Source organism: Cervus canadensis, chromosome 23 (genome assembly GCF_019320065.1).
Source record: "Cervus canadensis isolate Bull #8, Minnesota chromosome 23, ASM1932006v1, whole genome shotgun sequence".
Lineage (NCBI taxonomy): Eukaryota > Metazoa > Chordata > Mammalia > Artiodactyla > Cervidae > Cervus > Cervus canadensis.
This window is the reverse complement of record NC_057408.1, coordinates 17106278-17178366: the sequence shown is the minus strand read 5'-3', so window position 1 is coordinate 17178366 and position 72089 is coordinate 17106278. Positions and strand designations below refer to the sequence as shown.

The 72089-nt window shown below is 40.2% G+C and overlaps 3 protein-coding genes and 1 pseudogene across 3 annotated transcripts in view; all 4 read right to left on the bottom strand.

The window, feature by feature from the left end:
* The window catches only part of LOC122425803 (serpin B10), a gene marked incomplete at its 5' end in the record, with an annotated part of 22830 nt that extends 14000 nt beyond the window's left edge, over positions 1-8830 (bottom strand). The window contains 3 exons of the mRNA XM_043444430.1: positions 338-403; positions 4693-4869; positions 8789-8830. Coding sequence (XP_043300365.1) covers positions 338-403; positions 4693-4869; positions 8789-8830 — 285 coding nt within the window. The remainder of the gene's footprint in view (positions 1-337; positions 404-4692; positions 4870-8788) is intronic.
* Positions 8831-13733: 4903 nt separating this feature from the next.
* Positions 13734-15288, bottom strand: LOC122425802 (annotated as a pseudogene).
* A 2055-nt stretch (positions 15289-17343) lies between these two features.
* LOC122425617 (plasminogen activator inhibitor 2-like) lies at positions 17344-36642 on the bottom strand. The gene is made up of 8 exons (XM_043444118.1): positions 36558-36642; positions 32297-32476; positions 28021-28140; positions 23818-23946; positions 23062-23179; positions 19912-20054; positions 19073-19237; positions 17344-18533 (listed from the first exon to the last, which is right to left on the bottom strand). Exons 2-8 carry the CDS (start codon positions 32465-32467, stop codon positions 18129-18131), a joined length of 1251 nt encoding a protein of 416 aa, XP_043300053.1. The 5' UTR covers positions 32468-32476; positions 36558-36642; the 3' UTR covers positions 17344-18128.
* A 35132-nt stretch (positions 36643-71774) lies between these two features.
* Positions 71775-72089, bottom strand: part of LOC122425529 (serpin B8-like) — a 13270-nt gene continuing 12955 nt past the window's right edge. Inside the window, exon 6 of the mRNA XM_043444013.1 lies at positions 71775-72089. This exon is cut by the window's right edge and continues 81 nt beyond it. Coding sequence (XP_043299948.1) covers positions 71775-72089 — 315 coding nt within the window.

Genomic DNA, 72089 nt, shown 5'->3' with positions numbered 1-72089 from the left:
CATGAAATCAGTTGTATGGTAGGTAATTTTTTTTTTCCTTTGGTACTATTAGTGCAGGATGCAAAAGTTGTTGAGGCGTAATTTCCTTCACACTTAGTTTGCAAAGATAAGAACAAGGTTGAAAGTGAAATAGTTTTGAAGGGAAAGATAAGGGGAAAGAATACAACTCTTTCAAAAAGTGTAGACATTGTGTACTCTAAAATTTTCCTACAGTTTTAATATCTTTTTCTAAGAAAAATTACCTATTAAAGGTTGTTTGATTTAGCCACTAAAAGAAAACAATGCTAAAAATACCTTCTCCTTAATTATCAAATGAATATTGAAATATAAGACCTACCATTTTCCTCTTCTTTTCACTGTCAGGACAAAATTTGCTGTCCTGGTCTCTGCTAAATTGAAGAACCTGTAATTTCAATAAAAAGCCAATACATGAGCACATTTTGCAGAGATGTGATCATTCGAAATACACATCAGTAACTACAAGCCAGTCATTCCCATAGCTGCAAAACATGTGATTAATGAATCAAGAGAGTGCTGATTTGACTTAAATGGTGTATTACCTGGACTAATAGAGTAAGTCAAGAGCTGCTTTTAAATAAATTTTTCAGTTGAATTTAAGTTGTTAGTCTCTTTACTTTAATGCTTTGCATTGGACATTGAAAATAACATTGGGAATAGCCTTAGATGTAAAATTCTCATGTTTTCCATGTTTCATTTTTATCTATCATTGTTTTGAGAAGAAAACTATTAAATTAAGTGCATCATTTAGCCAATTTAAGCAAAAGCCACCATTGCCTTAATTATCTGGAAAATTCAGGAGTTTTAGTTGTTTTTTTCTACTTAAGTGCTTCAGTTCTCACTGCCGACCATCATCTGATGATAGAGTCAGAGTCTTTGTGTTCACCCAGCATTTATGTGTAAATTCACAGGAAGGATGTGGACTCTGTGTTTCCCTTAAATTGTCCAAGAAGAAAAAACGACACTTTAATTCTCTCTCCCACGTGCATCCCGGATGCAGCTCACAGAAAGGAATGACACTACTGAACGGCTTTCACTTTGCTATGTAAGGCTACACACACATACAGACACTGTGATTTGAGAATGCTTGCATCAAATTAACTGCTTATACAGTAATCAGTTCAGTTCAGTCACTCAGTCGTGTCTGACTCTTTGTGACCCCATGGACTGCAGCATGCCAGGCTTCCTGTCCATCACCAACTCTGGGAGCTTGCTCAAACTCATGTCCATCGAATCTGTGATGCCATCCAACCATCTCATCTTCTGTCATGCTGTGCTCCTCCCATCTTCAATCTTTCCCAGCATCACGGTCATTTCAAATGAGTCAGTTCCTCGCATCAGGTGGCCAAAGTATTGGAGCTTCAGCATCAGCATCAGTCCTTCCAATGAATATTCAGGACCGATCTCCTTTAGGATGGACTGGTTGGATCTCCTTGCAGTCCAAGGGACTCTGAAGAGTCTCCTCCAACACCACAGTTCAAGAGCACAGTTCTTTGGCACTCAGCTTTTTTTATAGTCCAATTCTCACATCCATACATGACTACTGGAAAAACCATAGCTTTGACTAAATGGACCTTTGTTGGCAAAGTAATGTCTCTGCTTTTTAATACGCTGTCTAGGTTGATCACAGGCTTCCCTGGTGGCTCAGTGGGTAAAGAGTCGGCCTGCAGTGCAAGAGAACCATTTTCAATCCCTCACTTGGGAAGATCCCCTGGAGAAGTAAGTGGTAACCCACTCCAGTATTCTTGCTTGGAGAAATTCATGGACAGAGGAGCCTAGTGGGCTACAGTCCATGGGGTCCCAAAGAGTTGGACGTGACTGAGTGACTAACATGACTAGGTTGATCACAGCTTTTCTTTCAAAGAGCAAGTGTCTTTTAATTTCATAGCTGCAGTCACCATCTGCAGTGATTTTGGAGCCAAAAAAATAGTCTGTCACTATTTCCATTGTTTCCCCATCTATTTGCCATGAAATGATTGGCCCAGAGGCCATGATCTTAGTTTTCTGAATGTTGAGTTTTAAGCCAACTTTTTCACTCTCCTCTTTCATTTTCATCAAGAGGCTCTTCAATTCTTCTTCACCTTCTGACATAAGGTTGGTATCATCTGCATATCTGAGGTTATTGATATTTCTCCCAGCAATCTTGATTCCAGCCTGTGCTTCATCCAGCCTGTGCTTCATCCAGCCTGACATTTCACATGATATAAGTTAAATAAGCAGGGTGACAATATACAGCCTTAACATACTCCTTTCCCGATTTGGAACCAGTCTGTTGTTCCATGTCCAGTTCTAACTGTTGCTTCTTGACCTGCATATAGATTTCTCAGGAGGCAGGTCAGGTGGTCTGGTATTCCCATCTCTTTCAGAATTTTCCACAGTTTGTTGTGATCCACACAGTCAAAGGCTTGGCGTAGTCAATAAAGCAGAAATAGACTTTTTTCTGGAACTCTCTTCTTTTTCAATGTTGGCAATTTGATCTCTGGTTCCTCTGCCTTTTCTAAATCCAGCTTGAACATCCGGAAGTTCACATAGTGTTGAAGCCTGGCTTGGAGAATTTTGAGCATTATTTGCTAGTGTGTGAGATGAGTGCAATTGTGTGGTAGTTTGAGCATTCTTTAGCATTTTCTTTCTTTGGAATTGGGATGAAAACTGACCTTTTCCAGTCCTGTGGCCACTGCTGAGTTTTCCAAATTTGCTGGCATATTGGTGCAGCAGTGCAGTGCTTTCACAGCATCATCATTTAGGATTTGAAATAGCTCAGCTGGAATTCCATCACCTCCACTAGTTTTATTCATAGTGATGTTTCCTAAGGCCCACTTCACTTCTCATTTCAGGATGCCTGGCTCTAGGTGAGTGATCACGCCATCGTGATTATCTGGGTCATGAAGATCTTTTTTGTATAGTTCTTCTGTGTATTCTTACCACCTCTTCTTAATATCTTCTGCTTCTGTTAGGTCCATACCACTTCTGTCCTTTATTGTGCCCATCTTTGCAAGAAATGTTCCCTTGGTATCTCTAGTTTTCTTAAAGAGATTTCTAGTCTTTCCCATTCTATTGTTTTCCTCTATTTCTTTGCACTGATAACTGAGGAAGTCTTTCTTATCGCTCCTTGCTATTCTTTGGAACTCTGCATTCAAATGGGTATATCTTTACTTTTCTCCTCTGCCTTTAGCTTCTCTTCTTTTCTCAGCTATTTGTAAGTCCTCCTCAGATAACCATTTTGCCATTTTGCATTTCTTTTTCTTGGGTATGGTCTTGATCCCTGCCTCTTGTACAATGCCACAAACTCTGTCCATAGTTCTTCAGGTCCTCTGTCTATCAGATCTAATCCCTTGAATCTATTTGTCACTTTCACTGTATAATCATAAGAGATTGTATTTAGCTCATACCTGAATGGTCTGGTGCTTTTCCCTACTTTCTTCAATCTAAATCTGAATTTGGCAATAAAGGAGTTTCTGATCTGAGCCACATTCAGCTCCCATTCTTGTTTTTGCTGACTGTATAGAGCTTCTCCATCTTTGGCTGCAAAGAATAGAATCAATCTGATTTCAGTATTGACCATCTGGTGATGTCCATGTGTAGAGTCTTCTCTTGTGTTATTGGAAGAAGGTGTTTGCTATGACCACTTTGTTCTCTTGGCAAAATTTTGTTAGCCTTTGCCCTGCTTCATTTTGTACTCCAAGGCCAAATTTGCCTGTTACTTCAGGTATCTCTTGACTTCCTACTTTTGTATTCCCATCTCCTATAATGAAAAGGACATCTTTTTTGGGTGTTCGTTCTAGAAGGTCTTGTAGGTCTTCATAGAACCACTCAACTTCAGCTTCTTCACCATTAGCGGTTGGGGCATAGACATGGATTACTGTGATATTGAATGGTTTGCCTTAGAAACAAACAATAATACTGTTCTACTATTTTAATGCTCTTCATGTATTTGTTAGATTCACCCTAACAAGCAGGGACTGAACAAAGTAACAACCAAACAAAGCATGAGAAACAGATTTCACCTGATTTTTCTATTTGTGTCTTTTTAAATCAATGTATTATTTTGTTTATTTATTTTTGACTGTGTTGGGTCTTCGCTGCTTCGAGTGGGCATGCGGGCTTTGTTTATTTGAAGCGCCTGAGGGCTACTCTCAGGGTGGGGCTTCCCTTGTTTTGGAGCCTAGACTCTAGGTTCACGGGCTACGATAGTTGCCCTGCAGCCTGTGGGATCTTCCCCGAGCAGGGATCAAGCCATGTTCCCTACATTGGCAGGCAGATTTTAACCACTGGGCCACCAAAGAAGTCCTCTATTTGTGTTTTTAAGAAAATCCTTCTAAGATTAGAAAGATGATGGCTAACTCTACTAAAGTATGAGCCGTGACTTTCTTGAAATATTTTAATAGTCAAAATTTTTTAAAAAGTTTAACATTGAAGCAAACTTGATAACCTCTTGTCTCCATCTGATTTTGCCAGAGAACACAGGTTCTTAAATAGCTTTCCTAGAAACAGCTGTCTGTTAATTCACTTTCTCAGCCTTATTTTTTAAGGTCTGAAAATGTGTGTGTCTTTTATTTTGGAAGACATGATTGTAAAATGTGGACTATTTGGGTTCCAGGAGAGGAATGGAGGTGAAAGCCAAATAAAAGCATTTCATTTTAAGCCAACAGAGGATAGTTGACCTTTCTTACTCACCTGGGCCATTTGGGCTGCAGTGGTCCCTTTGGTGCCCAAATACACCATGGCCAAGGAGGCTGAGATCCCCCAGGGAGAAAAGAAGATATTTTTACCCTCAGCAAATTCAGCTAGCTTTTTACTAAACTCCAGAGCAAATTGGTTGATAGATTCTGCTAGCGAGTCCACTGGGAAGATCTAAGAAAGATAAAGCAGAGTTAAAGAACATATTAATAATCTTTTCCATTTATTTTACTTTTGTAAACAGATTTTTTGGTTTACACAATTATCTTTTCTATCATCCTTCATTGAAATGACAAAAGAATGTATTGTCCAACCCGATTATATACATAATAACCTATGTAACAATCTATACGGGGCTTCCCTGTGGCTCAGTGGTAAACAATTGGCCTGCCAATGCAAGAGACAAGGGTTCAGTCCCTGGGTCAGGAAGATCCCCTGGAGAAGGAAACGGCAACCTACTCCAGCATTCTTGCCTGGGAAATCCCATGGACAGAGGAGTCTGGTAGGCTACAGTCCATGGGGTGCAAAGAGTCAGACACGATTTAGCAGCTAAACAACAACAATAATCTATATATCCGTATTTATGCCCTCCTAAGAGCTGAATGAACATAATTCCAATATTATTTTAAATCTTAGAAAACTGAAGTCCAGAGAGTTTAAGAGAACTCCCTCAAATTCTAGAGTGGAAACACCTGAGAGAACACCTGGATTCTGGTCAGTTTGGTCTCCCTGTTGAAATTGCCAGAGTTTAAATTGTAGTCGAATCAGCCAAATGCTTCTTTTCAATATGCCACATATCTGCTGGCTTTACCAGTAAATGAGGAATAATTATACAACTTTTTGACTTTGTACTTTTTCTCACTTATCTTTCATCCCTATTTTTATATTTTTTAACCTTGTTTATCTGTTCACACCTTGATAGATGGTATCCTGGTTCCTGGAGAGCCTTTATCCTCTTTCATAATAAGATGAAACCCAACTCTGTTCCAGACATTTTCCTCTGGATGCTTTTTCTGAACTTTGGGGTTCACAGGAGCATGTCTGCCACCAAAGTCCCATAAAGTAGCTTTTGCCACTTGCCTGGTACTTATCAGACTGCTAGTTCTGTTTTCATATGTTCGTATCTTTTCATCTCTAGAATAAGTTCCCTGAGAGCAAAATTTTCTTACTCTCTTTTGCGCATCCGCTAGCACCCAGATCAGGACTTTGTACAAAATGGAAACTTCCAAATATTTATTTATTTCTTATTTAGAGTGTTTGTAGTTAAGGTTCTAGTCACCATTTTTTTAAATCTATTTAAACCTGAAACTTTCACAGTCTAGTGGAAATGCTTATAGAGAAGTAGAGAAGTCAAGACTCTCTTGTCTTTATTCTCACTTACTTGAGACCCCCTGAAACCAATCATAATGAACAAAGGAACTCAAGCTTTCTCATTTTTTAAAATACTGTGTTCAGCTTCTAAATTTCACCTCTAATCACCCTGATATTCTCATTTAAGTTTTTTAAAACTAGATCATTACCAAAGAAATAGTGAATTCAATCTATTGTCATTTTAAAGCCAAATAATTAATTTGGCTCAAACTGATTAAATAATTTAAAATAAACCAAATTCCTAGGTCTGGAGATTCCTATTAGGGCCAGTATTATATAGAACTCGGTCTTGCACTGATACCATCCCGCCCTCTGAGAAACCTAGAATGAGAACTTTAGAGAAGTCAGGAGATCTCTCTAGCTAAATGGTTGAATCAAGGGAGAGACATGTGCAGACAAAGTCTTGATTTCTTCATGACTTGAATTAACAGTAACACTGTTGAAACCCCTCCTAGTCATAGGCTTACCCTTAACCAAACAACTTCTCAGCCCGTAAATCATCTCTAGTCGTAGCTTCTACCTATTGTAGAAGCTGATGATAATTCTAGGCTAACACTATTTTATTAAATGAAAAAAGCAACCACTCTTGTTTTGTAATAACTCTACACCCTCATAATAGCACTTTCTCCTGACAGATCCAGTGCTATCTTGGATATAAGCTCCCTGTTTTCTTCACAGCTATATCCCTTTAAATGATGTTTTGTTTACTACCCATATATCAAGCTTTATCTTTTATGTTTTAATTTTTTTATTTGGCTGCGCCAGGTCTCATTTGCAGCATGTGGAGTCTTTGGTTGCAGAAAGTAGGGTCTAGTTCCCTGAACAGTCATCAGACTCGGGCCCTCTGCTTTAGTAGCATAGATTGTTAGCCACTAGACCAGCAGGAAAGTCCCCTAAACTTTCTCTTTTAAGAACTCATGAATTTTTCATATGGAAATTGCTTGGCTCCATGGCCAAAGCATAATCACCATGAAGGGAAGAGAGGAGAAATTATTACTTTAAGGCTGAGGACTTTTATCTTTCTACCTATGATTTATGATTATTCTAGAGTTTAGATACTTGTAGAAAATTCCTGAAAATGATAATTCTCTCTGATGAAAGAGTTAATTTCTTGTGGAAAGTTAATAGACAGTTACCTTCAGCTTCATTAACTCTCTCATTAATATCATCATTAATACATCAGATGCAGCCTAGAACATACAAGAAGAACAATTCTTGCCTTTAAAAAAAAAAAAAGTACCAAAGTGCTAAGCCAGAATTAAAAGTGATTCCTGAAAGATGCCGAATTTGGGGATGAAATTCTCACTAAATAATTTATCCATTCAAGGGATGGAGAGTGATCTTTTCAGAGGGGACTATACATAAAGACTAAAGTCTAGATCAAAAACCAAGTGTGCCCTTTTCAGAACAAATTGCTCTTTTGCAGTTTCCGGGAGGTATATAGATGCCTCAGTATGCCTGCTCAGTCGCTCAGTCATGACTGACTCTTTGCAACCCAGTGGATTGTAGTCTACCAGATTCCTCTGTCCCTGGAATTTTCTAGACAAGAGTACTGGAGTGAGTTGTCATTTCCTAATCCATGTATCAGTATCCATACATTTCTGTAAAATACGTAATATCTCAGTCTGTAAAGGGGCTTAACTAAAGAAATAAGAAAAAAATAGTATCATTCATCAAAATGTCTCATTATAGATACACATATTCCCAGCAAATCAGTGTTGGAAAGAATCTTCTAATCCTAATCAAATTGTCTCATTTTATCTGCTAGGAAACTAAGGCCCAGAGAGGTAAAATGTGCTAACATGCATGGCTACCTAACAGCAGAGCTATCATTGCAATCCCAGTCTCTAGACTCTAAATACAAATCCTTTTGCCACTATATTTTATTGCCTTTAAGGTTTTATGGTGAAAGGGAGGGATTGGGTGACAAAAGAGGATGAACAAGAGGAGGGAGAAAGGAGGGGTGATGGTGAGCAGGAGGAGGGAGCAGGAAGGACTCTGCTCTGCTTTTCTGTTAGAGGACAGTCAAGGCCTCCTGACCTTCCCAGGGTGCTGATAATACTGCCTACTTGGTGGAGTCAAGCATATCAGCAAATGACCTCTCCACACCCCCAGCACTTCTGAGTTTACCTGAAGCCATTTCTGAAGGAATTAATAGTCTGGGAGGGTTTCCGATGAGCATGTAGTATAAGGTTAAGGCCTTGATTATTTCGTGGAAGAGAAGAAAGCTAATGGCCCCTGGAATGATAGCCAAGACTTGAAGTTGTGTAGGGGTAGGGGGTAGAGAGTCAAATCATTAGTTCCCTACACAAATGAGGGAGATCAAGTTCATGGTGCCAAGTCCACTCTTTTGAAGGAATAGAAGGGTTTTGGTTCAATCATTCTGAGAATATTCTATTTCTTTTTGCCCCTGTTGACAGATACAAAGGTAGCAAATCCAAAAATGTGACTGGAAAAAAATATCATTCATAATTTCACAATTCATGGTAAAACCACCTCTCTCATATCTTTGGAAATGAAAGCATTCTCCTGCTTAGCCTTTCCCAGCACAATCTTTGAACCGGTTCGGGGTTAAATCTCTCAGACTTGCACAGAATTCTTGGGGGATGGCCTCAACTATCATTTCTGTTCTGTGGAGGTCTTGATAATTTGTTATTCATCTAGGCAGTTCAATGAAGAAAGAAAACATAAACATTTTTAAACAAAGAAATACTTACAATACCTTGTTTTCTTCCACTTGGAACAGAATTGGCAACGGGTTCCTTTAGTAAGAGATTGTGGCTGAGTTAAGTAACTCTTAAATGTAGGAGTAATTTTTAGCAATTTTAGCACCACCCTTTTCTTAGCCCCACCCTCTGATTCACTTTTACAAGCCCATACACTCTTCCTTTCAAGTTTATCTTGGCCAGAAGCTCAAATAAAAAGAGAGATAGACAAGGTTTTGCCTCAATTACTTAATTACCCACATTTTCCATGTCTGTCTGTACATAGAACCTGGAATTCTGACAAATTGTAACTCACACATTCCTGGCTTCATGTTTTCCCTAGTCTGCCAACTGGCAGCGATTAGTGACTTCCCCTAGATATTTTTTTTCTCATAAAATCAGAAAGTTTTAAGTTAGTAGAATAACTATGAGCAATGAAATGGAGATTATCATTATTATAAATAGCAGTATTTGCTTTTAAATTGCTCACAAGGTATTAAGTGAAGTATCCAAGAAATGTTTCTGTTCTTCTCATTTGGGCTCTGGTGTCGACCCCCAAGCATAACTCTAACTAGTTCGTGTCCATTGTCCCCACTCCAGGGACATGGGGTCTGGATGGATGTTTTAGATGCAGTTATTAGGTCTGGTAAAGTACCTGCCTGCCAATGCAGGAGATGTGGGTTTGATCCCTGGGTCAGGAAGATCTCAAGGCTTCCCAGGTGGCACTAGTGGTAAAGAACCCACCTCCCAGTGCAGGAGACCTAAGAGATATTGGCTCAATCCCTGGGTCTGATCCCCTGGAGGAGGGCATGGGCAGATCCCCTGGAGGAGGCCATGGCAACCCACTCCAGTATTCTTGTCTGGAGAATTCCATGGACAGAGGAGCCTGGTGGACTACAGTCAATAGGGCCACCAAGAGTTGGACACAACTGAAATGACTTAGCACGCACATGCACACACACACACACGCATCACATGGAGGTTCCAGATGGAGGGATTGTCCATCTTGACTGCCAGTGGTTCACCAGAGAGTGACTCAGGCTATATCACTGCACAGATCTAGTTATTTGCATTACATTCAATGCACCTATATAGATTTGGGGGGATCAAACAAGAAATTGTTTCATCTCCTCTAAAACCACAGACTATGTTTTATTCATGTTTCCCCACAAACCTTCTCTAGATTCCATTCTCACTTACCTCTTATTTAAAAATTTTAGGGACTTTCCTGACAGTCCATTGTTTAAGACTCTGCACTTCCACTGCAGGGGGAATGGGTTCAATCTACGATCAGGGAATGAAGGTCCCATATGCTGCACTGCACAACCAAAAATAAATAAGTACTAAAATGAAATCTTTATATATTGATATACTAGCTATGGGCCTCCCAGGTGGCGCCAGTGATAAAGAATCATCTGCCAGTGCAGGAGACATAAGAGACACAGGTTTGATCCCTGGATTGGGAAGACCAGCTGAAGTGGGGCACGACAACCCACTCCAGTATTCTTGCCTGGAGAATCCCACAGAAAGAGGAGCCTGGTGGGCTATAATTCACGGGGTTGCAAAGAGTTGGACACAACTGAAGTGACTGAGCACAGCACACACATACTAGCTATATTGATAAAATTTTGGTTTTGCATTGTTTTGAGCAACGGGAAATGGCTCAAATGACTGTTTGGAGCAGACTGGGAAAGAGGTAATGCTATCTTAAGTCAACAATATAATATCATCAGCAGAATTTTGCTCATATGTTTATTTATTGTTATTAGTTATGGCCTGCCCTGTGTATGTTTAGCAATATGTACCAATATTCCTAATGAGAATGAAAGAATAGGAGCTATATGAATGGAGAACAGGTGTAAAAGGAGAGTTTTGCTCTAGCTTTTGTTTTGTTTTTACAATATTTGATGTTAAGATTGCAGGAATTTATTAAGTATTCAAAATCTATTAGAACACAAAAAAGAACTTTAGGTCCATCAGGATTATTCAAATGGAAACCAGAAGAAGAGAGGAAATAGAGTGGAGCGGAGACAATTGTATGGATGATGGCTGTCATTCAACCACTGGTCAGGTAACAGGACACCACCGACTAGGGGCCTGGTGAACATCCATTTTTCACAGTTCTGGACGCTGCAGGTCTAAGACGAGGGTGCCAGTGTGATTGGGTGCTTGGTGAGGGCTTACTTCCTGGCTCACAGGTGGTTGCCTCCTTGTCTTTACTTAGCTGAGAGCTCTTGTCTTTCTTTCCTTTCTCTATAAATCACCGGGGCTTCACGGGTGGCACTAGTGGTAAAGAACCCACCTGCCAATGCAGGAGATATAAGAGATATAAGAGATGCAAGTTCAATCCCTGGATCAGGAAGATCCCCTTGCAGAGGAAATGGCTTACCCACTGCAGTATTCTTGCCTGGAGACTCCCATGGACAGAGGAGCCTAGAGGGCTACGATCCATAGGGTTGCAAAGAGTCGGACACGACCGAAGCAACTTAGCACGTATAGGTGTTACAGAGTCCAAGCTCTCTCTGCTCGCCTCACGATAAGTTAATAAATCCGAGACAAGGTGTTAAGTCAAAGAAGGGACTTTAGTCGAGAGCCGGCTGACCAAGAAGATGGCAGGCTAGCACCTGAAAATAACCATCTTGTCCAAGCCTAGATGCCAGGTTCTTTTATGGATCAGAGATGGGGAGGTGGTGAGGCAACAAAGTAAAATGTCACCTTGCAAATGTTCCCGAGAATGGCAAGCCTCAGGCAGGGGGATGTGTTGGTTTCACTTTCTTACAGTGATTTCATGGGTGGTGTGAAATGGAATATCTCCTGTCATATCAACAAACAAAGATGCTGCATCTATCTGCAATTCCCGCCTCCCCAAATGTGAATTTCTGGGCCACGCAAGTAAGCAGCAGGTGAGGGGGAGGGGCTCCACCATTTGCCACACAAAGAATTTAAGAATGTCACAGTCTTTCACAGGTGGGTGGATTCAAGTTATCTCCCTGAGGCAGACCACTATGTATTCCTATAATAACAAAACTGGCAAGATAAGGGTTAAAGTCACAGAGCAGATCCATTGTGAATTCAAAATTAACCCTTCCTGGTTACACAAGAACACTGATTATATCCTTGACTCACCCTCATGACCAATTCTTTTTTTTTTTCTTTAAAAGAAAAAAAAGACCAAATAGTCTTTATTATGTTTTGCTGCTTTATACACACGAATGATTTATTTTACAAACTAGTCAGTTGCAACATTAGCCTGAAAAATCAAAAACAGTTCTTAATGTCTCAAAGGCAAGGTGAACTTTATAATGATATGCTTTCACATTAACCAGTATGACAAACCATAAGAAACTTAACACCATAACAGTTCAAAATAAAATGTACAGAACAGGCACTTTGAAGTCAACCATTTGTGTGTAACTCACAGTTAATGTTGTGTGTACATGTCTCATTATTTCATCAAAGGTTATCAACCAATGAAACAAATATTCCTTTGATGCAAAAGCACAAACACATTTAGGTTCCAAACACCATGTTCTGGTTGTAATATATGCAAGACACACCCTAAATTAGAAAAATCTTCTGAAAGAAAAACAAAAAGCCAGGAATGAAAGCATTTACAAGCACTTGAATAAGGCCTTTAAGTGTTAAATCAGTGTTTTTTAAACCCCTTCATTCTCAGGTAAGGGATTAAGAGGCCGAGAGTGAGATCGTCTGCGAGGGTGAGGATACTGGAGACTGGCAGTGTCAGCATCGCAAGAGTGCTCTACCAGAGGAGGAGGAGGAGGAGGAGGAGGAAGGAGCTGGGCATAACTGGACCATCTCCATCCAGCCTGTGGGGAATCCAGAGGGGGAAAGAAATACTTGAAACAATGAAGACAGGAACAAAACACCAAAACAAAACAAAAACAACAGAGGAAAAAAAAACAGAAGAAAAAGAGAAAAGTAGTAAATACAAAGAGAACCAAAGAGGGGAAAACACATGCTAGAAAAAAAAGCTTTAGTATACTCATGCCAAAACTAACAGAACATAACAGCAAAATCAAGACCCTCACTCAAATCAGACTTGCTTAAGCAAGTGTAGAAACTTGAAAAAAGAAATAGAATCTGTTTAACTTAAAAATGTTAAAAAAAAAATCTTCAGTATGAATGTTACAAAAGAAGACATTAACTTTATAATTTAAAACATTTTCTAATCTCTCAGAAACATACTGATGCTGTCCTGAAATCTACATATCAGGTAAGCTTTTCTTTAAGCAACGCTTCCCCTGTAGCAACAGCAGTTTTAGTGCACACGTGACACTCGGGACCAATTCAGAGAGACGTTCACATAGTATGGCCAGCTACTGCAACATACTTTCCAAGAAACACAGTCTTAGAATACACTTAGATGTTTTTCTGCAAAAACCTTTGATTAGTACAAAATGTTGATAAATAAAAGAGCTCAAAAATATGTCCTACTGTTAGCCTACTATTTTATAACTTACCCGTAATACTTTAGCATTTTCTCAAAAAAAGATTTATAGCTCTGTCATCAGAGAGTATGAACTAAATGAAGCAGCCAACAAAATTAAGAAAATCCTGGGACATGGAACCTGGAGGTTTAACATGCATGCACAATTTTAGCAAAGCTTTATCTGCTTCTTATAGTATGTTTCCAAATTTTGACTTGACGGAAACCTTAAGCCATGAAATCACACCATAAAAATATACAAGCACATAATAGAAATATTTACCTCTTTAGTGAATATAAACTGAAAACTTACAACAATGTTTTCATTTTACTACCACATTATAAATGAAGCAATACCAAATGTTGTCTGGCTACAAACTGTGCAGTCAAGTTACTGTCACTACTATTTCTCTCACTTTTTCACTAATAATAGTTTAAACATTTCAAAGAAATAACAGAGTTATACTGAATAGTATCATGTATAAACCAATATTACAAAAAGTAAACAAATTATCACTCAAAACAATCTTTATGAAAAATAATTATTCAATCCTCAAATTGAAATTATAAAAATTCATTTTAGCCTACTGTTTTAGAAAATAAAAGACAGAAGTCTATATACATTCTCCAGATGGAATAGTGATATTTTCCCTCCTCCCAACTACTGAGGATGGTAACAATCTTTTAATTTTAAAACCCGTGAGTTTCAGAAACATTTCAAAAAATTGTTTTGGTGACAGTGTCTCAACAAAAAGCCTCTCCATTTATATTTCAAAAATTTTAAATAAGTGTCAATAAACTGGCTAGTACAAAAAAAATGATATACACTGTATTTTTAAAGGCCTTTTGGATTGCGTTTAGTAGTAAGCAGGCTGCTGGTGTATCTTGGGAGAGGTCAAACGGCGCTGGGGAAGGGGAAAAGGAGCTTGATTTCCATTCCTTTGTGCATGCAATAAGCAGCAAAACAGCAAAGTTACTCCAGTTAGCTGGTACTCAGCTGTGCTTTCTGCCAGAAGATCCATTTAGTGAATTCTGAAGACTTGGGATATTTGAACCTATGGACGGATTTGAGTTTCCCTGCTGAGAACTCCCATTGACAGGGCTCCCATTACCTTTCAGAATGCCAGTACACTTCCAGTTGTCCATATAGTTAGCTTTCCACAACCTCACACAGCCATTGTCTCCTGAAGATGCCAGCACTGTTCCTGTTATATTCCAACTCACTCGCCAGACCTGAGAATTATGATTATCAAACTGAGCCAAAATATGGATTTCAAATTTTGTTGGCCCGCCAGAGGAAGTAAGTTCTTTCCTCACAGGCTTTAATGTAAAAATTCTCACGTCTTTGGTTGCTCTGGCGAGAATGTGGAAAGATCGTCCCAAGTTTGGAGCAAAGGCAATATCGTGGACAGGGCCTGTGACGGTCAGGAGAGTTTCAGCTTTCGCATATTTCCTGGTGTCTTCATTATATTTGAAAATCCGAGCCTTGGCCATTGCGTCTGGACTGCTGTCATCACTTCCTACAGCAATCAGGGAGCATGAGCCCCAGAGCTGGAAGGGCTCCAAGAAATACAGCTACAGCTGCGCGGCCTGAGAGCCCTGCTGCGGGGACCACTGCTGAGACTCGCGACAGCTGCAGCTTCACGGATTCCAACTATCCCAGCTGCTGAACACGCTGCTAACATGAGACCCATATGCTCAGGAGCAAATTTCACATCGGTAACGGACGCTCTGCTGTCCACCAGCGTTGTCCTCTTGACCCAGTGGCTCTGTCCGCGCAGTTTATCATTTGATTCTCCTACTATTTCTTCCCAGACAGCAGCTGTTCGGTCAAAAGAACAGGAAGCCAAAACCTGACCAAACTCAGGATGGGCCCATGTCACACGCCACACAGATCCACTATGTGTCTTCCAGCTAGCAGTGCAATGCCATTCCCCACTTTCACTTTTATCCCAGACCTTGACGCTCTGGTCGCTGGAGCAGGTGGCCATCTGCCGCCCGTGGAAGTCGAAAGACACATCATGGATGAGATCCTTGTGGTCCGCCGCGATACCGCGCGCCACGAACATAGCTGCGCCCGGCCCCTCCCGCCTCTGACACGGCGGGGCACGCGGACCGCAGCCCACCCGGACCCCCTCATGACCAATTTTAATCCCAATTATCCCCAAAGACCCAGCCTACAAACTACATTACATCAGGGATTATGGTTTCAACATCTGTGTTGGAATGAGGATAACAAATATTCAGGCCATAGTGGTGGCTAAGAGTTTCCCAGAACTAAACCAAGACACGGGTTTCCAAATGGAAAACATCTCCTGATGAATAAGCTAAATTTTGAAAACTATTTAAAAGGACTCCTAATGCAATGAAATATCAAGAACAGCGTCAAAAACAAAAATAAAATTATTGAATTTTAATAATTTAAACTATACGAAGCAAAACTACAGAGACATCACTTTGCCCACAAAAGTCCCTACAGTCAAAGTTAGGGTTTTTCCAATAGTCAGGTATGGATGTGAGAGTTGGATCATAAAGAAGGCTGAGCACTGAAGAATTGATGCTTTTGAATTGTGGAGCTGGAGAAGACTTTTGAGAGTCCCTTGGACAGCAAGGAGATCAAACCAGTCAATCCTAAGGGAAATCAACCCTGAATATTCATTGGAAGGACTGATTCTAAAGCTGAAGCTCCAATACTTTGACCACATGATGGAAGAGCCAACTCATTAGAAAAGTCTCTGATGCTGGGAAAGAATGAAGGCAGGAGGAGAAGGGGACGACAGAGGATGAGATAGTTGGATGGCATCACTGACTCAATGGACTTGCATTTGAGCAAACTCTGGGAGATAGTGAAGGGCAGGGAAGCCTGGCATCCTGCAGTCCATGGGGTCACAAAGAGTCAGACACAACTTAGCAACTGAATAACAACAAAGTGTGAAGAACACTTTGAACCTAGAATTCTACGCTCATGCTCTAATTCAGCAATGATGGTGATATATATCTTAAGACTCACAACCTCACAATGATTCAGAAAGTTACTATTTGTCACCTTGCTGAATGAATTGGTAAAATACATTTTTTAAATGAATCTAAAAATAAGTAGGAGAAAGCAAGGAAGAACCTCTAATTTTTAAGAATGTCTGATTTAGAGGAAATAAATCACAATTCAAGCCTTAAAGAATTAGCTGAATAATTTTTGGGGACTCTATGCTTGACCAGCTGACAATGAGACAGTTTTATTGCTGACTGAGAAAATAATTATACTCGCTAGTATTTATTAAGTACTATATGTGCCAAGCATTCATTTAATTTCTTATTAGGTATGGATTCATTCCATCATCAGAACAACCTTATGAGAAAAGCACTGTTTTCTCTAGTTTACACTGGAAGAAAACTGAAGCAGGAAGAAGCATCCTTCCCAGCTTGTGGTTAGAGGACTCCTAAGTGTTCGAATTGGGGTTTGGGTGCAGTTAAGTCAAGGTCATAAGGCTACCTCTTTAGCCAAGATGCTCCAGTGGGTCACCCATCCCTGGATTTCATCATAAAGACAGCAGTGCCTGAAATGCATTTTCAGGATCCAGCCACGCTTCTGCAGCCAGGTCAAACTCCGTAAACCTCAGATCTTCCTTATTTCTCAGGACTTAAGTTATGTTTTTCTGTGCTGCTGATCCACTCAAAAGTATTCAGTGCTATTCAAAGCAAACACGCTTAAAAGAAGTCAGCTTATGTTTTCCTTCAACCTTTGTGCCCAGCTCTCCTCTACCCCTCTGAACTCTCTCTCTCAATGGACTCAGTGAATTGACCTTGATGCTATGTCTGCACCACTAGACTCAGTGTTTATGCCTGATGTCCTGATTTGAACACAGGGGTCCCCAAAGGACTCTGACCCAAACTATCCTTTTGAACTGCTATACTTTTTGCTGCTGTGAGAAGGCAGTTCTAATCAATTTTTCACACAGCTCCATTCCACCCCCAACAATGGGGCCCCTTGCAAAGCAGTAGGTTGTTCCCTTGGCTCCTTTATTCTATTTACTTGGTTCTCACAAACAAGCTGTGATGCCTGATTTCTGAGAAACAAGATAACCAGATCTTATAATCTAAAGACCTAATAGAATTTAAACAAACAAATGGTTTGTGAAAATAGATTTATTTTCTATATTTTTGCAACCTTACATAAGTTACAGCCACATGTATGGGATACATAATGCTAGAAATGCATACAATATATATTTCCCTGTTGTTCAATGCTTTCTTCTAGGTTTCTATTACAAAAGGACATGGAAGGCCACCTACTTATCCCTCATTTTAAGAACAAATACATATGCCTGCATGCTTAGTCACTAAGTCATGTCTCACTTTTTGCAACCCCATGGACTGTAGCCTGCCAGGCTCCTCTGTCCATGGAATTCTCCAGGCAAGAATACTGAAGTGGGTAGCCATTCCCTTCTCCAGGGGATCTTCCCGACCCAGGGATTGAACTCAGGTATCCTGCATTGCAGGTGGATTCTTCACCCTCTGAGCCGCCAGGGAAGCCCATAAATACATATATTTCCTGAGAAAGAAAAATAAGTGATGACTGGCTTCTGTAAACGTATCAGCTACAGTAGACAGTGACCATAATTAAAATATATATATAAAACAATAAATAATACAGTAGAAGTTAATGCTATAAAATAAACTGAGAGTAAGAAAGAGCTAAATGAGATATCATCCCATTTTAGGAGGCCAAATGATTAATGGGGAGGGTAATGTTATGATTGACAGTCACACTATGTCTGTGTTTCTAGTTAGCATGTAATAAAAGTTCAGAAAGACAGAAACATGCAGAGGTCTCTAAAGTTTTGGCATTTGCAGAAATCCTGAGGTTTACACCTCATATTACAAATTCCTGTGTAGAAATGGAAACTTTCAATTTAGGGTGATGCAAATCTGCCCCAAAAGAGAATGCTATTGGTTATCTTGTGCACGATAAGGAAGAGGAAAGGATGGTCTGCCACGAACTGTGGGCCTCCATGGCCTGTTCTCCCTGTTACAATGGCCCCAGTGCCGGCAGCAGCCTCAGTGCCCTCCTCATTCACGTCCACAGAAGCTTGATGGAACACTTCAGACAGAAACAGGTCATTCTTTTCTGACATGCCTGAGAAATTGGCTTGGCCTTGGCTGAAGGCATCGCCCATGCCCATGCTCGTGAGAATGGTCTTGAGTCCATAATGCTCTTCCAGTCTGAACTTGGGGACGTACACCTCCACGTCATCCTCACCCATGGTGTCCTCGCTGAGCCACTTGCTGAGTTTGTCATGGGTGATTTCTCTCTCCAGCTACGAATCCAAAAGATAAAACCACTGAGTGCTAGCAGAGAAGGACAACAACCTCTAATGTTGACAACCAATGACTTTACTATATTAAAGTAAAGTAGGTGATATTAAAATTTAATAGTTCGGTAAAAATTTTGCAAGAAGATAGCATATATGAGACGTGTTTAAGGCTTCTGAATGACTGGGAAACCTGGCACAGTTCGTCTCAAACAAGTTCACATATTCAAACCGACGCCGTGTCCTCAGATGTAGGCATGTGCAAGGGCTTCCCAGGTGACTCAGTGATAACATATCCACCTGCCAATGCAGGAGACGTGGGTTTGACCCTTGGGTCAGGAAGACCCCCTGGAGAAGGAGATGACAACCTGCTCTAGTAATCTTGCCTGGGAAGCCCCATGGACAGAGGAGTGTGGCGGGCTACAGTCCAGGGGTCTCAAAGAGTCGGACATGACTGAGCAACTAAACAGCAGCCAGAACAGCGGACATGCACAAAGGCGAGTTTAGCCCCAGAAGTTTAAAACAACGGAAGTTGGAATTCTTACCAACTCCAAGCCTGTAGAGGATTCAGCAATTCCATCTGGAAGCAGCAGGAACATACTGACCTCTCCAGCATATGGGAGTTCTAGAATCTGGACCTTCAGGTCTGCTATGTATCCAATGTTTAGCTTTTCATGCAGGAACATCATCTCTACTGATTTGCACTGAGTCTAAAGTAATTAAAAAGTAAAATATGAAAGTTGGTAGTAAGATGTCAAAAGATTTACAATCAGACATGAAAGAGAAAGGGTTCTGCTTTCATGCTAAAGAAACAGATCTTTTTTAATCAAAAATTTGTTTTGAAATTTGTTTAAAAACATCAAAATATATTTAAAAAATAAAAATTTATTATTTGTATACTCTCACAGTGACTCTGATCTATTTTGTTTTTTCAAGATTATACCTATTAGTAATAAGATGGACAATTATAATTAAATAATAAAACATTTGTTCTGTACCTACTAGGGGTCAAGAACTCTGCAAAATCTCATTGAATCCTTACAACAACATTTTGAGTTGGATGTTATCATCCCAGTTTCACAGATCAAAAATAGGAGTGCATGAACCACAAGTAACATCTTAGTTGGTACAGCCTACATATGAGTCCAAGATTGTGTAATTATAAAGCGCATGGTCCTTACCATTACTCATATGACCTCTCAGAAAATTACTAAGTGCCATTCAGTAACCTGAAAGAGTCAATCAACTACCCAGTGTGTATATAACTATTAATAGCAAACCATGTATGGATATCAATAAGTGGTCCCAATTTTTCTTTCTCTATTTTGTCAAAGACCCTAAAATATATGTTAAGAAAATCTGTTTTGTTGTCATTGTCTCATACCGAGTTCACACGGAAAGGATAAAGCCCCTTTAGTTTCTTCTGAAATGGAGTCTTCCATTTTCCTTTGAAGTAGACAGCATTCACCAGGACCATCTTGGTGTCTGCATCAACAGAACCTTCAGGTAACAAGTTTGGGATTTTGCCTACAGAAAATATAATATATGTTTATGTTTCATGATTAACAATTATGAAGTCATTATGATTTCTTGAATCTTTTGAGTCACCATCAAGCTTAGCATCCACATTTATCGAACTCTGCAGAGATGTTAATATTCACATTCAAATTTTTCTCTTAATTTATTTAAAACATAAGTAAAACTCAGACCAAATTTTTCAGGTTTGCAAAATTCAAGAGCAAATGAAGAAGTAATGTAATTAAGATTTAGAATTGCTATCAGACTTGGAAAAAAATTTTTAAGTTTCTTTTAATTTTTTTTCCTTTGTGCTGCATGCAGGATCTTATTCCTCTGACCAGGAACTGAACCTGTATCATTTGCTTTGAGATCACAGAGTCTTAACCCGTGGACCACCAGAGAAGTCCCAGAAATTTTTTAATTCCTTTTATACTGTTTTCTCAAAGTTTTATAGTTATATGAAGTTAGTTCATTCAGATGGGAGTGAAAAAGAGACTCAAGGAGTATAATGGGCTTCACTGGTGGCTCCGATGGTAAAGTATCTGCCAGCAATGCAGAAGACCTGACTTCAGTCCCTGCGTGGTGAAGATCCCTTGGAGAAGAGAATGGCAACCCACTCCAGTAGTCTTGCCTAGAGAATTTCACGGGCAGAGGACCCTGGCGGGCTACAGTCCATGGGATCGCAAAGAGTCGGACACGACTGATCGACTGACACTAACAAGGTATTCAATAGCATATTTCCTCAGTATGTCAGGAGGCCTCCTTCTAGATCTGGTCTAGACAGCCCATAGGTCTAACTCACTGATTCATCCAAAAACAGTGTTTTGGAAGTTGTGCTACACCTACATCAGGAATAGCACAGATTCATGAAGTAATAAAGGAAAAATTGTCCTGGGGGCAGGGCGGGCTTAGAATATTGGAAGAGACATTCTAAATCATTCAGGAAAGAAAGTGAAGTGAGTCCTATTAGAGAGCTGAATAATGCAGAAAACTGCAACAACACAGAGAAGGGAGTGAATGACTGAGTCCAAGAAAGTTCCCAGAAGTGATAATATCTGAGTGTGATTTTTTTTAAAGTTGGTTTAAGAAACAGTCCTTTTATAGTGAATACCAGCTCTGCAATATTTCAAGCACACTATTTTATTTAATCCTCACAACCATTCTAGTAAGGGAGTATTATTAGTGTCATTTTACACAAATAGGAAATCAACCTTGAATATTCATTGGAAGGACTGATGCTGAAGCTGAAATGCCAATACTTTGGCCACCTGCTGGGAAGGGTCAACTCATTGGAAAAGATCCTGATCCTGGAAAGATTGAGAGCAAGAGGAGAAGGCAGCAACAGAGGATGAGATGGTTCGATGGCATCACTGACTCAATGGACATGAGTTTAAGTAAACTGCAGGAGATAGTGAAGGACAGGAAAGCCTGGCTTGCTGCAGTTCATGGGGTGGCAAAGAGTTGGACATGACTTAGCAACTGAACAACAACACAAACGGACACCATAATGAGATATTAGTAATCTTTCCAAGGTCACAATGCTTGAGAGCTGGTCAGAATTCCACCATCTTCCATTTCTGCTGACACATACAAGACTCAAGCAAAAACCTCACTATAGTCTGACCAGTTTCAGTATAGTTATTCAATATCTTCATTCAGTATAACCCCTAGTAATTAAAACTCCTGGTTACTACTTGGATATCTACTGAGACTTTATTTAACTTTGTGACACATAATATTTGATCATAACAAGGAAAAAAGAAATTTTTCTCAAATTACTATAAAAATTGGTAAAACAATCAGTCTAAATGACTATTTGGCATTTTTGCAGTTTCACTGATTGATTTATAGCCATTCACCACAAACGCTTAAAAAGAAGAGAAATTCTTGCTGTTCTCAAAAAAGCAAAGCTTTCATGCATCTCTTTGATTTTGCAATCTGCTTTGACTTTCATTTTTGTTAAATCTTCACTTTCTCTGCTTCCTTTTTGTCAGTGGTGCATGAATCTTTCAGAGCAGTAATTTAAAAATCTAGAAATGAAGAACTAAAGTAGGCCAGTTGTTTATAGAGAAACAATAATTCTTTTTTCAATTCTACAGAACTTAATACAAGTGCTTTTTCTATTATGGTAGCTAAGAAATCAGGATAGCATACTATGGTTTGAAATTATGTTTTAAACACAGGAGGCAGGGACTTCCCAAGTAGTCCAGTGGCTCAGATTCCATGCTGCCAATGCTGGGGGGGCCCAGGTTCAATCCCCAGTCTGGGAACTAGATTTCACATGCCACAACTGCAACCCAACACAGCCAAATAAAAATGTATTTAAAAGCAAATAAATAAGCATAGAAGATAAGTGAAACATGTTTTCTGCATTAAGGTATCAAACTCTTTAAACATTAATTTGAAGAATTCCAGAATTAGACTAAGGCTCAGAAGAAGAGGAAACCCCAGCTGCACCATGAACAGAGAGTGGGATCTTGGATGAGTCAGTTAAGAACTGAGGACATGCATAACAAAGGTAGAAGTAGCTTAGACGATTAATGGGCGATAAAGAAGGGACTGAAAGAACTGGACAACATACTGACTCTGGATGGTGAAATAGAAGAAAGAGCTAAAATTTTATGATCCCTCCTTTTTCCATTGCCCGTTTTCTCACACCAATTACTCAGTTGAATATTGTTCCTTTTATTTTTGCTTTTGTTTGCAGTGAACATAAAGTCACAATTATTTCAACACTGATATTTCCTAAATTAGAAAATATCTGCCTCTTCTTACACTCTATTCGGTAATAATCCAAACCAGATTATTGATGTACTGAATATATATCTTCTATTAGTAGACCTTGATTATTTGTTTCTCACTTCAAACACCACAAAGCTCAACAAGAATCAGGTTACATTAGCCAAAATAACTAAGGTTAGGAGTAAGAGCTAAGTTCAAGATCAAAAAAAACACAAAACACACATCAGAGTTTTCTATGTGGAAAGAAGAGCAGAAGCTATTTCTTTGGTTTTACCTTTGGTTTGAGTCTTGACCCAGGAATTAATCTTTTTTCTGGCATCTTCTGCACATTCTAGGAAGTCGACCGCCTGAGGTTCTGTAGAGTAATATTTCTTGGAGAGTTGCATGTATTCCTTTAAAGCGAAAAAATAATGACAAGATTACTTAAAATATGCCCAACGAGTGAAAGTGAAAGTGTTAGCTGCTCCATTGTGTCTGACTCTTTGTGACCTCATGGACTATAGCCCGCCAGTCTCCTCTGTCCATGGGAATCTCCAGCCAAGAATACTGGAGTAGGCTGTCATGCTCTCCTCCAGGATATCCAACCACCTGTGGTGTATTTGTAAATTACAGGTTTCCTGTCAAGACTGGGGAGCCTGAAGCAGGGTAAGGGGAGGTTGGCTGGGGGCTGATTATGTGCTCTCTTGACCCCCCCCCCCAGTCCAGTCCCGACTGCCTTTGTTCTCCTACACACTTTGCACGATGAACACTGAGTGCAGAGAGAGAGGCTGGGCGTGGGGTCGGCGGTTCTGGGCACACCTGTGCACACCTTCTTGTGACTTTACATATGGAGTTTTTACAGTAGAAATAGGAAGCACCCACAGAGGGAGCATAAGCATGGCTGTGTTGGATTGTGTCCCATGGCTTTGGGGAGCCTTAGCGAGCCTGAGTGGAACTCTGACCCTCTGGGAATGAATCAGAGAAAACAGCTTTGAAAGTGACCTCCTTGCAAGTTTGGGACCCTGCCATTTAGGTCACAGGTTTCACCCACTTCCTTGAATCTTGCAGATTTCTCTCCAAACAGTTTATTTGCACTTTCCAATAAATACTCCCCCATGGACACGTTGATGGCGTTGCTGAGTGAACGGAAGGATGAATGGATTATCCCTGCAGCTTGTGCCTTAAAAGGAAAGAAGAGATTCATTTTATATAACTCAGGACTTCTAAACAAGGTATTTCTTAAGCAATAGTATTTTTTTTTCTAGGATATCAATACAATGCTGTATTACAATACACCTTTTTTTCTGGCACTTTAGAGGTAACTCAGGAAATAATGTTGATATGGATATAGTACATTAAAATGTATCAGATAATTTTTGACTTGTTTCAGATTTTTCTGTGCCCATAGGATTGGATTTAATTGTAACAGAACTGAGATCCTAGAAAAAGTCAGGCTCCTTTGATATTTACCTAAGCTATAAAGTCTCTAAGAAATTTTTATTATATTAAAATGTTACCTTAGAAATGTTCTTTTAAAAGTTTATATAACTTCTACAAGTCCCTTGGCATAATTAAGGAATAGTGTGTGCAATGGAATCTGGAGTTTAGAAAACATAAAATCAAGGGGAATTCCAATCCCCAACCTGAAGTTTGTGAGCATGATGACAGACACGGGGCTTAGTCACAGGAGTGCCTGGGTGAAGCTGAGGTCAGAGCCCTGAAGATGGACCATCAGCTATCCACTCAGGCCTGGCAGAATCGCCTTTTGAAGAGGCCCTCTCACCATCTTGAATCTGTAATCCCCTGAGTGACAGACAGATGGAGCATCAGCGTTCCTAGGAAGGAACCTGTGAGAGGACCTAAATCAGGGCGTGATTGTGGAAGCTATTTACCAATAGGAGCCCATCTACACCAGGCTCTTATAATGCAGCTGAATGGTGTTTAAGGAAGTGGAGTACTGGGAAAAGATATTAACCTGAGACTGATTAGATGAACGGGTGGTAGATAGATAGAGAGTAGATGATAATCATGATAATGATGATAAATAGGTAGATAGATTGGTGGTGTTCTATTGCTAATGATGATGATGATAGATCGATAGATAGGGAGAAAGAAGGAAGATAGATAGATAGATAGATAGATGACAGATAGATAGATAGATAGATGATAGATAGATAGATAGATAGATAGATAGATAGATAGATGATAGATAGATAGATAGATAGATGATAGATAGATAGATAGATAGATGATAGATAGATAGATAGATGATAGATAGATAGATAGATGATAGATAGATAGATGATAGATGATAGATAGATAGATAGATGATAGATAGATAGATAGATAGATAGATAGATAGATAGATGATAGATGATAGATAGATAGATAGATAGATGATAGATGATAGATAGATAGATGATAGATAGATAGATAGATAGATGACAGATAGATAGATAGATGGATGATAGATAGATAGATGATAGATAGATAGATGATAGATGATAGATGACAGATGATAGATAGATAGATGATAGATAGATAGATGATAGATGATAGATAGATAGAGATGATAGATAGATAGATGATAGATGATAGATAGATAGATAGAGATGATAGATAGATAGATGATAGATGATAGATAGATAGATGATAGATAGATAGATGATAGATGATAGATAGATAGATGATAGATAGATAGATGATAGATGATAGATAGATAGATGATAGATAGATAGAGATGATAGATAGATAGATGATAGATGATAGATAGATAGATAGAGATGATAGATAGATGATAGATAGATGATAGATAGATGATAGATGATAGATAGATAGATAGATGACAGATAGATAGATGATAGATAGATAGATAGATGATAGATAGATAGATGATAGATAGATGATAGATGATAGATAGATGATAGATGATAGATAGAGATGATAGATAGATAGATGATAGATGATAGATGACAGATGATAGATAGATAGATGATAGATAGATAGATAGATGATAGATAGAGATGATAGAGATGATAGATGACAGATGACAGACAGTAGGTGATGATCGTAATGACGACAGTAAGTAGATAGATAGAGATGATAGATAGATGGTAGATGATAGAGATGATAGATAGAGATGATAGATGACAGATGACAGACAGCAGGTGATGATCGTAATGACGACAGTAAGTAGATAGATGATAGATGATAGATAGATGATAGATGATAGAGATGATAGATGATAGATAGATGATAGATAGATAGATGATAGATGATAGATAGATAGATGATAGATAGATAGATAGATAGATAGATAGATAGATGATAGATAGATAGATGATAGATAGATAGATAGATGATAGATAGATAGATGATAGATAGATAGATAGATGATAGATAGAGATGATAGAGATGATAGATGACAGATGACAGACAGTAGGTGATGATCGTAATGACGACAGTAAGTAGATAGATAGAGATGATAGATAGATGGTAGATGATAGAGATGATAGATAGAGATGATAGATGACAGATGACAGACAGCAGGTGATGATCGTAATGATGACAGTAAGTAGATAGATGATAGATGATAGATAGATGATAGATGATAGAGATGATAGATGATAGATAGATGATAGATGATAGATAGATAGATGATAGATAGATAGATAGATAGATAGATGATAGATAGATAGATGATAGATAGATAGATAGATGATAGATAGATAGATGATAGATAGATAGATAGATGATAGATAGAGATGATAGAGATGATAGATGACAGATGACAGACAGCAGGTGATGATCGTAATGACGACAGTAAGTAGATAGATGATAGATAGATGATAGATGATAGATAGATGATAGATGATAGAGATGATAGATGACAGACAGCAGGTGATGATCGTAATGACGACAGTAAGTAGATAGATAGAGATGATAGATGATAGAGATGATAGATGACAGATGACAGACAGCAGGTGATGACCGTAATGACGACAGTAAGTAGATAGATGATAGATGATAGATAGATAGATAGATGATAGAGATGATAGATAGAGATGACAGATGACAGATGACAGACAGCAGGTGATGACCATAATGACGACAGTAAGTAGATAGATAGAGATGATAGATAGATGGTAGATGATAGAGATGATAGATGACAGATAGACAGATAGCAGGTGGTGACCGTAATGACGACAGTAAGTAGATAGATGATAGATGATAGATAGATGATAGATGATAGAGATGATAGATGATAGATAGATGATAGATAGATAGAGATGATAGATGACAGATGACAGATGACAGACAGCAGGTGGTGACCGTAATGACGACAGTAAGTAGATAGATGATAGATGATAGATAGATGATAGATGATAGAGATGATAGATGACAGATGACAGATGACAGACAGCAGGTGGTGACCGTAATGACGACAGTAAAGTAGATAGATGATAGATAGATGATAGATAGATAGAGATGATAGATAGATGATAGATAGATAGAGATGATAGATGATAGATGATAGATGATAGACAGATGACAGATAGATGATAGACAGACAGCAGGTGATGATCGTAATGACGACAGAAAGCAGATAGATGTGTGCTCGTGTCAGTCGCTCAGTTGTGTCCAGCTCTTTGTGACTCTCTGGACTGTAGCCTCTGACAAGCTCCTCCGTCCCTGGGATTTTTCAGGCAAGAATACTGGAGTGGGTTGCCATTTCCTGCTCCAGGGAATCATCTTATCCAGGGTTTGAACCTGTGTCTCCTGCATTGCAGGCAGATTCTTTACCACTGAGCCATTGGGGAAGCCCTAGATAGACAGGGAGAGAGGAGATAAAGGATACACAAAGGTCATTGACCTCTCCTGAAGTCACCAGGCCTGGCCATCTCCATTCCTCAATTACTTGTCACCCCTTACTCTGGAAATCTGCATTCACACATGTGTATTATAGGAGTCTCTACCATGGCTTGAGGATAAATTATGCATACCAAACTAATGGCAGAGTGATGTGACAGAATTTACAGTCTTGACCTGGAAGTCATAAAGCATGGATTCTACCCCAGCTCTACCCTTCCTTATCAGAGTGACCGTAAGATATTTACTCAAGGACTGTGAGTCTTGGTTTTCTTCCTATGAATGGTGGAAGTTGTACTAGGTTCCTTCCCTAATATTGTGACTTTAACACAAGAAGTTTCTGGAAACAAAATACAAAAGAAGTAGGAATGGATGAGTCAAATACCTGCAAAATAGCATCAGGATAGGTGCCCCTCTGGATCTGCTGTGAGAAATCACAACTTGTGAGGCTCCTTGGGCTCACTGGGGTGCCTCTGTGGACTCCAACTTGGTTAAACTGAAGCACCTACAATTGGAATTAGAGAAAATTGGGTACATTTTTTTGCTGCTTTATTTAGCTTTTAAACCAACAGCTGTCAAAAGTACCTCTTGACCTCCTATGTCAAGTTCCCTGCCTTTGTGTCTGGGCAACAAGCATAGATGCTCTTCAAACATAATATGTGTCAGTCAGTGAAATTCCCTTCATGGGGATTAGCATGAGTTATTTTATACTAAGTCAAATACTGGCCATTTTGACAAAAAAAAATTATAATGAGATGATTTATAGCCTTTTAATTAAGTTATCTAAATTATCACCCAACTCATAAACTTCCTTGAAAATATCCCAGTATTTTGAAGGAAGTAATAAGGTTAACTCCTGACTTTGTATCTCTCTGTTCAGTGGCCTTACACATTATACCCTTCTAGACTGTTAAAAATTAGCAGCCACAGCTAGTTTAAGCAAAAAAACAGGGTGCTCAGTATTACCAAGGATCACCTAAAACATTTGCACATACGTTATTTACACATAAAGAAATCCCTCACTTCTGTCCATGTTGGGGGAAGATGGCAGGGGTCAGATGGCAATATGAATTCCTTTTTTAAAATATTTGTTTTCATTTATGTATTTATTTAGCTGCCCACGGTCTTAGTTGAGGCAGGCAGCATCTTTAGTTGCAGCATGCAGGATCTTTAGTTTCCACATGTTCCCCGACCAGGGATCAGATCGAGGTTCCCTTGCATTAGGAACACAGAGTCTTAGCCACTGGACCATCAAGAAGTCCCTATGTGAATTTCTTTATGTTGTAAGTGGCAGATCCAGCTAACAGTGAAACTGGCAGGTGCAGACTGGCCCTGGAAGTTGCCTCAAGCCCCCTCCCCCAGTACAATAGACTCCTCCGACTGGCCCTGCCACCCACCCACCCCCACCTCCAGCATCCTTTGGGTCCCAGTGCCATGGGGCCCCAGGAAGGGAGGAACTTATTGGTAAAGCATTGATGGTGGAGACTGCCAAGGGAGGGAAGGCAGCCTTGCCCAGCAGATGGTGGATTTCTAGGCTGGAAGAAGAGGTGTTAGGATTTCTGGGGTCTTTCTCTGCTCTTCAGATCATATATTATAAGTTCCTACCTAATACCCTCTGAAAAGCAGTCTGACTGCCACTGTAAAAGGGAGGACTGCCTTCTGTAAGAGCTTCTCTGGTTGTCCTACCTTTTAAGGAAGCTGGCCCATAAGTTGGGGTCTCTGGGCAGCACTGAAGCCCACTCAAGTCATGGCAAGAGTCCTTGCAGGTATGGGGTGTGTGTCATGGTCCTGAGCCAGGCTGAGGCAGGCACCCTGCCCAGAGAGCAGGCCTGGCCCCGGCCGGTCTGTGCCCTTATCCTAAAGATAAGAGCTGGGTAAAAATACTCCTGCAAATCTCACATTGCCTGTGCTCTGTAAGTGAAGTGAAGTCACTCAGTCATGTCTGACTCTTTGCGACCCCATGGACTGTAGCTTACTGGGCTCCTCCGTCCATGGGATTTTCCAGGTAAGAGTACTGGAGTGGGTTGCCATTTCCTTCTCCAGAGGATCTTCCCGGCCCAGGGATCGAACCCAGATCTGCCTCATTGTTGGCAGACGCTTTACCATCTGAGCCACAAGGGAAGAGATTATCTATTTATTCTATTTGCTCCTTTTATCCACTACAACCGTTTCAGCCTTACAAGCTACGCCAGTTCCCAAATGTGGGCAGCCTCTTCCTGCAATGATTTTCTCATCTGTAAAGTGAATACGGTAATCAGAGCACCTACCTCACAGGACTTTGTATTCTGTGGATAAATTCATAACACATTCTCAGCAAGGTGCCTGGCTGGGGCACTGTAAGTATCAGCTATGAAAACAATTAGTTCCAGCACATGCCTCTCCTAGTAACTCTACTCTTCATACTCATCTTGCCCAATACACATTTTCATTTACATTTTAAAAATAAGAAAGTTACTACTAGACTCTTTTGAGTTATCAAATGGTGTTCTGGAGGTCTGCAACTATTGTACAAAATATGTGGTTAAAAATCCACGTTATGTATGATCAAATTAATATAGTTTATGGGTACAGAATGGCTCCCATCCAAGTACTAACCAGGCCCAACCCTGCTTAGCTTCCAAGATTGGGAGGGTTCAGGGTGGTATAGCCATAGACCATAGAGAATTCCTTTGGGGAAGAAGATACTCTAAAATTAGACTGTGGCGATGGCTGCACAATTCTTGCGAATATACTAAGAACTACTGAATTGTAAACTTTAAATGGGTGAATTTTATGAAATGTGAATTATATCTCAACAAAGTTGTTCTTATAAAAAATAAGAAAGCTGAGGCTCAGAGCGTTTAAATGTCTTCATTTGCACACCTAGTAAGTGGCAAAACCACCAACCAAAGACAGGCAGGTCTGTCCCCAAAGTCCAGGCTTCCACGTCCAAACCAAAAAGCGTCTCCTCTATTTTTTTGGTAGAGAATTATGCCAATTTGCCTTTGAATTTTAAAATCTTCCCATGTAACAGTTACAAGAAAACTATTATATATAAAATTCTTGTCCCACATGCAGAAAATACTTTCGAAACACAGAAAAGCTGTGTTGTACCATGAGTGACCAATAAGTTACTTATCCTCTGGTAGCAAAATCAAGATTTTCCCTTTAGCACCTAGAGCACTTTGTTTGGCATCTGTCCTCAAAAAAAAAAAAGAAAAAAAAATTTCTTCTGATTCCTTTACATTTAAAAAATGAAGACTTCCTTGGCGGTCCAGTGGTTAAGACTCCATGCTTTCAGTGCAGCGGGATGGGAATTAACATTCCACATGCTACATAGCATGGCCAAAAACTAAATACAAATAAAAATTGAAGTCCTTGATGTTTTCTAAAGTTTATAACAGAGTTCGCTGCCTTTATTTATTTTTTTTTCCAAAGCAAAGGAAATAAAGGGGAAGGAGTCTTGCAAGATGTGGCTGGTATCAGAGTTGAGCAACTAGGCTTTGTTGTGAGTCTTGCTGTTCAAACTGCCACAAACAGAGAGAGAAGCTCCTGGCCCTCTCCCTCCTGTGGTGAGATTGGCTAACACTGTGTGAGCCACTCCAAACGAGGCCCGCCTTAAGTGGGTGACCGTGTACCTGGAAGACTCTCCATCCCCCGGCACTCGCACACTCAGGTGCGATCCTCACGGGAATCTCTGTGTGACTGAGGACAGCAGCCACGCTTGTGAGAGGCAGAGCTTGGACGCCCAGCACTCAGCACTGACGTCTGTACACATGGGACCAGGAAAGAACTTTAATGATATAATTACCTCGTCTGCTCATGGACCCAGGGAAGACAGGACCGTGTGAAATTTAATAGCGCCACACTCATACCGGAGGATGACTGTTGTGTACAAGTGAAGTAGGTCAACATATTTCCACAGTCCCTGACCCAGTGAAAGGGTCTCCTGACTGAGCTGGTGTCCGTTCACCAAGGAAGGAAGCCAGCGGCCCTGACAGAAAGACCCCAGAGTGCTGGACCCCCCCGACCACCTGGGCTTTGAAGACAGCCATCCCGTCAGCCCCATTTTGTTGACATGAGCTCATGGGGCAGAGCATGTTGGCTGAGGCTCCCCGAAGTCCTGTTGCCCTCGGTGCCTCCCCCAGAGTGCACAGACCGAGCTCTGGGACAGTTTTTTCTCTTCATGGCACTCTCTTAAAACCACTACTAGGAATTCTTCACATAAATGGAAAGAGCCTGAGACGAGAGAGCAGAAACCAGAGGAACCCTGGGGAAAGGTGCTTCAGTCCCACTGCCCATCCATCAGTGACACTCTTAAAACCAGTAAGAGATAAAGCAGACAAATCCTTTGAAAAATATAAACATTTTCAGATGTCAGATATAGTCACTATTAACTATTTCTAACGTTGCAGGATAAGAAAACTGATAATCCTTCTACTACTTCTACCATTGAGGATTTTCGTGGTTTGACTCTTTTATATATTTGAATCTAAGTAACTTGTGTTGTAATGGTTTGTGATGATTGCTGAGGGCATGGGTTCGATCCCTGGTGGGGAAACTAAGATCCCACTAGTAGCTGACTGTTATAGTCCAGATCTTGCAAGCATATAATCAGAGCAGTTCTACAATTCAGTCCAGGAATCCTTCAGTCCCAATTGGGAACTTTAACAGAAACTCACTTGGGCTATCTGGTCTGCAGTATTGCCTCGGGCGCCCAGGTAGACCATGGCCATGGTGGAGGAGATGCTCCAGGGACAGAAGAAGAGATTCTGGGTGTCGGCGCTTGTATTTGCCAGATACTTGAAGAAATTGAGGGCAAAGATTGTGTTTGCCACATAAAGTTCTTCCATTGTCTCAATCTGGAAGGAAAACGAGGAAAAGCAACAGCTCTAAAAGATGACTCAACGTTTTGAGTGATGTCAGTGGCGTAGCACAGGGCAGGGGTCCCCTCTCTACTCTCCCTTCACTGAACAGGGCCAGCGGCGCAGCCACAGAAGGCTCCGCTCTCAGTGCGGTGTGCTGCTGTCACAACCTTGCAATCCCTTAATAATTTTATACAAAGGGCCCTCCCTGCATCTCCCTTCTGCACTGGATTCTGCAAATGACACAGCTGATCCTGAGATAGAGGGAACCGTCCTGGGATGCGTGGTGACATTCCACCTCATAATAATGATAATAACAGCAATAACAATAAATAGCCCTTACTGAATTCTTAACTGTACAACAGATGCTGTGTTCAACATTTCACCTGTTCTAAACCAGTTAATCCTCACACAAATCCTGTGAGGAAGGCATTGCTATTCTTGTGCTTACAAGGGGAAAAATTACTGCCCAAAGAGAATCAGAAAAGTGACCCATGTCACTCAACTATAAGGGACAGGACTGGAAATTGAAGCCAGGTGGGTGGGTGGCCTCCAGGGTCATACTCTCAACCCCTGTGTTGTACCTACAAACACACATCACACATACAGACATACAGATACACACATTAGGGCCTCCCCTGGTGGCTCAGTCAGTAAAGAATCCACCTGAAATGCAGGAGACCGCCTGCAGTGCAGGAAACCCAGATTTGATCCCTGGGTCAGGAAGATCCCCTGGAGAAGGAAATGGCAACCCACTCCAGTATTCTTGCCTGGGAAATCCCATGGACAGAGGAGCCTGGCAGGCTACAGTCCATGGGGTCACAAGAATCCATGGACACGAATTAGTGACTAAACCATCACCATCACACACACTAGAGGAAAACACACACATATTCAAATGCATACCACATGCACGCACACTCTTGTTGGCCCCAGTGGAGATGGCCAAACTCCTTTCTACAAGTGGCTTAGACTCACCTTTTGAGAGTGAGGATTTCACACTGCCCTATCTCCCATTCCTATACCCCCTCGACTCACTCACACACCACAGCCTTTCTACCAAAGCACCCCCTGAGCTGAGCAACTGGGGGTGCTGGAAAGGCCCCCCTCCTACCACCACCCCTAGCAGAACAGTCAACTCCAGGTCTCTCTGCAGGAATGGCCCTGGATTTATGGAACTCACACACACACATACACATGCACATACACACACACACACACACACACACACATGAACACACACACCCCATCCACCATCTGATAAATGACAGACACACCTTCCGTGACCTAAGACTTGCATGCAGCCAAATGCTTGGACACACCCGGTGTGGGTGGGTACCTGCTGGTTCTAGCCAACAGACTGTATCTTACACTTTCACAATGACTTCAAACACACCCTGCAATTACCAAAATCTATAAATGTACCCAGCGACGCTGACACTCATCATTCCACAGGAACCCTTCTGGGGACGGTGGCTGGGGAGCTGCTGGGGGAGACCCTGGAGGAGGCTCTCTTCAGCCTTGGGCTCCCTTAGCGGGGCCTCCCAGGCTCACATCTCCCTAGTCCACGGCTGTCATGTGAACACTCAGTTCACGAACATTTCTTGTGAAAAAAGTGATTGCCATTTGTATCAAAATTTCTCATGCGAGATACCACCCAATTGTATTTTATCAAGACAAAATAGTAAATTAAATAAAACTTGTCCCCAAAACTCTCTCATGTCTTCTTATCTCCTTTAACATGTAATATTCACAGGATCAGTGTGAGGTACATATTCTGATCTTTATTCTGCAGGTTACATCCTGATGCCCTGAGACATATATAAGGTCACAGGGTTTGTATGTAATGGTGCAGGGATTCAAGCCCAGGATTCCCCACTTTGTCCAATGTCACTTATACTTCACCTACTGATGTTTAACTACTACGTATAAGAGTTTCAGCCAGCTACTGGATTGAGAAATGCTAGAAAGAGGAAATAAAAAGAGGAAGGAAGCCAGTTTGTAATACTCCTAGAAGGCTTAAGTTTCAAAAAAAATCACTGTTTTTTTTCTCTTGCTTCATCACTGAGGTTAGATTAACCTGGGTGACTCAGAAATTTGTTTCCTCTTCTTTCTCAATTTTAAAATCATCCTTATAATGAATTATTCCTCTCAAAAACATTTTAAAAACAGAGAATTAATAGCATAAATGTTATTGTGTGCAAAAAAATAAAGAATTGGAGCTATAAAAATAAACTTAAGCCTAAGAATTCCCTAGTGGTCCAGTGGTTAAGACTCGGAACTTTCATTGCTGAGGGCATGGGCTCAATCACTGGCTGGGGAACTAAGATCCCACAAGCTGCATCATGTGACCAATTAATTAATTAATTAGTTAATGTAGGCCTCTCCTATATCTAATTCTTTATAATGACCTAAATAGTCAGTCACTTTGACACTAGCAAAATTTGTCAAGACAAATGAGAAGTGAGGGCTTTTAATGCCAAGTTAGAATTCCAGTTGACTGTGACTATTTTTTAAAAAAATTAAAAAGTAAGGACAGAATTAAATCACCCCAGATGTATTTACTTGTTTTAAAAATAGTCTAACTTTTATCTTTCAGATAGGTGCAATTAACTGCATTTAACATAAAAATTAATGTGTGATGTCTATGTCAGCCTCAACCTCAGTGAGCCTTCAGCCTCACTGTTTTATTTACCGTGCATAATTACTTGCCTGGTAAACCTAGTAATTCTTGTTATACCAATGAGAATATGAAGATGTCGATAGCACAGCTGGTTTCAAAGCCTAGACTAGCTTTCAATTCCAGCTCTAGTGCTGTTCCTACGGACCTTTCAAATAAGGTTTGAGAAGTTTATATTTGTAGAAATCTATGAATGTATATTCTCTCTCTATATATATATGTATATGTACACAGTGTCTTCTGACTCTACCACACGTCCACCCTACATTTAAGTGGGATCTACCTAAGACCATGTAAAACCGAAGTCACTGAGTGACTTCAGAATCTCTCAGAACAGGAAACACCTGTTGTGAATTTCCTAACACTAGAGTGAGGTGCACAACTCCAACAATCTCTAGATTTATACTCCTAACCAACATCTACTATCATCTTTAGAAGAACAAGCAGATGAAAAGCAAGTGTGGGGTTGGTCTCTGCGATGCTTGTGTTGGTTCCTAAAACAACAAAAGTTGTCAAATGTGCCCCTGAAACTTGGCACAGGTGACAAAGAGCTCAGACCTGCAGCCACACCCCCTCTGCTCACTGGCATCGAAGTTAGATTTGAGCTTGCTGCAGCATTTTTAATTGAATTTTTTTGCAGGAACACAGTGTAAATATTTTGAAATTGACCAGAAAAATTAATGACACAGAGAAAACAACAACTTCAAGGAAATTTCCCATTCCAAATTACCAAGTTTTCCCCCATAAAATTAAAAGACTTTTCTGTATTTGATTTCTTTCATAATGAATAATTTTTTGTTTATTGGATATTAAATTATTTATTGAACTATTACTTCAGTCGATCCAGCAACTAACTGGGCTGTTCTTTCTCTTTAACTAAACTGACCAATTATCAAACTAAATTCAGTAAGTATATTCTGGTATTGAACTGAACCACTCAGTTTTCTGCTTAATTTCTGGTTGTTTAAGATGAAAACTGAGTCCTCTTTTTGTCCATATCATATTTATGTACAATTTATAAATTACTTTCAGTTGCTAAAAAAATACATTTTAATTGGTCTAGCTATTTTCATTAAATTCAGTGCCAAACACAAACTAGTAAAGGATACACACATTCTAAGCTATTCAGTAAAACTAACATCACAACCAGAATGTACATTTGGGTTTGGTGAATGTTACATAGGCATTTGCTGATCTCTGAGATTTAAGATTATGTATAACTTAATTCAAATCTTGAACCAAAATATTCTCAAACAAGCATCTAAACAAGAAAACACCATTAAATTTTTACTCATCCTCTAAAAACATCCCACAGTTTAATTTTCATTATGTTAATAATACCAGTATGCAAAATAAAACCCTATTTCACAGAGAGAGACATGGAAATGGCTGAAATACCTGGTTCTTCTCTGCTTGACAGGAAACGGTCTTCCGAGCGTTGTTAGAGTTCAGACATGGCAACGACTGGTTTTATAAAGCTCTGCCCCTCCCACATGGTATGTTTGTCTCTGTCTATCTGTGTCCTTTGAGTGATTCAACATTTTACTCAGAAAGACATCATTAGAATAGAAATGCTTGTTTGCTAAGTCATCATTTAAGAAGATGACATCATTCAGAAACTTAAGAATTTAGCAATACCTACACAGGCCTGTTAAAATTAGCTAAAATCTGTCAGCCCCAGTTTCAACAGTCCCCTCTTTAACTTGCTCTCTTAGTAAGAAATTCTACAATGTCTCTTGTATCTTTTGACAAAAATGGCCTGGGAGCTTTTTGCAGTGGAATCCTTTCTCTTTTGAATCTAGACAGCCCCCAAACAATTCTTTGGGAACAGGAAAAAAAAAAACTTTTCTTCCTTATGTATTCTCTATTTTAAACCCTCTTACATTGTCTAAATAATTCTGAGTTCCACCCTAATCTGTCACAAATCACACCCAAAGAACATTTCATTTGCCCTTTTTTAGAACATAAATCTTATCTTTAATTAAACTGAAAATCCACTGGTACTTGAAGTTAACTTTTAAGTGGGTAAACTAAAGCTGTTAATTGGAATTTGTGATGTTGAAAACATGATTCTGAAAATCACTAGATTTTTTTATACAGTCAAAGGATTCTGATAAAAACAAATAAAAGATATGCATAATGAGAGAGAATCTGAGTTTTAAAATGTTCATATTGAAAAAAAAAAATAATAAAATGTTCATATTGTTAGAGCTTATTGAAAAGTGTTTGCAACACATTGTGAAGATGGTTTTTCTTCTCACTTTGCTTCCTTATTAAAGTAGAGTTGTTTTAAAATGTTCTTCCAACCTCTGCTGCACAGTGAAGTGACTCAGTTTTACACATATATATAGTTGTTGTTTTTTTAATATCCTGCTATCATGGGCTTCCCAGGTGTCACTAGAGGTGAAGAATCCTCCTGCCAATGCAGGAAACTAATAGAGGTAGATTAGATCCCTGGATCAGAAAGATCCCCTGAAGTAGGAAATTGCACTCTACTCCAGTATTCTTGCCTGGAAGATCCTATGGACAGAGGAACCAGAGTCAGACATGACTGAGCACACACAAACACCATTATGGCTTATTCTAGAAGATTGTATATACTTTCCCTGTGCTATACAGTAAGACCTGGTTCTATACCCATTCTAAATGCAATAGTTTTCATCCACCAGCGCCAAAATCCCAATCCATCCTTCTTCTTCTCCTCTCTCCTGCTTGGCAACCACAAGTCTAATCACTAGGTCTGAATTTGTTTCACAGATGTTCACTCACACCACATTTTAGATTCCACAAATAAGTGATATCATATGGTATTTGTCTTTCTCTCTCTGACTTACCTCACCTAGTATGATCATCTCTAGTTGCACACTTAACTTTTATGCATAGGAAATCCCCAAAGCGTTAGGGATGAAAAGAAGCAAAAGCACCATGCTTCTTCTCTGCTGGTGTGGCAAGCCCCATGTCTCCACTGGAAGAGCTGAGTTGACAACCTGGAGTGTCCTTGAAACCAATCCTGTGGGTTTGAGCCCTGTGTGAGCTTCTTAGCCTGACTGTGGTCCACAGAGCCAGACTTTTCTTTTTAGCTCTTCTTGCTAATGTGAGTCTCTGGTCAAAAAGGAGTGGGCTGACTTAACCCAAAGTGTTAGTCGCTCAGTTGTGTCCAACTCTTCGTGACCCTATGGACTACAGACCATCAGGCTCCTCTGTCCATGGGATTCTCCAGGAAAGAATAGTGGAGTGGGTAGCCATTCCCTTCTACAGCAGATCTTCCCCACCCAGGGATCAAACCCAGGTCTCCCGCATTGCAGACAGATTCTTTATCATCTGAACCACCAGACTTAACCCAAATGCCTCATTATTATTAAAGGGGCAATGAGATAGGTGTGTTCTTCAGAATCTGGCCTTCAAAAGCCAAACTATTCAGTTTATTAATTTCTGGAAGATCTCAGGTCACATAAAGAAAAAGAGCTGAAATTTCACTTAAAGAGTGACCTTTCCACTCCTCATTTCTCCATTAGACCACAGTAACCCTGCAGGCAGCCACTGGCCCTTTCATAGATTGTCATGTCCCTTGGCACTCAGCCACTGCTCTGTCTCAGTGAACACTCAGTGGGTGCTATTGCTTGGTGGCCTAGGTCTCTCTCTTTTTTCAGTCTCAGTCCCCTGGAGGGCACCCCTGACACTGCAACCAATTTGTTCAACTGTTTTCTAACCACACATAGGCAGCACAACAGTCTGCTAAGCCAATAGTGAATGTATTATCACAGAAGGATCCTCTATGACCCATCTCCCAGAGTAATGGAAATAACAGCAAAAATAAACAATGAGACCTAATTAAGCTTAAAAGTTTTTGCACAATGAAGGAAACTATAAGCAAGGTGAAAAGACAGCCTTCAGAATGGGAGAAAATAATAGCAAACAAAGCAAAAGACAAAGAGTTAATCTCAAAAATATACAAGCAGCTCCTTCAGCTCAATTCCAGAAAAATAAGCGACCCAATCAAAAAATGGGCCAAAGAACTAAACAGACATTTCTCCAAAGAAGACATACAGATGGCCAACAAACATATGAAAATATGGTCAACATCACTGATTATCAGAGAAATGCAAATCAAAACCACAATGAGGTACCATTTCATACCGGTCAGAATGGTTGCTATCCAAAAATCGACAAACAATAAATGCTGGAGAGAGTGTGGAGAAAAGGGAACCCTCTTACACTGTTGGTGGGAATGCAAACTAGTACCCCCACTATGGAGAACAGTGTGGAGATTCCTTAAAAAACTGGAAATAGAACTGCCATATGACCCAGCAATCTCATTGCTGGGCATACACACCGAGGAAACCAGATCTGAAAGAGACACATGTACCCCAATGTTCATCACAGCACTGTTTATAATAGCCAGGACATGGAAGCAACCTAGATGTCCCATCAGCCGATAAATGGGTAAGAAAGTTGTGGTACACATACACAATGGAATATTACCTAGCCATTAAAAAGAATACATTTGAATCAGTTCTAATGAGGTGGATGAAACTGGAGCCTATTATACAGAGTGAAGTAAGTCAGAAAGAAAAACACCAATATAGTATACTAACACATATATATGGAATTTAGAAAGATGGTAACGATGACCCTATATGCGAGACAGCAAAAGAGACACAGATGTATAGAACAGTCTTTTGGACTCTGTGGGAGAAGGCGAGGGTGGGATGATTTGAGAGAACAGCATTGAAACATGTATATTATCATATGTGAAACGATCACCAATCCAGGTTCGATGCATGAGACAGGGTGCTCAGGGCTGGTGCACTGGGATGACCCTGAGGGATGGGATGGGAGGGAGGTGGGAGAGGGGCTCAGGATGGGGAACACATGTACACCCATGGCTGATTCATGTCAATGTATGGTAAAAACCACTACAATATTGTAAAGTAATTCGCCTCCAATTAAAATAAATACATTTTTTAAAAAGAAAGAAAAAAAAGTGAATGTATTAACAGCTAAAACATTAGTCACCTTTATTTCCATTGAACCAAAGCTGTGAGATTCGGTTCACACTCCATAGTGTCCACCCTGACTTCTACCAACTTCGGTGAATTTCTGTTACATAGAACTGTACCCCTTCAAGTTGAACTTGCAACATAAAAATGTATGATTATTAATTAATTACCCTTGTGTGTTCCAACTGTTTCATCTGGGTTGAGCTTCTGGCACTAACTAGATTATATGCTTCATTCCCCTTTAGCAGCAAGAACAGTGCTGAGCATCAAGTGGGTACTGAATATTTTTTGATGAATTGAATAAGATGCTAAAACTCTCTAGAAAGATCTTATAGTGTGATGAGCAAAGATGTGGATTCTGAGAGACTCCAAAAGTCTGATTTGAATCCTCTTCCTGCCATTTAGTGGGAAGCCCTGGTGGCTCAGATGGTAAAGAATCCACCTGCCTAAGAAGGAGAAGCAGGTTTGATTCCTGGGTCAGGAAGATCCCCTGGAGCAAGAAATGGCAACCCATTCCAGTATTCTTGCCTGGGAAATCCCATAGACAGAGGAGCCTGGTGGTCTACAGTCCATGGGTTTGCAAAAGAGTCGGACACAACTTAGTGACAAAAAAATCAACAAAGATGCTATAGACTAACTGTATGTCCTGTCCTTGTGCTTAGTCACTCGGTCATGTCCGACTCTTTGCAACCCTGTGGACTATAACCCACCAGGCTCCTCTGTCCATGGGGATTCTCCAGGCAAGAATACTGGATGGGTAATCTTATGCAAATGCCTCAACTTCTGTGAGCTTACATTTCCTAACATGACCCACAGCTAGTACTGTTTATTGCCTATGCAAGAGCAGTTCATTTTTCATGTCTTTTCTCCTGATTTTTAGTATTATTCACAGATTTCTTGATCTTGGGAAGAAGGACTTAGTTGTTGCTCATCTAGAGGGTGGATAGATAACCCAGTTCTAGTCAATGAGATGTGGGAGAAACCTGCTGGGGAAAATCTGGGGAAATTTTTCCTTCCTGATAAGAGGGAGATATGTGAAGAGAACCCTCTGTTCTCTACACCACCCCTCCTACCCGACTTTGAGCAGGGTTGTACGATGATGTGATACTGAGAAATGCTACAGCCATATCGCAACCACAGGGAAGCCGGAAAGACTTGTAAAGACGCCAAACCAGAAGCCCGACACCAGAGTTCCTAAGCCAATGCTGGAAACCAGCTACCTCCAGTTTTTTCTCTTGTTGTTAGTCGTATTAGATAATAAATAAATCTGTATTGTTTAGGCATTGTGAGACAGCTTGAGTCCTTGTTTGCAGCCAAAAGCATTCCTAGAAGACACAGACTTTTGTGAAGAATGAATGAACTACTGTTTGTCAAGTACTTAACATATTATCCTTTACATGGCAGGTGCCCCATGGTGTTAGCTGGTATAACAGAGTGATCGCTGGTGTCCAGGTGTGGAAGTCACCACCCTGCCTAGATTAGAGCAATTTGATGAGATCAACATCCGAAAAAGACATTCACCAATCAAGCAATTGGAGAAAGTTGTAAAAGGCAATATATGATTCAGAGCCAAACTGAATAGTGCCAAAAGTAGGAAGTGTCATAGGGAGGAGGGGAAAGCATTGAAACTATGTGTGATGACCGCAAGGAAAGGGTTGAGATAAATTTTAAAAATGAAGATTGAAAAGAAAAGACACTAAAATTACAAAGTGGGGAGCACACTGACTGGCTGTCTGGAGCAGTCAGTGTCCAGGAGCTGGAGAGAGGAAAGGAGACAGCATCTCACAGAGGGGCCTCTAATGCTAGATGGAGTTGAACGCTAATCTAAAGGTGTGCTTTTGTGCTCACTTGCTAAGTCATGTCCAACTATTCACAACCCCATGGATGATAGCCTGCCAGGCTCCTCTGTCCGTGAAATTTTCCAGGCAGGAACACTGGAGTGGGCTGCCATTTCCTTCTCCAGGGGGTCTTCCTGACCCAGGGATCAAGCCCTCTTCTCCTATGTGTCTTGCATTGGCAGGTAGTTTCTTTACCACTAAGCCAGCAGGGAAACCCAATCTAAAGGCAGCCTACTGCACACCCCGGAGAAGGGAAGTAACTTGTAAAATGTGGTGTTTTACCAAGAAAAATCTGGGAAGTCTGGAAGAGAAAGAATCCAAAGGATAAACACGTCTTAGGATGCTACTTTGAAAAGCACAGCTTCTACGAAGTGTTCCTTACTATTGTAAAATATATTTGATTAGGTTTTATGGTAAGATTAGTGACCCTGAAATAGTACATGTAACAGTTGTAGGACAGATCATTTCTATGGAAGTAAAGAATAAAATGAACAGAATATCTTTCACCTTCTCATTTTCTTATTTTCTAGGAAATGTGTATTTGATTATCTTAAGTGGAAAAAGGAAGGATATATAATTAAATATATAGTATGATGTGAACTATATATATTAATATGTGCAAAAATATGACTTGAAGAAAATACGTCAAAATGTAAACAGTGATATCTCTGCATTATAGCTTCATAGATGTTCAACATTTTTTCATTTACTTTAAAAATTTTTTATATATACTATAATGGGTATGCATTTATTTTAAAATCAAAAATATATTATCAAATTATCTATATTGAAGTGTTCATTTTCTTTCCAGTAGCACTACAATGAATTATGTATAAAGTAGAAATAATATGCAGAAATAATACCCAAAATAAGAAAGCAACTTTATGAATAAGGTTCTAATATTCTAATTTAGAGATGACATACCCTGTCCTTTGTTTTTGAAACTCAAGGTCAACCGTGATTGAATAGTGCTTGCAGTTAACTATTCGGTGTCTGTCTTCCTGCCAGATGGGTAAACATCATGAGTTCCACAACCACAATCATCTTTCCTGATGGCCAGGAGAGACACTTGGCTCAGGCTGTTTCTCACTAAATGCTTGATAAATGACTTATTCATCCTCAATGCACTGTGATGTCTTTCTGTTCTCTCCAAGTTGAATGAGCAAACACTAACACTTCCTAATTACCCTTTCCATGTGATTGGGGACTGTATGATTTAGAAAGATATATCTACCCTGGCAGTAATGTCATTATTGAAGTTATCCAAAGGATAATGTAAATGTAGGTCAAAAAGGAGCCCCATTTGATACAAAAGTCCATATAGTGGGACTTCCCTGGTGATCCAGTAGTTAGGACTCCGAACTTCCACTGCAGGGGGCACAGGCTTGATCCCTGGTCCAGGAAATAAGATCCCGCATGCATGGCGTAGTCAAAAAATAAACAACCCTTAAAGATAAGACATCATGCAGAGAGAGAAAATGTACAGAGGAGAATGCCCCAAGTTGAACACCAGCTGTACTCAGACAGTTCCAACAAATATCAGATGATTCCAAAAAATATCACTGGAACAACAACAACAAAAAAAAATCCAGATAACCCACAACATTGTAAGAAGAATAAATTATTTTTAAAAAACTCCATATAGTAATCTTATTTTATAAAATACTTTCAGTTAAATATACTACAACATTGTTTTTATAACAAAGATCATTAAAACAGATTAGCCTGTGCGTTTAAATAGCATGATTCACTTTAGAAATTTGAATAGTTGTTGCTGAGAGCAGGACCAAGTGTATATGAAAGTAGTTACCCCTGTAGTGTGAATTTGGGGTCACCTTGACTAAAACATCCTCCAACATACATTCCTTGAAGTATCTTTATAAGAGAATAAATATCTCCTTTTACAATTGGCAATAAAAAATATAGTATGTTAATGTCTCTTGGAGAGATGATACATGTTTTGAAATTCCTGCAGAGAGGGTTTTGATTGAGTGGAAGGGGACATGGTCAAGGAAGGAGTTTCGGGGTGTGTGAAGAGGATAAGCAAGAGAATGAGAAGGTTTTTAGTGAGATTGGGGCTAGGCCACAGAGAGGGACAGTTCCAGAATCCAGGACAACAGAAAGCAAACCTCACCTATTTTAAGATGTTGCCCCAGGCTAGCCACAAGTGTGAGAAAGTTTGTACATGAAACAAGCTTTGTTAGGGGGTGTAATACCTCATCAGAGTATTTATCTTGTTGCCAAGTGATAAACCCAATGTGGATGCCATGGTTGGTAGACTGTGGGAACACATATCCAGGGTTCTGTGATTCAGTGGTTTGAGAAGGTCAACAACCTTCCTAAGACTTATCATGACAAAAGCATGCAAAGAGATTGCCTTTTTAGAGCAGCCTCAGAATGCATCGTGAATCATGAATTCACTCACCATACACATCAGGTGAAACTCTGCACTTACAATGATGCATTTCCTTCAAGGACCTAGTGATGTATTATTGGATTCCTGAAGCCACAATTGCCTGCATCATTCAACTCTATTATCCTTGTGGATTACTTTTCTATAAATGGATTATTATATCACTTAACACTCCTTAATTTACTCTCTCTTTTATCTAGCATGTTCCTACTACATCTCAGTCAATGGCATATGCCTAGTAAAAGTAAACACTTCAGTTTCAACCTTCATAAAACATACATAGACAATAAATAACCACATCTTCATTTAAGGCACTCCAAATCTAGGTATCAATTACTTTTGCTTTACACTTCTATGAATTTCTGTATTTTTTTTTTCCTTTGAGTAGATAAATGACTTGAGACCAAATTACATGCCTGATTCACATACACATCCAGATTTGGCCTCATATAAAATGAGTAGGGTAATCCTTTAATTTCTAGGAAGGACATGGCAAAGAAAAGTTAGATGAATTGTGAGGCAGGGATGTGTTTTATCACAGGATCAAACCAGGGAATCCATATTGTCTTCAAATAGCCTTATTTAGACTTGTGTCAAATGAGGAGGAGGGAGAGGAAATTTTTGCTTAGTTCTTCCCTGTTCATTAGTCACAATTCATGGAATGTATGGACAGCAATATGGGGATGTGAATGGGATGTGTGGATGACTGGGGAGGAGGAGGGAAAGGAAACAACGAAGACTCCTACAACTCTATCTCCAGCCTTGACCTCTCCCAGACCTTGAGATGCCAAATCCAACTTCTTACGGACATCTCCACTGATTGACCATGGCCACTTGGGTTTCAGTGTGCCCAAAACTGGACACGCTATCTCCCCATCATTCTCCCAGACATGTTTCTCCTTACCTACTCCCCATTTACCAGTCATCCAAGCCAAAATCAAAGCCACATCCTTGACGTCTTTATTTTCATCCACTGTCACATCTATCAGTTAACAGATCTCACTAATTTTAGTTTTAAGATATTTTGAGTTGAGTTCTCTATTTTTTTCTTTTAAACTATTGCCCTGGCTCAGATCTTCATCATCTCTACCCTGATCTGTCTTGCATGTCTTGTTCTTTAAGCCACAGCTTATTGTATTTACAATGTAAATCTGACCCAGCCTTGACTCTTCTTCAAATTTTTCAATGAGTCCCCATTATGTTACCTGTCACTTAAGGCTTCCCTGGTGGCTCAGATAGTAAAGAATCTACCTGTAGTGCAGGAGACACAGGGGATATGGGTTTGATCCCTGGGTTAGGAAGATCCCCTAGAGAAGGAAATGGCAACCCACTCCAACATTCTTGCCTGGGAAACCCCATGGACAAAGGAGTTTGGTGGGCTACAGTCCAAAAAGGTTGCAAAGAATCAGACACAACTGAGCGCACACATACTCAATGTCCTAACTGGGTTCACATGGGTCCAAGATCATTTGTTATCTAGTCCCTGCCTTCCTCTCAAATCACATTAAAGACTCTAGGTAAGTTTTTATCATAATATTGTGTTGGCCAAAAAATTTGTTTGGGTTTTTCCACACAAACTTTTTGACCAACCCAATAGCTGGCACATAGTAAGTACTCAAAATTAATGATTACTATCACATTCAACTTTATTATGTACTTAGAAATTGTATTAAAGTGCTATCTTTGCATATTTTTTTCCTCAGTAAGGCTCTTTCAGGGCAGAAATTGGGTGTCTCATTTTTTAACTTGGTATAATATGTGCTCATTGTGGATACCTACTTACTGTTTTTTTAATTAAACTGAAAACGATCTTTTGTGTCTCAATGCTGATCTTCTATAGAACTATTGAATACCTAAAGTATGGTTTTTTTCTTCTTTCCCCTTCACTATGAGGATAGAAAGTATCAACTGAAAAAAAAAAAAATCACATCCTGAGAGTTTTATTTGGTGGGAATTTTTAGGACTTGAAGCCCAGGAGGCAGCATCTCAAGTAACCCTGAGAGAACTGCTCTCCAACAAGGTGATGGGGGAGAACCAGGTTATATAGAAGTTTTGCAACAAAGGGTAGGTAGTCTGAATGTCAAAAGATTATTGTAAATTAAAGAAAATCAATATCCCAAGTTAAGGAATTTAGCACTTTTCTATATGTGAGAAGATGCAAGAGTCTGGGCTCACTGAAATCATTCCTTTGGTATGTATCTCAGCTATCTGGGGCCAGGATCCTATGTTTTCACATCCTGAGTTTCCTCAGGGCTCACTGTAGGGAGTGGGTGCAGTCTGATCACTGCTAGATGGCAGGTATTCTTTCCTTCCTGAGTTTCCTCAGGGCTTACCAGCTCACCATCTGTGGTGACTGCAATCTCTGATGACTGGGACATTCATTTTTTTACCAATGTGGCAGCAAATACTCCATTTCTCAAAAACTTAATCTTCCAGGACAGAGAGTAGTTAAGAGTGAGCCCCATGAACTGTATATGAGGTGAATGCTGGGACCCTGGGTCTAAGAGCCCAGGGAACTATAGGGGCAGGTAGGCAAAGGAGCAGACATCTTCATCTTGTACAACAGGCTTGGAGGGGAACAGGCCTGTGGAAGGGGCAACATTTCCTCTACTCCAGAGCTAGAGTGAAGTTGGGACCCCAAGTCTAAACAGTGAGGAAGTAACAGTACTAAGGAAGGAGGCAAAGAACTAAAAGATGATAATGGCAAGGCCACAGAAAGTGGACTTTACAGGGGAAGAAGTCTACTCCATCTGCCTTTATTTTCTAAGTTTTGTATTGGACACTTGACTCCAAACAGAAGTGAATAAAACTTTCGATGATAAAGGAATTTTTTTAAAATGCTGCTAAACACCACCTTTTAGGTTATAGACTATGTGAGACTGGCAAGATTACTAGCTTCATTGAAATAAATAAATGATTTATGCCAATGGCACTGAAGTGAATAAGCTAATGAGAACATACAAAGATCAGAACATCTCAGATTTCCATCAAGTCTCAATTGGGATGACTTTTTCTCCCTGACATTTGCTTCTAGTTACTTAATCCATTCCTTTGGAGCCCTTGCTGATCGGAAGTCTGAGTCAAAGGAATGAATATCCCCCAAAGTATATTGTGTCTCAGTGAATTTTGCTCTTATCACCCTTCCAACACTACTTTAATCCTATTTCTTAGTAATTTCCATACTTGCCCCCACAAGCGTGTTGCCTTAAAATTGCGTTGGCCAAGAAGTACATTATGGAAAAACGCAAATAAAATTCTTGGCCAACCCAGTTTGAAAGTGCTGGCTTATCTGTTCACACACTGGCAGGACATGAGATTGAGTACAATAATCTAACTTTTCTTTAGTAGTTACAAACTCTCACTCCATAACCAATTCATGGAATTGTCTGGGCAAAGAGAAATTGGTTATGGAATAAGAGTTTGTAACTAAAGCTCATTACAAAATTTTTTTGGAGAACTCCACCATCAAGGAAGACCTTTGGTCATCATACTTGCCTAATAGTCATGACCTCTTAGCCTGAATCTATGACTCATATTGAAATTATGCTACATGACTTTCTAATATGGCATCATAAACTTGAAGCAAGATCCTCTTCCTTCTAATCATATCAGTGTGGAAATTTGCACACGTATCCTGCATTTCCAATGTTTGATACAGTCATCTAAATTATAGTAAATAATACTCATGAGTCCCAACAGCTTTGGATAAAATTATAAAGTAGGAGAGATTTGAAAATAGTTACATGTTCTGTATTCAGAACTATTGTTGTTATAAATGAAATTATGCAGGTGAAGCATGAACAAAATGTCTGATTACATTAAACACTCAATATTATTATTATTGAAGAAGGACATGGCAGCCCACTCTGGTATTCTTACCTGGAAAATTCCATGGATAGAGGAGCCCAGTGGGCTATAGTTCATGGGGTCGCAAAGAGTTGGCCACAATTGAGCAACTGAGCACATTATTGTTAGAGTATTATTAGTAATTATCTCGAGATATTATGAGATATAATTAAGATATAATTATCTCTTAATTATAACACTTGAGTGTTATACTGACACCTGATAATAGTTGTGTGATATTGACTGGGTCTTCTTAGGCTTTCTCTTCCACATTGTGGTCGTCCCATACAAATTATAAAATATTTTAATGCACATTGTGTTGGTTGCTTGATCATGTCCAACTCTTTGCAACACCATGGACTGTAGCCCACCAGGCTCCTCTGTCCATGGAATCCTCCAGGCAAGAATGCTGAAATGGGTTGCATTTCCTTCTCCAGGGAAACTTTCCCACCCAGGGATTGAACCCGGGTCTCCACATTGCACGCAGATTCCTTACCATTTGAGCCACCAGGGAAGCCCCATTAATGCACATTATCTTATTAAATATGTTCAATGACTGCTTAACCAGATAAATCATTGTTTTACAGCTGAGGAAATAGGATAGGAGAGCAGTCAAAGTATGTACCTCATAGTTACTGAATGGTCAAAATTAAATTAAATCTAAATGTTTTAGGTCAACGCTCTACTTTTGAAACGTATGAGTCTATATTCCTGTGATTCTTTAAGGAACTACCAGGACCACCAGGATCAGACAATGTGGTATTCACTCTTGGCTTCCCCAGAGCCTGGCAAAGTCATTAGCAAATGATAAGTCTTCAGTCAATATGCTAAGCTGGACCCTCCCAGGATATGTGACTTCTGGCAATGCATTGTCTAACATCCCAACCAACTTATAGCTGGGGTTTTCTCTGCATTAGATGCTGTCAGAAAGAAAGGTGGATAATTTTCCAGTATCTGAATAAAGCTTTGCTTATGGGGAGGGGAGACTAGAATGAGGATAAAACTAAATGATCAATAAGCGAAATCATTGGAGAGGTGAAGTTTAAGGGTGTTTCGTATTTTATGAAGGGCACAGTGACTTCATTTTTGTCTGAGTTTGGACAATATTATGAGAGGACCCTATTTTGTCTCATTTTTTTTCATGGTCTCAGAGTGACTTGTCGAGGTTGGTATCCCATGACATGGTGGTTTATGTCTAACAGGAGAGTAATATGACCTGGTTGTGTCAGACCAGCTTCTGAAATGTCAGGGACTGCTGCTCTTTTCATTTGTATGTTTTCTTCCTGATGGTTAAACAGCAGTCATTCTGGAGAAAGAAATTTGCAAGAATTGGAAGATGGCACAATATGCTAAAGTGCTACAATGAAAACTTTCCAACCCAGGGATCGAACCCAGGTCTCCCACTTGGCCGGCAGATGCCTTACCATTGTACCATCTTCCAATTCATGAAAAGTTGCCATACTAAGATGGCAAACTGCAGGAGATGGTGAGGGACAGATAAGCCTGGCGTGCTACACTCAGTGGGGTCACAGTGTCGAAAGTGACTTGGCAACTGAATAACAGCAACAACCCAATGTGCTAAAGAGATTATAAAAAATATCATCTCATGCTCATGGATTTAAACTGACTTGCTTGAATGAAAGAAATAAAAGAAACATAAAATATTTCCATGAGCTTATGTTTACTGTGGATTCCTTCTGATCCTATTTTTTTTGTTTTCTATCCCTACACTATTCTGAGTTTATACTCATCAGTCCCTTGTTTTATTTTTATGCCTTTACTACCTTTAAGTCTAATAACAGGTTGTTGAGTTTAGCTTATGTGTGAGCTTTATAAAAATTTGGCCCTATTTGTCCATACTCTAGAGTGGGTCTCAGCAATAAATAAAGAGCCAGAGAATCTCTAAATGTTTTAGTCTTTGCTAACCCTATGGTCTCTGCCACCTCTACTCTGCTCTTGGGGTGGGAAGGCAGAGCGGGCTCACCCATGTTTGAACACAATTTAACTCAAAAAGCAGGATGATGGGACATGAACTGTAGTTTGCTGCTCCTGCTCCAGAAAAACTCTGAACATGTACATATACAGTAAATGCAAGAGTCTCTGTATGGTCTGTACAAAACAATGCCAAATAGGTTACAAAATTTTACATATTCCATCAAGTCTTCTGGATCTTGGTGATTCCATTTTACATTATTCAGCCAGGTTGCTTCTTGTAGGGATAGTCCGTGTTTTCATTACTACTCCACTGAGTTAAAGTGTCACAGATTATTTATCCATTCTGTTGTCAATACACATTTAATTTGCTTCTGGTGTTCATCTTCTGATGTGATTTTCTAAGATATATTCTCACCAACACTATACAGAGATATCTCTAATACACACCTCTCCAGTATTTGATATTGTCAAATTTCTTAATTTTTGGCCATCTAACTTATTTTAAAAAAAGGTTGATCATTATTTGCATTTCCCTGATGACAGAAGAGGTTGAATATTCTTTCACAATATTACAATGATGTGGACTTCCTTTTCTGTGAAATGCTTTTTTTTTTTTTTTGTGGGACATTTTAGGAAGGCATTTTTTCTTTTTTCATTTTTAATTTATCTTTCTTTTATTGACTTATTGGAGTTCTTTATACATATTTTCAGTTATATATGTTGTAAAAATATTCTTATTTTGTCTTTTTTCAAAAAATTTTTGTTTGTGTTGTTTTGGCAATTTAAATATGTCTATACTTTGTTACATGCTTAGTGTTTTATGTTTTTTTAAGGAAATCTTTTCTATCTCAAAGTCAGAAAGATATTCATAACTATAGTAACTTCTAAAATTTTTGCCTGTAAGGAGGACTAGAGCTACTTGAAAAAAATAAGTGATTCCATATCTAGGGCAGGAAATATACAAGATGAATCTGGAACATAATTGTCTTACCAGAAAAACAAGGAGGCCATCAAAGATACCTAGGGTCATGTCAGTAGGACTCAGAAGCCAACTTGCAAAAATCTCCCACAGGCTAAACATACGGCAATTTGAGAATGAAAAAAATAATAAATCACAGTAATAAATGGGAACATTGCAAATATATTAAAATCCATGAGTTAAAATGATAATGAAAGGAAATAGCACCAAAGAATGCAATCAGCAAAACTATTGAATTTCATGGGAGAATATGTAATAAAATCACTAATTTCCTTCAAAAACTTTATTTCAAGGACAAAAAAGGAGAAATGTAGATTGAAAGAGAGAAGAGATATTTTTAAAGTAATTTGTGGATCTTAGTTGGATTCTGATTTAAAATCAGCCAGTTATAAAAGGAGAAAATGGAGAGTCAAGTGGAGAAATTTAAACAGACATTGGCTTTTTGGATGATACGATTATTTGTTCATTGGATTAAGGATCTTGTATTTTTATTTTAAACAGTCTTTACCTTAGTGAGATGTGCTGAAATATTTGTGGATAAAATGACATGATACCTAGAATTTGTTTCATAGTATTCCAAGCTGAGGGAGAAAGTGGAGTTTCTGTGAAACAAGAGGCCATACGGTGATAATAACTAAAGCTACTTGGTAAGCATACTGAGGTTCATTAAACTGTTGTCTCTACTTTTATACATATTTGAATTTTTTCATAACAGAAATAAAATAAAATTCAACACCATAATCCAATAAAAGAATTTTTTCAGCTACTCCATGGACCCATGTGAATCAGTGGGTAGAGGGTGAATGGTCTGCTCTTTGTATTAGTTCCCAAACCAGGTGTAGCATCCCGTGTTACCTAGAAAAGAACATAAGGCAATGCTTACACATTAAGTATTAATATAAGGTATAATCCCAGGGCATCAAAAGGGAAGGAAGAAGGGAAGTGACACAGACAAAGAAGGAGAGCTGTCACCAAGAGGTTCATCACCTGGTTGGCTGCAGCTCGAACGCCCAGCCAGACGCCCTTTCACACAGAACGCCTCCGAGAAGCTGTATGGAAAGAGAACACGTTGGACGGTGCATCAGAACAAAAGAGAGACATTTATTAATGGGCTTATTCTAGGCTCCTGTCTCTCTAATCCAGGATTGTCCCATGGAACATGAACTCTTTCAGCTTCTGGGCTGTGCTTCCCAGCCCCTCTGGACAAGTGCTGGGAGAAGCATCTCTAACATGCAAAGCACTTTGACATTGTTCTCTTATTTTACATGCTTTCCTTAGATCTTCGTGGATCCTAACCAGTTTTATTTTAGAATGGGACATCAAAAAGCTGACTTCAAGTTCTGCCTAGAAGGGAACCTGGGAAAAGGGGAGAAAAGTGTTGAATGTAGGATCATCTAGCTGGATGATTCTTCAGGACAATCCCAATATTACTATCTTCGGATGCCTGCAGGACAGTGGCTGTCAGATTTCTGGGGTCCCGGGGAAGTCTGAAAAATTCAGAATTTAAACTTTCACTTGCTTGTCCTTTTTTATTGTGGCAACACTGATCTTATCTATGTCTGCTGCAGTGTAATCTGGAGGTCACCCTCTGACTCTCTCTGAAGAATTAACATCCAGGTCACCTACCTTCCTATCGGGTGGGAGAGGTGCAGTTTGCTGCCTGTGTGTAGTGTGGGAGAGGATCTGCTTGTCAAACTGCTTCTTCAGCAGTCTACCACTCTTTCTATTTGTATGTTTTTTTTCCACTCAGTCCTGGATTTTTAATGTACCCAGTGCTGCTAATTCCTTAGAGATACTCTGTGGGTCCCAGCCTTTCCCATCCCTCACTTTCTAGGATTCAACATGTTGGGTTCTGCTAAGTCAATTACCACTCTAAATAACCAATCCACTTTTTAGCCTCCAAAAAGTTTTATGGCTGCTATATTCTTTGTAATTCTATCTCCCTAGATCAGTGCTTTAAAACAACAGCAACAACAAGAAAACTTTATGATCTCCTTGTGTGATTTTAGAAAAGATCTGTGGTTAAATAAGCATGTGTAATTGTTACCATCTTCAACCAAATGTCTCCCAGAATTTCCTACCACAGCCTTCAGGAGGCTGTGTCAGGTGACTGACTGCATCATGACATTTTGTGCTGTTTGAGGTCTTTTGTTGATCCATGTATTTGACCTCAGATATTTCTCCTCATGCATGAGTAGTGCCAGGCATGACTCCTTAGTGATACATATCTGAGTCAAGTGAGTTACAGGGAATTTTTTAAATGCCTTTCAAGCTTAAATTGTGGGGTTGGCTCTAAATCTTGCCTTATTTTGTATTTTGCTCTTTCCAATGTCCACACCCAAACTCTTCCCCCTTAGCTTCTCTCCCTGCCCTCCGTTTCTTGATGGTCAGAAAGATATGGATTCCAGGTAGCATAATGAACACTGCAGAGCCCGGGAATTTGGGACCTGCCAGCTTGGCACAATGGAGTACGGAGTAGAGAGGTAGGCATTGACCTGTTTTCAACTAGAACTGTGTTCTCTTCCCCTTGACTTCAGCTGCCAGACCAGGGAATCTTCACACTGAGAACTTTCCAAGTCCACCACACTGTAGCTCTGGTCTCAGTGCTTATTCCTGCCAGTTTAGTCAGTTCAGTCACTCAGCCGTGTCCGACTCTTTGCGACCCCATGAATCGCAGCATGCCAGGCCTCCCTGTCCATCACCAACTCCCGGAGTTTACTCAAACTCATGCCCATCGAGTCAGTGATGCCATCCAGCCATCTCATCCTCTGCAGTCCCCTTCTCCTCCCACCCCCAATCCCTCCAAGCATCAGGGTCTTTTCCAATGAGTCAACTCTTCGCATGAGGTGGCCAAAGTATTGGAGTATCAGCTTCAGCATCAGTCCTTCCAATGAACACTCAGGACTTATCTCCTTTAAGAGGGACTAGTTGGATCTCCTTGCAGTCCAAGGGACTCTCAAGAGTCTTCTCCAACACCACAGTTCAAAAGCATCAATTCTTCGGCGCTCAGCTTTCTTCACAGTCCAACTCTCACATGCATACATGACCACTGGAAAAACCACAGCCTTGACCAGACAGACCTTTGTTGGCAAAGCAATGTCTCTGCTTTTTAATATGCTATCTAGGTTGGTCATAACTTTCCTTCCAAGAAGTAAGCGTCTTTTAATTTCATGGCTGCAGTCACCATCTGCAGTGATTTTGGAGCCCAAAAAAATAAAGTCTGACACTGTTCCCACTGTCTCCCCATCTATTTCCAATGAAGTGATGGGGCCAGATGCCATGATCTTAGTTTTCTGAATGTTAGGAGGTTAGTAAATCATTTTCTCAAACACTCAAGGGCCAAGTTTCTTAGAAATTAATATGGATACAAACTTCCTGAAGATCTTAATATTCCAATTCTGTTTAACTAGGTCTTCCATAAGACTTGAGACTCCACATTCCCAACAAACTCCTTGGTGATGGATCTTTGTTAGACCAGATGCTGCTATTCTGAGGACCACACTTTGTGGAACAAGACTCTGCATGTTCTTTCCTTCTGTAAAGCCTGTCTATACCCTCCCATGCTATGTGGTGCAGTGGGCACTGTTAGTGCCTTGCCTACATGCTCATCCCCATCTCTGAGTGCTCTGCTGCTAATGGCTTACATCTGCAACATTCAGAGAGTTTCCACTGGGTGCTCAAGCCCTGCCTCCAGTACTGAGAGCTGGGAGAACATGACAGTTTTACAACTCCTGTGGGAGGCCCGTAGCCAACAGCTGCCGTAGGTGAGAACCCAAAAGTTCAACTCCTTTGCTTTGTTCTGATGTGGTACAAACCCTGAAATTTAACCCCTTGGAGCTCCCCAGGCGATTAGGCTGAGTCTGGGACTTCACTTGAAATCCCACCCTTATTTGGATTCCTCTCCTTCCTCCCCTGTACCCTTTCTGGTTTCCCCTGGGGGTACTTCCTTAAAAGATTCACTTCTGCAAAAATCCAAGGCTTAAGGTTTACTTTTGAGAGAACCCATCCCCTGGAGGAGGGCACAGCAACCCACTTCAGTATTCTTGCTGGAGAATTCCATGGATAAAGGAACCTGGCGGGCTACAGTCCATGGGGTCTCAAAGAGTCAGACACAACTGAAGTTATTTAGCATGCACACACACAACCTACCAATAAAACAGGTGACTTTCTCCAAAATAGTTCTTAGACTCTAATGAAACCTAAGAAGAGAGGGATTGTAGCAGGAAATGTTCAAATTAAGAGATGGTACAGGGACTTTGCTGGTGATCCAGTGGTTAAAACTCTGAGCTTCCAATGCAGGGGATGCTGGTTTGATCTCTGGCCCGGGAACTAAGACCCCATGTGCCTCACGGCATGGTCAAAAATTTTAAAAAGAGAGAGAGAGATGGTTGGCTACAGTTTCCCAGCACAGCACCTGACACGTAGTAAGTGCTTCATTTGTTTTAGCTTGATAAAGTTCATTCCTGTATCAGGACCCACGAGGTAGAGGCTGACTCAGGACCCAGCCCACGTCACAAACCTAAGCCTAATCAGCCTCCACTTAGGGGCAACCCCTGTCAGGGGAAACCACCTCCACCAGTCACCGTCCTCCAGCCCAGCCTTAGCTGGCTCACCTTCCCCTAGAAAATAGGATCTGCTACCTTATAAGGCGATCCCTGACTTCCTGTCTGATAAAGTTCAGTTGTGACATTGCTTCTTCCATTTATCTGATGATTGAATCAAATTTCTTGACAGACTCAATGTAAAAACCTTATCTAATTTTTTCCAATGTTATTTATTTGTTTATTTTTGGCTTTGCAGTCCTTGTTGCTGTGTGGGCTTTTCTTTAGTTGCAACAAGCAGGGCTGTCTCCAGCTGCGGTGTGCGGGCTTCCCATTGCAGCAGCTCCTCTCGCTGCGGAGCATGGGCTCCAGGGCGCACATGCTTCAGTGGCTGTGCTAGTGGACTCAGTAGTCGCAGCTCCCAGGCTCTAGAGCACAAGCCCAATGGTTGCGGCACACAGGTTTAGTTGGTCCATGGCTTGTGGGATCTTCCCAGATCAGGGGTTGAACCCATGTCCCCTACATTGGCAGGTGGATTCTTCACCACTGAGTCACCAGGGAAGCTCCTAAAAACCTTATCTCCCTTTTGATGATGCAGTCAGGCCAAACCTGAGTCCTCTCTCAACATACCTGAATGTTACCAAGTCCAAGCTCATTCTGCTTATCATGCATCAGGCCAATAAGTCTACAGACTAATTGGAATAATGACTTTACTCTGAAAGCTGGCAGACTGAGAAGACAGCAGACTCATGTCTCAAAATAACCAGCTTATTGGGTCTGTATGCCAGTTTCTTTTATAGAACAGAGATAGGAGGGGGTGGAAGATAGAAGAGGGATAGGAGGAGGGTTGAGGAAACAAATTATAAAGTTCATTTATTTTGCAAAATAGGAGAGGATGTATTAATGTCTTCTTTCCTGCAGCCATTCACAGGTTGGCAGGATCAGGTGGTCTCTCTGTGAACTGAACAAAGCCACTTTAACAGTCAGGAATAGGGGCAAGTTTCTCTGAGGTGGGCTGTTATTTGTTGTTCAGTTGCTAAGTTGTGTCCAACTCTTTGAAATACCATGGACTGCAGAACGCTAGGCCTCTCTGATCTTCCCTATCTCCTACAGTTTACTCAAATTCGTATCCATTAAATTGGTGATGCCATCCAACAATCTCATCCTGTGTCATCCCCTTCTCCTCCTGCCCTGAATCTTTCCCAGCATCAGGATCTTTTCCAATGAGTCGGCCCTTCACATCAGGTGGCCAAAGTATTGGAGCTTCAGCTTCAGCATCAGTCCTTCCAATGAGTATTCAGGTTGATTTCCTTTAGGATTGATTGGTTTGATCTCCTTGCTGTCCAAGGGACACTCAACAGTCTACTCCAGCATCACATTTTGAAAGCATCAATTCTTTGGTACTCCAGGCCATTATGTATGATTATAAAAACAAAAGCAACCAAAAGCAAAGGTTAAAGTCAAAGAAGGGCTTCCCAGGTGGCACTAGTTGTAAAGAACCCACTTGTCAATGCAGGAGACCTAAGAGACACGAGTTTGATCCCTGAGTCAGGAAGATCCTCTGGAGGAGGGCATGGCAACCCAATCCAGTATTTCTTGCATGGAGAATCCCATGGACAGAAGAGCCTGGAGGGCTGCAGTCCATAGGGTCTCAAAGAGCCAGACACTACTGAAGCAATTTAGCACACATGCACGCAAAGTCAAAGAAACAGATCCAACATGGAGTCAGAATCAGCTCTTCCGTTACATGAGCAACTGCCTGGGCAGGGCCAGTCCACTGGCTCCTCACCTGTAGCCACCCAAATGATAGCTGAGGATCTCTGGAGGTACAGAAGGCTCAGCACCATATGTCCCCAGACCCCAGTCCTTTAACAGAGATCTGTGCTGAAGACTTGGTGGTCGGCATCCCTGTGCCTTTGCTCCCACCCTCCAGCCCTGCTCCAGGAAAGAGCTTCAGAGCATCCAGTCATTGCCACATCCACCCTGAGTGCTGACCCAGCAGCTCCTCCCTGATGATATGTTTCTGATCATGAGGAAAGACAGGAAGACCACTCCACACGCAAAGCGCATTTCCTGCAGATTCGTAATGAGAACACATCACGGAGCTGCTGTGTCGTGGGGCAACCCAGCTGTGCACATATTCTTGCAACATTTTTGAAATGCAGGCCCAGCAAATGTGTACGTGGTAGGAAGCATAATCATTCTAAGGAAAGTTATTTGACAAGGACCATTTTGAAGTAAATGTCTACACATCTGGTTTTTTATGGTTTCTTTAAATGACTGCATAGCAAAAGAAGAAATGGAAGTAAAAGTGAAAGGTATTGTGAAATTAAAAAAAGTATTCACAACATAAAAGTTGACAGTTACATTTTATTCAGCAGGAATTTTTAGGACTTTGAGCCCAGGAGGCAGCATCTTACTTAACCCAGAAAGAATTGCTCTGAGGAAGCACTGGGGGGAGGGACAGATTATATAGAGGTTTGGCAACAACGGGCAGGTAGTTTGAATATCAAAAGATTACTGTAAATTAAAGAAAACCAGATATCCCAAGTTAAGGAGTTTAGCACTTTTCTAGGTGTGGAGAGATGCAAGAGTCTGGGCTCACTGAAATCATTCCTTTAATATGCATCTCAGGTATCTGGGGCTTGGATCCTGTGTTTTCACATCCCGAGTTTCCTCGGGGCTCATTGTGGGGAGTGGCTGCTCTTTAATGACTTCTAGACGGCAGGTACTCTTTCCTTCCGAGTTTCCTTAGGGCTCACCAGCTTAACTTCTCTGGCAGCTACAATCATTGATGAGTGTGACATTCTTTGTTCACTGATATGAGATGGTTGGATGGCATCACCAACTCGATAGACATGAGTTTGAGCAAGCTCCGGGAATTGGTGATGGACACGGAAGCCTGGTGTCCGTGGTCACAAAAAGTCAGACACAACTGAGCAACTGAATTGACAGTAGAAAATATTCCATTTATCAGTATCACCCAGATAAAGCCCATCTGAATTCTACATGGATAAAAGACATGTGTAGCCTACAGTGTATTTTTGTCCAGACAGGCAGCAACCAGAAGTAATCAAAAAGCAATCCCACCCTTTACTTCTGTCTCTTGGAAGAACACTAAAGGGTCTCCAGTTGGGAACCCATAGCGCCATCTTGTAACCCCCTTTGAAAACTTCCCAGCACTGGCCCTGCCCCCAGCATTTCCCTCTCACTCAGCTTTGCTCTTCTGCTCGTGTCTCTCTCTATTCACATCCCCCTCAGACCTTTGGAACTCCTCACTCTGCGATTCATCCTGCTTTCTCTCTCCCTCTTTTCTTAGCCCTTGATTGTATCAGTTAATTTACCCTCTGGCTTCTTGTCATTTCTTCTTTGTGATGTGCATTAGTCAACTTTCCCTACCTGGAAGCCAAGCAAGAAACCTCCCTACAAAACAGAAGCAAAGAAAGAGAAGGAAGCAGGGGTGGGAGATTGTGAACAATCATCCAGTAATAAATCTTTCATCAAATTTATTCACTAAAATATAAGCATTATAAAATTAATTATAAAAATGTTATAAATTTAAAAGTTAACTTAAAATGAAAAGGTATATTGTATTAATTTTAAAGTGTGTTGCTATTTGTCATTAAGTTCTTCCATGAACACAAACTGCTGGGTAAAATATTTGCCTCTCCCTACCCCACTCCACCCAGTTCCAACTTGTTTAAACATATTTATACCTCCCTCAGTCCCAGTTTCTTGTTCTATATCTCAGTTTTCATACTTGTTTTCGCCCTTTGTTCACTCTGGCAATTCTTAAATTTCACTTTTCATGTTTTTTTTTTTTTTTTAAATAAAGATTTTCCCACCTGACTTCTAGTTTTTCCTGCTGCTTCTTTTTGATATTTTATACCATTTCCTGGGCTGAAAATGTCCCCTAACTCCTCACCACACACACCTGGATTCTCCACTCCAAATTCAAACAGGTATGAATTTACATGTCTGTCTTGTTCTCTGGGCAATGACCTTACAGTAAAAACAGATTTATCTTTGCTTTGAGTTAAGCAGGCTTTCAGTGAATGCTGAGTAAATTCAATTCCATTGAGTTATTTTTCAACATACTGACTCAAGCCCTCCTACTCCCCAAAGCTATCCTCTACATTTTTTGCACCTCCGTTCCAGCACCTTCTCTGTGCACTCTCCAGGAACCATTTCATATCTTCTTTTCTCCTTCCTAAGGCTGCAGCCCTCTTCCGTCAATGCTGGGCCAATGTAACCACCTCATATGTGCTCCCCTAGTTTTGTAAAACTTTTTTCAGTAAAAAAAGCACAAGCTTTGATTCAATTAACAACAACAATACATCATAGTGACTGTTGTTGAGTACCTACCGTGTGCTTTCACTGTACAAAGCAATTTGCATGCATTATCTAATTTAAAGTATACAATAATCTTCGGCATATGTACTGTTACTACTCCATTTCATAGAGGAGAAAACTGAAGCTTAAAGATTTTAAGGCATTTACTGAGGGTTACACAGTTACCTATGTCAAAGCTATGACTTTTCCAGTAGTCATGTATGGTTGTGAGAGTTGGACCGTAAAGAAGGCTGAGCACTGAAGAATTGATGCTTTTGAAATGTGGTGTTGGAGAAGACTCTTGAGCGTCCCTTGGACTGTAAAGAGATCAAACCAGTTCTTCCTAAAGGAAATCAGTCCTGAATATTCACTGGAAGGACTGATGCTATAGCTGAAACTCCAATACTTTGGCCACCTGATGTGAAGAACTGACTCATTGGAAAAGACCCTGGTGCTGGGAAAGATTGAAGGCAGGAGGAGAAGGGGATGACAGAGGATGAGATGGTTGGATGGCATCACCGACTCGATGGACTGAGTTTGAGCAAACTCTGGGAGTTGGTGATGGACAGGGTGGCCTGGCATGCTTCAGTCCATGGAGTCACAAAGAGTTGGACACGACTGAGTGACTGAACTGAACTGAACACAGTTAGCAAGGGTCAAAACTGGGCACAAAGTAAAGATGTTTTGGCCTTTGGATTTATGCTTTGGGGACAGCAGGTATTATGAGATACCCCCACTGCAGGGAGGGGCCGAGATCAGCATGGGACGGGCCTCTGATCTCAGAGAGCAGCACATTGTGTGACACATCACCTAGCTCCACGGTGCTTTGTTTAGTTGACACCACCTCTCATTTTGGAGGCTTTCCAGGTGGTGCTAGTGGTAAAGAACCCACCTGCCAGTGCAGAAGATGCAAGAGAAATGGTTTTGATCCCTGGGTGGAGGAGACCCCCTGAAGTAGGAAATGATAACCCACTCCAATATTCTTGCCTGGAGAATCCTGTGGACAGAGGAGCCTGGCAGGCATAGTCCATGGGTTCACAAGGAGCCAGATGTGATTTAGCTAGCACACCACTTTTATTTAAGTCTCTTTAAACAATTTCAAACAGTCCTGACTGTGTCTCAGTATTAAAATGTAGAGGATGTTTAGCAGCCAAGAATTGTCTTTTTTCACCAAGCATGGAGAAGCCAAGTTTCATTTTCATTAAGGAAGAAGGATATTTTCATAGTGGATCCTCACAGAGCATTTCTTAGATTTTCTCAACTCAATTATCTGGTTCTTCTCCCCTTGATTGAAGACTTAAAGTATTCTATTCTTTCTACTGTGATATTTATTATACTGTTCTTAACATTAGTTTTGGGGGTGGTGTTTTTGTTATTTCCTTCATTGGATTGGATTCTACATGATAACTGGGACCATGCCTTTTTCCTCTTTTAATTTCCTGCAGCCTCTCACTGTTCTCAGTTCAGTTCAGTCTCTCAGTCGTGTCCAACTCTTTGCGATCCCGTGGACTGCAGCACACCAGGCCTCCCTGTCCATCACCAACTCCCGGAGTTTACCCAAACTCAAGTCCATTGAGTCGGTGATGCCATCCAACCATCTCATCCTCTGTTGTTCCTTTCTCCTCCTGCCTTCAATCTTTTATCAGGGTCTTTTCCAATGAGGCAGTTCTTCACATCAGGTGGCCAAAGTATTGGAGTTTCAGCTTTAGCATCAGTTCTTCCAATGAATATTCAGGACTGATTTCCTTTAGGATGAACTGGTTGGATCTCCTTTCAGTCCAAGGAACTCTCAAGAGTCTTCTCCAACACCACAGTTTAAAAGCATCAATTCTTTGGCACTCTGCTTTCTTTATGGTCCAACTCACACATCCATACATGACTACTGGAAAAGTCATAGCTTTGACGAGACAGTCCTTTGTTGGCAAAGTAATGTCTCTGCTTTTTAATATGCTGTCTAGGTTTGTCATAACTTTTCTTCCAAGGAGCAAGCATCTTTTAATTTCATGGCCGCAGTCGCCATCTGCAGTGAAAAATAGTCTGTCACTGTTTTCATTGTTTCCACATTATTTGCCATGAAGTGATGGGACCAGATGCCATGATCTTAGTTTTCTGAATGTTGAGTTTTAAGCCAACTTTTTCACTCTCCTCTTTCACTTTCATCAAGAGGCTCTTTAGTTTTTCTTCACTTTCTGCCATAAGGGTAGTGTCATCTGCATATCTGAGGTTATTGGTATTTCTCCCAGCCATCTTGATTCCAGCTTGTGCTTCATCCAGCCCAGCATTTCTCATGATGTACTCTGCATATAAGTTAAATAAGCAGGGTGACAATATACAGCCTTGACATACTCCTTTCCTGATTTGGAACCAGTAACTCACTAGTACCTGGCATTGGCTTTTAAAGCTTCTTTTACATACAATACCTATCCTCTAGAGGTCAGGCTTGCCCCAGAAAAATAATTCAAGTTGGTAAACACATTGGTTCATCTTCTTGGAGTGAACCTGTGCCTGAGGTGTGTGTGTGTGTGTGGGTGTGTGTGTGTGTGTATGTGTGTGTCTGTGGTTTTCTTAACTCACATCAAATAAAAAATTGGTACACTTTAATGTGATTTCCATCCTGTTGTTCAGTTGCTAACTCATGTCCGACTCTTCGAGACAGCATGGACTGCAAGACACCAGGCTGCCGTGTCCTTCACTGTCTCCCGGAATTTGCTCAAACTCAGGTCCACTGAGTCAGTGATGCCATCCAACCATTTCATCCTCTGTCAACCCCTTCTCCTCCTGCCTTAGATTTTTCCCAGCATCAGGGTCTTTTCCAATGAGTCAGGTCTTCGCAGCAGGTGGCCAAAGTATTGGAATTTCAGCTTCAGTAGATGCTGGTATACATCCATACATCTTTTAACACACGGTGTAGCTCATCACAGCAAAGACTCTCCAGGCACACAGCATCAGCAGTGTTGAGGCAGAGAAAGCCCGAACCTAGAGCAGGCAACACTTTTATGAATAACAATTTAGAAACTACAGAAACATTAAAGAAAACACTAGGGGTCATTAAGAGCTCACTGAATGTCACCTCCTGTTAAAAACGGTTCCAAATCAATTCTAAAGCATTTTTTTGTATGGATTGTAGGAAGTGAATAAACACTGGTGTTTTTGAGAAACAGGCCTTTTCACTGCGGGAGAAGGATCTACAAATAGGATGGAGGGCAGGGTGAGGAAAGCATCTGCAGGCTGCACTTCAGTTGTCAGTCAGTCTAGTCGCTCAGTCGTGTCCGACTCTGCGACTCCATGAACCGCAGCACGCCAGGCCTCCCTGCCCATCACCAACTCCTGGGGTTTACTCAAATTCATGTCCATCAAGTCGGTGATGCCATCCAACCCTCTCATCCTCTGTCGTCCCCTTCTCCTCCTGCCTTCAATCTTTCCCAGCATCAGGCTCTTTTCAAATAAGTCAGTTCTTCGAATCAGGTGGCTAAAGTATCGGAGCTTCAGCATCAACATCAGTCTTTCCAATGAATATTCAGGACTAATTTCCTTTAGGATGAACTGGTTGGCTCTCCTTGTGTTGGGGTCCTTTAATGGACCGGGACCTGGTCATCCAGAGTCGACGATGAGAAAGTGAAAGAAGAAAAGAGGCTAATATTCCCTGGGTTATGCAGCCAGCCTTCGCACTCCAGGGAATCAGCTAGAAATAGAGAGATAGAAAGAGAGAAAGAGAAAGAAAGAAAGAAAGACATGGGGACCCAAGCTCTCATGGAACAAGGGTGATTTATTGAATTCTGTAAGAGTATAGATACGGGTAGCTTCTTCAAATAAAGATCAAGAGACCATACTTTATAAGTTTACCAAGGAAGCAAGGAGCAATAGAGGCCATAAGGCCAAAAGGCGATCCATATCAAAAGAGGGTCATAAATAGTTACTTTTCACCGTATGGAAAAACTAATGAAGGAAATGCGTGCATTCCTCAGTCCTGGAAGAGGCTTGCCTCTCCTCTTAATTCCTGAATATTCAGGAATTAATAAGGAACAGAGGATTCATGACAGATCCAAAACAGCACACAGGAAGCCTTCTGTTAAATGCTTCCTGACATCCTTGCAGTCCAAGGGACTCTCAAGAGTCTCCTCCAACACCACAGTTCAAAAGCATCAATTCTTTGGCGCTCAGCTTTTTTTATAGTCCAATTCTCACATCCATACATGACTACTGGAAAAACCATAGCTTTGACTAAATGGACCTCTGTTGGCAAAGTAATGTCTCCTCTTTTTAATATGGTGTCTAGGTTGGTCATAGCTTTTCTTCCAAGGAGCAAGCATCTTTTAATTTCATGGTTGCAGTCACCCTCTGCAGTGATTTTGGAGCTGATTTCAGTTGTGAATCAGTGAAAATACATGAATATATCATATCTACTGTATTATATATCCTATCATACTGATTTTCTATCTCTGCTTACTGAAAAGTCTTATAAATGAAGGCATCCATAAAGCCAGGAGCACTCCTGGTACCCAAATCTTGTTTTCTAAATATCATTCTCTATGAACAGAAATAGAGATTCCCAAAGAATTGGATGATTCCAGGAACGTGACGAGGAAGGCCAGGATAAGCCTAGGACAATTCACTGGGCCTCAGAGCACGATGTTGTTTTTGGTTAGTAGCTAAGTCATGTTCTACTGTTTTGCAACCCCATGGACTGTAGCCCATCAGATTCCTCCATCCACGGGATTTCCCAGGCAAGGATACCGGAGTGCGTTGCCATTTCCTTCTCTAGGCTATCTTGCTGACTCTGTCAAAACATCATGGGACCCCACCTTTGTGAGGGCTTTCAGTGGCCAGATTTGGGGCAATTTTTACATGATAAATGATAAAAAGCTAACAAATGGAATATCTTAAATTAATTTTTAAAAGGTACAAATTTTTTAAAAAATACAATTTTTAGAAGAACGCTAGCTACATAAACCTAGGAGGAAGGGTAGAATATTTTTTGTCCCTGCCTCTCAGCATACAGAATCTTAGCTCCCCAAACATGATTGAACCCACGCCCCCTGCAGTGGGTGTGCAGAGCCTTAACCACTGGACCGTCAGGGAAGTCTCAGGGTAGAATTTTAGGATACGGTTTTATGATTTTTAATCTTAAATGGAGTTGTTTCCAACAAACATCTTCAACAAGTATTAAAACCACTAGATGCTGGGGAAGAGTATACTCACTGTCTCAGAGTATCGCCCTGTGGGTTATGCATAATACTGTAGAGAGGTCTGTCAGCATTTTCACATGGTGATCAGGCTTCACTCAGCTCCACAAGTGGACAACTGGACGTCTTGTGCTGCCAATGTTACACAATGGGCATGTTTCCCATGTAATAATCTTGCCAAAGTGCCAAAATGTTTAACCTGAATCTACTGCGAGGAAAAATTTTAAAAACCAAGATGGGGGACTTTCAACAAGACCATTGCTCTAGACCCTGCAGAAAAAAATCAAAGTCACACACAAAAAAAGACAAAAATTCAGGGACAGATCCATATTAAAAAGATTAATGAGACACCACCAAATACAGGGTGAAAACCTTGAGAAAATCAAAATGTTACCATACATTATATGATACATTTAATTAAAGTTAATTTTCTCAGTGTGAATATGGTGTTGTGGTTTGAGGGAAAGTGTCCTTATTCTCATGCATATTAAAGGATTTAGATAAATGTGTCATGGTGTTTGCAACTTATATTTAAATAGTTCAGGAAACATAGATAGACATAGGCAGATAGCATATGTCTCAAAATGTTGACATTGATGAATGTGGATAAAGAATGTGCATACATTCATTGTATGGTTTTGAAACTTGTCTTAAAAAAAAGAAAGGAAAATTTTGCACCAGTCAATGGCAATAGGGGAAAAAGCAAAAGTTCACCTTTCGTTGCAACTATTACTGGCAAATTATTTTTCTTCAACTCCATATGCTTTTGACAGACTCCAGTATACAGACAAATGTATTTTTAACATAGAGAACAGTGCCTTGGGTGTCCTTTCTGCTATAGATGATTCACCTAAGTTTCATATTCCTGTCCACCATTCTACAGATGCATGTTTTGGTTTGGTAACTTTGGTTTGGTAACACAGTTTGTGAAAGTGCTGCACTCGATATGCCAGCAAATTTGGAAAATTCAGCAGTGGCCACAGGACTGGAAAAGGTCAGTTTTCATTCCAATCCCAAAGAAAGACAATGCCAAAGAATGCTCAAACTATTGCACAATTGCACTCATCTCATATACTAGCAAAGTAATGCTCAAAATTCTCCAAGCCAGGCTTCAATAGTACATGAATCATGAACTTCCAGATGCTCAAGCTGGATTTAGAAAAGGCAGAGGAACCAGAGATCAAATTGACAACATCTGTTGGATCATCAAAATTGCAAGAGAGTTCCAGAAAAGCATCTACTTCTTCTTTATTGACTATGCCAAAGCCTTTGACTGTGTGGATCACAACAAACTGTGGAAAATTCTTAAAGAGATGGGAATACCAGACCACATGACCTGCCTCCTGGGAAATCTGTGTGCAGGTCGGGAAGCAACAGTTAGAACTGGACGTGGAAAAACAGACTGGTTCCAAATCGGGAAAGGAGTACATCAAGGCTGTATATTGTCACCCTGCTTATTTAACTTACATGCAGAGTACATCATGAGAAATGCTGGGCTGAATGAAGAACAAGCTGGAATCAAGACTGCTGGGAGAAATATCAATAACCTCAGATATACAAATGGCACCACACTTATGGCAAAAAGTGAAGAACTAAAGAGCCTCTTGATGAAAGCGAAGGAGGAGAGTGAAAAAGTTGGCTTAAAACTAAACATTCAGAAAACTAAGATCATGGCATCTGGTCCCATCACTTCATGGTAAATACATGGGGAAACAATTGTAACAATGACAGACTTTATTTGTTTGGGCTCCAAAATCACTGCAGATTGTGATTGCAGCCATAAAATTAAAAGATGCTTGTTCCTTGAAAGAAAAGCTATGACCAACCTAGACAGCATACTAAAAAGCAGAGACATTACTTTGCCAACAAAGGTCCATCTAGTCAAAGCTATGGTTTTTTCCCAGTAATCATGTATGGATATGAGAGTTGGACTATAAAGAAAGCTGAGAAATGAAGAATTGTTGCTTTTGAACTGTGGTGTTGGAGAAGACTCTTGAGAGTCCCTTGGACTGCAAAGAGATCCAACCAGTCCATCTTAAAGGAGATCAGTCCTGAGTGTTCATTGGAAGGACTGATGTTGAAGCTGAAACTCCAATATCTTGGCCACCTGATGTGACGAACTGACTCACTGGGAAAGCCCCTGATGCTGGGAAAGATTGAAGGCTGCAGGGAAAGGGGACGACAGAGGATGGGATGGTTGGATGGCATCACCGACTCAGTGGACATGCGTTCAAGTAAACTCCAGGAGTTTGTGATGGGCAGGGAGGCCTGGCGTGCTGCAGTCCACGGGTTTGCAAAGAGTCTCACATGACTGAGCAACTGAACTGAATGACTGATATCGTGTCAATAGGTTGCCATGCCCACTTTATGCTACTGTATAATAGGTATTTGGAAAGAACGATTAAACATAGGACAACCCTGGACCTCCCTGGCAGTCCAGTGGTTGAAACCCCACACTCCTAGTGCAGAGGGTGTGGGTTCGATCCCTGGTCAGGAAACAGATCCTACGTGCCACGTAGCCAAAATAAAATAAAATAAAATAAAAGTGGTTTATTTTTCAAAGCAGGGGGCAGAGTCCAATAGCTTGATGAAAACTTCAACCTTTTAAATCCAATGTGAGTGTGAAAGTCTCTCAATTGTGTCGAACTCTTTGCGACCGCACGGACTATACAGTCCATGGGATTCTCCAGGCCAGAACACTGGAGTGGGTAGCTTTTCCCTTCTCCAGGGGATCTTCCCAACCCAGAGATCAAACCCAGGTCTCCCTGGATTCTGCACAGCAGATGGATTTTTTTTTACCAGCTGAGCCACAAAGGAAGCCCTTAAATCCAATAAATTGAAGATAAATTTATTTCGTTGAAGAATTTGAACTGGTTGGCCAGGCATGTGGTTCAATAGTCCATAGCTGTAATGGCTCTCTGTTTTGGAAACAATCTCTAAATAGATTCCAAACAGCAATTTAGAAAAATATTTAAATTGTATACCTCAGAGTAAATAGTAATTTCCATATGAAATATATGATTTTCTGCTCTGAAATTTCAATTACTCCATAAAATTAATTATAGGGGTTTACTCCTGATCCTTTAGCATCTAAGTGTCTTGGTCCAGGGGAAGCTTATTTTAAGTGTTCTATTTAAGGATTTATTTGTTGTTTTGGCAGATTTTCTTCCCTTTTCTTTTTTTCAATTTGTCAATGTCAAGATCAATGAGATTAATTTGTAAGATATTTTGTTTCAAATTTTATCTTTCATCTTACGCCAAATTTTTCCTAAGCCAGAGACACAATGACTCAGTGTATGTCTGCTAGAACAGCGTTCCGCACAGAGCAGCCCTCGGCTTTCCACCTCGAGTGCCGGCTGGGTGAAGGAGCTGAATTTTCTAGTTCTGTGGATTTCCTTGTGTCTCTGCTGTAGGTGGGGAAACTTGCAGGAGGTGCCATGTTCCCTACCGATATCCAAGCCCCAGGTGGTGGCTGACTGACTTACTGACTAACCTCATGAACAATATTCCCATCAACTCATGTACAGACCCAAGACAACTATACGCCAAGGAGAGAGGAAGCTAAATACAAGATGAGTCATGCAAAGTTGCGAATTTCTATGAATAGAAATGAAATATTTTACCAAGTGTGAAATATGGAATTTCTTCAGACCTAATACTCATGCTATTATACAACACTACTGTCAGTTTTGCCTGTGCATATTTCACACATTTTTCAGACTCTTTCCAAATATATCTTCTCGATCTGAAGGATGTCTTTCTTTAATTCACACTACCAGAAACCATTGTCAGTTTTAAAAAATCATCTTCAGAAATCAGTGTTTGTTAAAAGTAATTCTAAATCATATTTAGGTTTCCAAATTTTCTTTGTTTTTTAATGGTTGATTTTCACTGCGTTCTTTTCATTTTTACACAGATTCATTTACTCATCATCTCTCTTTCTCTCTCAATGGATGGATATTTTTCTTCTTTTTTATTTGACTTGTTCTTATTAGGCAGGTGAAATTCACAGAACTCCATGTACAATTTCATTCTTTGAATATTAAGAAATTTAATATATTCATGGGTGTTGGTTGGCTTATGTGATTCTTGGCACGTCCTGTATGTAACACTCTTACCTATCCATACCCATTTTCAGGAAATAGAAATTGCTATCTAATTTCAACTGCATTGCGTTGTCTTCTATCAAATGAATCTTATGCTCTTTAAAACAAAATCTATTAATCAAAGACATCAAACTATTTGTATAGTCAGCAATTATTTTATGATTAGATTTAAGCTCTGACACATTACAATGGAAAGAAAATTTTCTTAGTCTCACATAATGTTTGACATTATTTAGTGTCATTGAGTTATACCACAGTTTGAGGATGTGAGTCTGTAAAGGAATTAGAGATATTCTAGTAGACCCAGAAAATGCTCTCTTTACTCAGAGAAGAAGCTAAAAGTAACATAGCTAAAAGAATGAAAATGGAAGCATAGAAAGTGACAGAAGGTATGAAGTGAAGAGATGGCAATATGTGACCATAAGAGGTGTAGTGATGTGTTTCAGAGGAGAAGGCAGCAGAATTTGAGAAATAAAATAGTGAGTGTATGGAAAGATGAAGTTACAACCCCATACTCTTCGATCAGCATTGAAACCCAAGTCTAGGAAGAAAAAAGTCAAAATATTTGAATTTTAGAAAAGAAAAAAAAAATACTAATGGAGCAAGGCACCTAGTCAGGTAACTGAAGTATCAGTAGAATTCAGAACTCAGTGTAGAATTCAGGAAGTATAATCAATGGATTCAATCAGTAACAAATGCATGAATTTAGTAAATTTATTTGTGAAAGAAATACCAAATTATTTAATATCTCTACTTTTTATCAATAACATTTTTTTCATGCCTGGAGTCAAATTGTTAGTTGTTCAGTCATGTCTGACTCTTTGTAACCCCATGGACTGTAGCCTGTTAGGCTCCTCTGTCCGTGTGGTTTTCCAGGCAGGGATACTGGAGTGGGTAGTCATTCCCTTCTCTAACACAGAGATTGAACCTGGGTCTCCTGTACTGCTGGCAGATTCTTTACCATCTAAGCCAGCAGGGAAGTCCACTGGAGACAAAGACACTACGTAAAAAAACCATGGCCAATTAAGCATCATGATTCTACTTATCTGAAAGAGTAGGGGCGACCATTGCAGAACCAATCAGCAGAGCTGGCTGTGCCACCCTCCAGAAACACACCCTGGCAAGGAAATGCGCTGGGGAGGGACACTCGCTCATTTTGCCTACAGTAGGGGCACAGCGGTTTAGCACTCAGCCTCTGTGCATTCTGCTTGAACTCTTAGTACTTTATTTTTACAGAAAATAGTTCACAAAACCATGAGTCTCTCTTCTCCCAATTATATTTTTTGTTTCTTTTTCTTTTTTTCTGTATAGCTTATCAGGGGAATAGATGTAAAAAATTAAAAAGAAGAAAATGACCAACATTAAAGTGAAAAAGCCATAGTTGAAATGTTTCAACATAGTGTTTACTTTGTCCTTCCCCACCCCTTCCTTAGCTTTCCTTCCTTGGCTTGGCCAGCATGAATTTCTTCTTGTACCTCTTTGGCTGCTTCTGGCAGTATTACGTTCGGAAAATATGGTGACTCCAACATCAGCTTAGACAATGGAGATTATTTGCAAGAAATTCTGGGAATGTGTACTTAGCATGTCACCTATGGAGCACAGGTTGTGCAAAGTTACACAACACAAAATACTCCAGGCAACCTGTAAATGTTTAATAGTATGGTATTACCACTATTTCCTCCTTTTGTAATACATTAGTAAGTTCAGCTGCAAGTGATGCAAACAAATAACTTGTAACCTAATCACATGGAATAATATCGTTTCTTTAGATAAAGGCATTCTGAGTTTTAGCATCCTATAAATAAGGTTCTGAGTGAATTGAAGGCTACCTAAGATAGAATTGCTATGGATAACAAAACAGAAACAGATTCACAGATACAAACAGCAAACTAGTGGTTACCAGTGGGTGATGGGAGCTGAGGACACAACAGGGAAAGGGGATGAAGAGGTAACACTGCTAGGTATGAAAAACCAAAATGCAAATATACATTGTACAGCACAGGAAATATAATCAATATTTTATAATGACTTTATATGGAGTATAACCTATAAAAATATTGAATAACTATATTGTACTCCTGAAACCAATATAATATTGTAAGTCAACCATACTTCAGTTAAAATAAGTAAATAGATATAAATAAATGGGGAATTTTACAGTATGTGCATTATATCTCAATAAAGCTATTATTTTTTTAAAAGGAAAAAAAGAAATGGTATGGATTATAATTTTTTAAGAAATGTAATTAATAGTGTGCTATAACTTGTTTAGTCAAAGTCAACCAAACCAAGAAAGGATGGGTTGGATGTTCTACATGAGATAGTCGAAGGCAAAACTTTGCTAAAAAGTGTGGTGTATCCCTTTTAGTTGTACTTATACTGAGAGTTTTCTGCAAGCTAATTTCAAGAATCAGAAAGCTGACTATAAATCCCATCCCTTCCTTAAGGGTTGGAGACTCTGCCATAGAAAAGAATCATCTTAGTTTCCTTGTGTAAGATAAAGAAGAGAAAAGGATGATCCACCTTGATTATTTCAGGATTTTCCACTTTGATTGTTTGGTTGGTTAGGGTGAACTCTGAACCACTCTCATTAACCTCCAACATGGCCTTATGGATTATCTTGGAGACCCCGAGGCCTCCTCCTGCAATTATGCCAGACAAGTTAGCCCTCGAGCGGTCAAAGACATCCACCATTCCCAGAGCTGTCAGTATGGCTGCCAGGTCTTCATGGTACCCCTCGAGCCTGAGCTGGGGCAG

Bases quoted from the DNA above. Each gene is read 5' to 3' on its own strand.
- LOC122425617 (XM_043444118.1), bottom strand. From the start codon at position 32,467: ATGGAAGAACTTTATGTGGCAAACACAATCTTTGCCCTCAATTTCTTC. The intron at 23,180-23,817 runs GTGGGTGAAACC...TTCGCTTTAAAG, and splicing joins AATCTGCAAGATTCAAGGAA to GAATACATGCAACTCTCCAA. The intron at 20,055-23,061 runs GTAAAACCAAAG...TATTTTCTGTAG, and splicing joins GGTCAAGACTCAAACCAAAG to GCAAAATCCCAAACTTGTTA.